Source organism: Cervus elaphus, chromosome 20 (genome assembly GCF_910594005.1).
Source record: "Cervus elaphus chromosome 20, mCerEla1.1, whole genome shotgun sequence".
In the NCBI taxonomy this organism is placed as follows: Eukaryota; Metazoa; Chordata; class Mammalia; order Artiodactyla; family Cervidae; genus Cervus; species Cervus elaphus.
In genome coordinates this window covers 112667447-112738816 of record NC_057834.1, presented here as the reverse complement: position 1 = coordinate 112738816, position 71370 = coordinate 112667447, and the positions used below count along the sequence as shown (strand labels likewise).

At 39.8% G+C, this 71370-nt stretch overlaps 4 protein-coding genes across 18 annotated transcripts in view; 3 read left to right on the top strand and 1 right to left on the bottom strand.

Moving 5' to 3' along the window:
* The window catches only part of DIO1 (iodothyronine deiodinase 1), a 16063-nt gene extending 12383 nt beyond the window's left edge, over window positions 1–3680 (top strand). Inside the window, exons 3-4 of the mRNA XM_043877261.1 lie at window positions 1029–1228; window positions 2642–3680. Of these exons, the coding sequence (XP_043733196.1) occupies window positions 1029–1228; window positions 2642–2710 (269 nt within the window). The 3' untranslated portion in view covers window positions 2711–3680. The remainder of the gene's footprint in view (window positions 1–1028; window positions 1229–2641) is intronic.
* Window positions 3681–18420: 14740 nt separating this feature from the next.
* HSPB11 (heat shock protein family B (small) member 11) lies at window positions 18421–49902 on the bottom strand. Of its 14 annotated transcripts, none has more exons than XM_043876866.1 (7): window positions 49861–49902; window positions 40891–40961; window positions 40071–40183; window positions 26095–26201; window positions 24447–24515; window positions 20692–20735; window positions 18421–19278 (listed from the first exon to the last, which is right to left on the bottom strand). In XM_043876866.1, the coding sequence occupies exons 3-7, from the start codon at window positions 40166–40168 to the stop codon at window positions 19165–19167; spliced, it is 432 nt and encodes a 143-aa protein (XP_043732801.1). In that variant the 5' UTR covers window positions 40169–40183; window positions 40891–40961; window positions 49861–49902; the 3' UTR covers window positions 18421–19164. The 14 variants fall into 14 exon arrangements, with proteins under 14 accessions (XP_043732801.1, XP_043732797.1, XP_043732800.1 ...); XM_043876862.1 differs by lacking the exon at window positions 49861–49902 and adding an exon at window positions 49410–49527; XM_043876865.1 differs by lacking the exon at window positions 49861–49902 and adding an exon at window positions 49443–49514.
* LOC122677082 (stathmin-like) lies at window positions 27366–28345 on the top strand. Its single transcript, XM_043876875.1, has one exon. It carries the CDS (start codon window positions 27453–27455, stop codon window positions 27900–27902), a length of 450 nt encoding a protein of 149 aa, XP_043732810.1. The 5' UTR covers window positions 27366–27452; the 3' UTR covers window positions 27903–28345.
* Window positions 49903–50059: 157 nt separating the features above from the next.
* LRRC42 (leucine rich repeat containing 42) lies at window positions 50060–70215 on the top strand. 2 transcript variants are annotated; one of them, XM_043876859.1, is made up of 9 exons: window positions 50160–50267; window positions 51607–51654; window positions 55962–56454; window positions 62632–62763; window positions 63893–64011; window positions 65569–65657; window positions 65828–65941; window positions 68176–68260; window positions 69725–70215. In XM_043876859.1, the coding sequence occupies exons 3-9, from the start codon at window positions 55976–55978 to the stop codon at window positions 69991–69993; spliced, it is 1287 nt and encodes a 428-aa protein (XP_043732794.1). In that variant the 5' UTR covers window positions 50160–50267; window positions 51607–51654; window positions 55962–55975; the 3' UTR covers window positions 69994–70215. The 2 variants fall into 2 exon arrangements, with proteins under 2 accessions (XP_043732792.1, XP_043732794.1); XM_043876857.1 differs by lacking the exon at window positions 51607–51654 and having other exon boundaries at window positions 50060–50267.
* Window positions 70216–71370: the final 1155 nt, after the last annotated feature.

Below are 71370 nucleotides of genomic sequence, written 5' to 3'. Positions count from 1 at the left end.
TATCTGGGTTCCAATCTCCCCAGATATGGGGAAAGTAGAAGGGCAAGGCCAGTACCAGTTTATGGATATTTTTCCAAACTGTGGGCCCATTCACTAATGAGTACCAACTCCTTTAAGTTGGCAGATGGGCATCTTGGCCAATGAAGCCAATTGAAAATCCACTTCCCTTTAAAGCAGGGGTCCCCAACCTCTAGGACCTAATGCCTGATGATCTGAGGTGTAGCTGATGTAATAATAATAGAAATAAAGTGCACAATTAATGTTATGCACTTGAATCATCCCAAAATCATTCCCCCCACCACCACCCAGTCCATGGAAAAACTGTCTTCCAAAAACCGGTCCCTAATGTCAAAAATGTTGGGGACTGCTGATTTAAAGTGAGTCAATCTTAAATAGATTTGGTTTGGAGTAGGGGTGGGGCATCTCCAGAGGAAAATAGTAGAATACCTGTAGTTGAGAATGAAAACTGGAAAAAAAAAAAAAAGAGAATGAAAACTGGCTTCTTCTCTACTTGTCTGCTATTTTGGAGCAGTCAGGCAAGGTAAGTCAATAGTTTTTAAGCAGCTCCAATGAACCAGGTAGAATACTGAGAATTCTACACAATTATCTCAGATAAGCCTTACAGCCAACTGAAATGTGGGTTCTATTAATCCATTTATCAGATGGGAAAACTGAGAATTTAAAAAGATTTAAAGAGCCCCCCAATATCACACAGCTGAGTGTATCAAGGAAGGCTTCCTGGAGGAGATGGTGTGACAGCAGTGTTTCTCAACCAAGGGTAATTTTTGTCCCGCAGAGGGCATTTTCGATGTCTGAGACATTTTCAGTTGTCGCAAGCTGAAGGCAAAGTGACACTACTGACATCTAGTGTGTAGGGCCGAAGATGCTGCTTCACACCTTACGACACACAGAACAGCAGAGAATTATCTAGCTCAATTGTCAGTAGTGCTGAAGTTGAGAAGTCCGCCATCTGGGACCGTCAGTTAAAAGTGGGGGAGGTATCTGACCTGCAGGTCTGTCTGTTACAGATGGCTGGGCTTTTAAGAACAACGTGGACATCAAGAGTCACCGGAATCTCCAGGACCGCCTGCAGGCAGCCCGCCTGCTGCTGGACAGGAGCCCCCAGTGCCCCGTGGTGGTGGACACAATGAAGGACCAGAGCAGCTCGTGCTACGCGGCTCTGCCAGAGCGGCTCTACGTGCTCCAGGAGGGCAGGATCCTGTACAAGGTGGGGACTTGAGCAGGGGACCCAGGGAGGGCAGGGTAAGGGCGTTTGACTGTGTATCAAATCACCGCCTGGTCACTTACCAGCCACATGACCACAGGCAAGGCCTTTCCCCTCTTGGAGCTTCAGTTTCTCAGTTTCTTCTTCTCTAAAACGGAGACACGGACCCCCACCTCACAGGGGATGAAATAACGCACAAGAAAGGCCCTAGCATTTGGACTGGAGTTGCAGCTTCCCGGGTGCCTTCTGAATCCAGAAGATGGGCCCAGCCCTGGTTTGCTTTGAGAGACAATCTTTCCATTTTGTGAACAGTGCTCAGAGGAGGAATGGACTTGCCTAAGGCCAAGTTGCACTAGGCTCCTAATTCAATTCTAAATCCTCTGGGATGGGATGGGAGTGGGAGGGTCTGAAGCTGCCTGTGTGTTGTGAGGCTCTAGGGCAGGGATCAGCAAAGCTATTCCACAAAAGCCAGATAGGAAATATGACTCCGTGGGCCAAATAATCCCCACTGAAATGCTTCAGTTTTGCTATTATAGCACAAAACCGGCATAGACAATATGTAAAGGAAAGGGTGTGAGACCTCAGGATAGATTTGGCACTCATGATAAATTTCCTGAACCCTGAGGAAGGGCAGGCTTTTCAGAGGCGGTGACACCTGCTTAGGCCATAAAGGATAAGGAGGCTGCCACGTGAACATGGTGAGTAAAAACCATTGCAAATACAGGCAGGAGAGACGGAAGCACTGAGGTAGGTTAGGGCAGGGTGTGGAGGGTTGGGCCATTTCCATTATAAAAGGCTCATTCTGGACCTAGGAGTTCAGCCTACATCTGAGAGCGAAGAGCTGAAGAGCTGTGAGCCAGGGAGAAGCACGAATCAGATCTATACTTTAGAAAGATCACGGACTACTAGGTGAAGAATGGACTGGAGGAAACAAATACAACACTGTAAAGCAAATATACTCCAATTTAAAAAAAAAAAGAATGGACTGAAGGAGCTGGGGTGGTCGTTGCCCAAACAGGAGATGAAGAGGACTGAACTGAGGCTGTGGGATCAGACAGGCAGAGGTGGTCTGATGCAGAGTGAGCAGAACTTGATGTGAGAGGTGGCTGGTCTGAAGGTCCAGTTGTGAAAGAGAAGCTTATTTGTCTAGACCCCTTTCTCCTTTTGAAACTATTCTCTACCTGCTCTGGTTTTCCTCTTGCTTCTTTGTCCTGTCTTCCCATTGCATGTTGGTGCCATTCCACTCGCTTACCCTGGGTGCTCACATCTATCTCATGGTCATCTGCGCTTGACTGCACCATCCTGATGACTTCCACACAGATATCACCAGTTCAAATCTCTCAGCTCAGCTCAGCTCCAGACCTACATATTCCTGCAAGTTGGAAATCTGGAAATACTGACTCATTTCTCTTGCAGGGTAAACCTGGTCCTTGGAACTACAATCCAGAGGAAGTTCGTGCTGTTCTGGAAAAGCTCCACAGTTAATATGGACGGACTGCCCAGTTCTAGGTGCCCAACATGAGGGCCCCTTAAGGCTTGGTTTGACCCCCATCCCAGCTGACATTTACCTCTTGACCTGTGTTCCCAGTTGAATCACTAGCCTGGATTTTTCTGATCCAAGCAAACAATGGTTGCAATGAGAAAATGAAGCCACAAGTAAGCTGAGTATTAAAGAAGGTATAATTCCATACTGCTTCCACCATGGAGACCGTGTTCATTGCACAGCATTCTAAGAATGAGAGCAGGTACACTCTGTGTTTCCTTCTGAGCATCCAGCCACTCTAATACGCCATTCCTTAAATGAAGTAAATTCTTTGTACCAGATTTGCCATTTAAAGAATTGATAATTTAAGACACTAAATTGGCTTTTAGAACTAAGCATGGGGAGAACTCCAGGTTTTCAAAGGAATTCAAAGAGAATGGGAGCAGACAGTACAGATGGTAATCCTTTTCTTGCCAAAACGTTTAAAACAAAGGATGGTGGCAGTGATGGATGAGTTTCCACAATAGTATATTTTCAGTTCTATAGTAGAAGAGGGTGCTCACTTTACCATCTTTGAATATATTTCACAGGCATCTTGCTCTCCATACCTGGGACTCTTCTTTTATTTTCAATTATAACAAGTCACTTGGTAGGAGGACTGGCTTCCTAAAACCACTATAACCTTGACCAAACTAGACAACAGATACTACAGAGCTGTCATTCAGTTGTGCAGAAACTCATATATGAAATCCCATTTCTCTGATTTCTTCACAAGTCTCCTAAAAGGTCATTTGCATTAGATTACCTCAGACTAATGAATAACCATTGGTACTGAGCTGTTTTAACTCTGCCTCTTTTCATATTTGTTCATGACGGCCACAGCCTAAAGTACACACGGCTGTGACTTGATTCGAAAGAAAATGTTTTAAGATGCAGCAAACTAACATAGAATGATTAAAAACTATCAGGCTATTCTGGATGGCTTCAGTGTGATCTTTACATTGTCTTTTCTAATGCATGTCAGCTTGTTCTGTTTTTTATTATAGACCAATGTAATCTGATGAGCAAAAAATACCATAGGCCCTCCTTTGGTGGGAAGAACACTCAGTCTGTGTTACCTGTCTAACCTGGTTCTGTCTCATAAACTCCTTGCCAGAGAATGTCCACATTGATATCAAATTACCTTCACAACATGACATGATAGAAAAGACTTGGGAGGCATTTTTCTAACATGAAAACACAGTTTTGTTGTCTCTGCCTTACCTGCCAAGAACTTTTAAAAATAGTTATTAATCATTTATCAGGCACAGGCACTTTCAGACATGCAGTCTTATTTAATCTCTATACAGCTCAAAGAGGAGATTATTAGACCCATTTTACAGATGAGGAAACCAAGGCTCAGAATTAAGTAACTTATGGAAGGCCTCAGACCCAGTAAGCAACAAGCTGAGATTCAAACCGCATCTCTAACTTCAAACCAGAATCCCAGCTCTGCTCCCTGCTGGCTGTGTGATTTTGGTTAAAGCTGCTTTGGTATCTTGAACTACGAAACAGGGTATCAGCAGTGACTACCCTACAGAGGACTCATGAGTAAAGCACTCAGAACTGTGCCTGGCTTGGAGAAAATGCCATCAAAATGTTGGCTACTATTGTTACCATCATTACTGCTCTACAGCTGCCTCCTTGGGCTCCCTTTCTAGGTGCTGGGAGATGGAAAAAAATACAGGATCGTAGACACTGAATGAAACTCTTCATCCTGCCAAAGCAACTGACCGATACTGTTGTGAGTTTGTAGGAGGATACCGAGGACAAGTAGCTGTGAGACAGTGGGCATAAAGCACAGCTGAGCACTGTCCTTTGTAAGCAGTCTCTCAGTGGTATTTGATTCTGTATGACCCCAAGGGCTGTAGCCTGCCAGCCTCCTCTGTCCATGGGATTTTTTCCAGGCAAGAATATTGGACTGTGTTGCCTTTCCTCCTCCAGGGGATCTTCCTGACCCAGGGATCAAATCCAAGGCTCCTGCATTGCAGGCAGATTCGTTACCGCTAAACCATCAGGGAAGCCCTTCCTAAGCACTAAATTCCACAAAAAGAGGCAGAGTATAAAGCTGTGCTCCTCTGAATCACTTCTCAGTTGGTCTTTTAACTCACACCTATAAACGCCTAGAAATCTCCCAGTTTTAAACAAATAATAGTAGCTGGAATGGAGGAGTTTTCAGAAAGCTTAAAGAGATCCCAAACAATCCAATTAAATTTTCCTTGATGTAATGCTTCAGACATTAATTGAGCCCTGATTTCTTCTCTGGGTGCTGAGAGATGATGCAAAGATGACAAAGTCCAACTTTGGTCCTCCAGAAGCTTAACCTCCTAGGGCAGGGGGGACAGGGGTGGACATACACTGCAATAACCATAATTCAAGGTCAAATATGAAGGGTTAGAGTTGTAGTGTGTTGTGCTTAGTTGCTTAGTCCTGTCTGACTCTTTCAACCCCATGGACTGTAGCCCATCAGGCTCCTCTGTCCATGGGGATTCTCCAGGCAAGAATACTGGAGTGGGTTGCCATGCTCTCCTCCAGGCGATTCCCCAACCCAGGGATCAAACCCAGGCCTCCCGAATTGCAGGCAGATTCTTTACCATCTGAGCTGCCAGGGAAACCCAAGAATATCCCTTCTCTAGCAGATTTTCCCGATCCAGGAATTGAACCAGGATCTCCTGCATTGCAGGCAGATTCTTTACCAGCTACCAGGAAAGCCCAGGTTAGAGCTGAGGGGGAGGCTAAAGCTCAGAGAGCACAGAGGAGAAAGCAGTCTGTCTGAGCTGGGTGCCTCTAGGAAAGCTTTGTGCAAGTGGTGACCTTTGAGCTTGGTCTTCAAAGATGCCCAGGAAGTCTATAATCTGGGTTGCAAGCCCAAAGAACATGAGAAGGGAGAATAGCATTAAAGTGGACAAAACAATGTGGGCAAAGGCGGGGAAAAAACCTGCCCAGGAGACTGCAAAAGTTTTGAGCTCAATTTTAATTTATGATGAAGAAAGTTCTTTTCTCTTAGAAGGTGACCTCTCTGGGTCTGGATACCAAGAATGAACTGACTCTGCTTGACTAGCATTGGAAAATATGAGTGAAGTAAAAGAAGCTTGTTAATATACCTTGTTTCACTCCAAGTACAGGTTGCATTCAGAATATCAACTGATTTGAAGAAGACTTTTCAAAACCACCTATTTGTCTGCTTTCAAGGGAAAGATTTACCCGTAGTTCACCTGTTCTCTAAGCCCCCTAGCGGTTCCCAGCCTTTTTGGTACTAGAGACCAGTTTCGTGGAAGACAATTTTTCCACAGACTGGGATTTGGGGGGATGGTTTTAGGATGATTCAAGAACATTACATTTATTGTGCACTTTGTTTCTATTATTATTATTACATCAACTTCACCTCAGATCATCAGACATTAGATCCCAGAGGCTGGGGACCCCTGCTCTAAGGGTGATGCCTTCTGTGGTACCTGGCTTTATGTAGGACTCTGAGCCTGCTGCACATTCTAGCTGCTGAGCCTACTTGCATTCTAGCTGCTGCAAGACTGGCCTTATGGGCCTGGCAGGAGGCCCAGGAAATCCAGGCTCCGTCTCAGAAATTGGCAGATGCTGTCAGAGAGGCCCAGTGACTTTAATATTTATTCACCTGCCCAGAGTCAGGCTCTCAATTGCTCCTGGCCACAGACAACTTTATTCCTGGTAAACTCAGCCATTAGTTTCCAAAGGTGTATTGAAATACTTTATCCAGCATGTTCGATTGAGGAAGGAGTCCAGGATACCCAATCGGCCATATAGATTGCATCATTCAAAGTCTCAAGTATGCCGTTTTCTGAAGAAAGGCATGTGAATCCTGTATTCCCTGAAGTCCTACATGCCTCTTATGACCCATGGCTGTCCTTTAAACCTGGAGGATACCTTGCTGGGCTTCAGAATCTTATGTTTTAGTTCTTTTACCTCAGAAATTTGTGGACATTGTTTTACAGTTGTCTAGCAAGCCTCTTGATGAAAGTGAAAGAGGAGAGTGAAAAAGTTGGCTTAAAGCTCTACATTCAGAAAACTAAGATCATGGCATCTGGTCCCATCACTTCATGGCAAATAGATTGGGAAACAGTGGACACAGTGGCTGACTTTATTTTGGGGGGCTCCAAAATCACTGCAGATGGTGATTGTAGCCATGGAATTAAAAGACGCTTACTCCTTGGAAGGAAAGTTATGACCAACCTAGATAGCATATTAAGAAGCAGAGACACTACTTTGCCAACAAAGGTCCGTCTAGTTAAAGCTATGGTTTTTCCAGTGGTCATGTATGGATGTGAGAGTTGGACTGTGAAGAAAGCTGAGGGCCGAAGAATTGATGCTTTTGAACTGTGGTGTTGGAGAAGAGTCTTGAGAGTCCCTTGGAGCACAAGAAGATCCAACCAGTCCATCCTAAAGGAGATCAGTCCTGGGTGTTCATTGGAAGGACTGATGCTAAAGCTGAAACTCCAGTACTTTGGCCACCTCATGCGAAGAATTGGCTCACTGGAAAAGACCCTGATGCTGGGAGGGACTGGGGGCAGCAGGAGAAGGGGACGACAGAGGATGAGATGGCTGGATGGCATCACCGCCTCAAAGGACATGAGTTTGAGTAAACTCCGGGAGTTGGGGGATGGACAGTGTGGCCTGGCATGCTGCAATTCATGGGGTTGCAAAGAGTCGGACACGACTGAGCGACTGAACTGAACTAAATTGAGCAGTCATGAAAGGAAAAGTCTCAGACCAGCCTAATTTATTTCCCCTGGCACTTAATTAATTGTCTTCATTCTACCTGGAAACTTGTCAAGATTCTTTCTTCCTGTTTGAAGTTCAGTAACTTTACCAAGACCCAGTCCAGTGTTGATTGTTCAAACTTTCCTTGGAGTGCTGCTGTGGTCTAAATGTTTGTGTCCCCTCAGAATCCATATGCTGAACCTTACAGTCCAGTGTGATAGTGTCAGGAGGTGAGGCCTTTGGGAGGTGATTCAATTGTGAGAGTGGAGTCTTCATGAATGGGATTAGTGCCCTTATAAAAGAGGCTCCTATGGGCTGGTTTGCCCTCTTCCACCATCTGAGGATACAAGAAGTCTGAAACGCTAGAAAAGGGCCCTTGTGCATCCTTGCTGATACCCTAATTTCAGACTTTCAGCCTCCAGAGTTGTAGGAAACAAATTTCTGTCAACTATATGTGCTCAGTTGCTCAGTTGTGTTGGACTCTTTGCAACCCCATGAACTGCAGCCCGCCAGGCTGCTCTGTCCATGGAATTCTCCAGGCAAGAATACTGGAGTGGGTTGCCATTTCCTACTACAGGGGATCTTCCCGACCCAGGGATTGAATCCACATCTCCTGCACTGGCAGGCAGATTCTTCCCTGAGCCAGCAGGCAAGCCTGTCTCTGTTGTCTCTAGGCCACCCCAATCTATGGTATTTTTGTCACAGTAGCTTGAACAGACTAAGGTAAGTACAAAAGCTTCTTTTGATCTTAAGATTTCTTATTTTTTAAATTTCAGGGACATCTTTTATTGCTTTGAACATCTTTCCTGTTACATTTTGTCCTATTATCTTAGTCAGGGACTACAATGATGGGTATGTTGGGTCCTTTCTTTCTTCCATAACTATTATCTTTTCCATAACTTTTAAAATCTTTGTTCTTTTCAATTCCATACTGTGATTTTTCTCAAGCTCTTTCCTCTGATCCCAATTCTCCTTAAGGTGGGTTTATTATTATTCCAGATATGGCTCCACTGTCCTCTGGATTCCAGGAGTTGGAGGCCTGAACATTGCATTCGCATCAGGTTCTGCAGATGGGAAACCCTGATGGAGACTAACGGTGAACAGAAGGGAGAAGTCATTTTCTCCACTTCTTGCTGTAGGAAGTGCAGGACATCGTGCACAGCAGTTGCTTTGGGATCCCCAGCCGTGGTGGTGGAGTGGCTTCTAATCAGAGGCAGTAATGCTGCTCCCACTGGTCAACAGTGAGTATGGCCTGCAGGCTCCTACTCTGGGTGACACTATCTTCTGTTTGTTTTCCCAGCCATTTCAATACCTTTGTGACAGATTCCATGCATTATTTTCCTCCCTGCTTTCACTCTGTATCTAGACTGATTTCAGTTTTCCTAATTGAACACTGATGGCTACAATTACCATCATGACCCTTTTGCTTCTTACATGGCTTTCACCTTTGAATCAATTTTCTTTTTCTCTTCCATGTCTTTTCTTAGCTCTGCCAGATCACTTTCCATCTTCTGCGACTTCTTTTTTTCTTGAAATCTTTGTATCTCTTTTTTTCGTTTTTTTTTTCCTTTTTGAAGGATAATTATGGGTCTCCATTCTTGGTGTATTCTTTGTGCAGCAAATTTGTTCTTCCTGCAACAAATGTTCTGTAACTGCCTTATTTTTCTGGCCACCTTCCCTCTTTTTGTTTCACAGTTTCTAGTCATAGGTCCCTGTAGCACAATGGTTCTCAAACTTAGATATGCATCAAAAACACCTAGAGGGCTTGTCAAAATACAGATTCAAGGGTCACACCATCAGAGTTTCTAATTCCATAGATCTGGAGTTGGGCTAGGGAATTTGCATTTCTAACAAGTTTCATAAAAAGAGGAGGTTGCTGTTCCAGGGACCACACTTTGAGGACTACTGCTATAATAAATGTTATTGGTGTTCTGCCGAGATCTCTTTTCCAACTCTGTATGTCCATATGCCAGCTACTGTGATATTGGCAGCTAATGGCTCAGCTGTTGCTTCTCCTGAGAATTGCCCTAAGTGACAGAAGCTGCTTTATTCAGCAATGCCTGAGAGTTGTTCCCACGCAGGTGGCCCATGGCCATTGACTGAAGGATTTGAGAGCACAAAGGCCTGGTCCCTTGCCCCGAGGGTGGGAAGCATACCTCTCTGGTGTCATTCACGCTCTAGAACTCCCTGCGGGCTCAGGCTGAGGCCAGACTTCAACTGAAACCGTCTTTGGTTAACTTTCTCCCATGATCTATCCCACTTCCTGAGAGTACTCTCTCAGGAAATCACTCTTACAGGAATTCCTCTCTAAAGCTCTGTTTCTAGAGACCCAGACCTAAAGCAATACGCTTCTGGGACTTTTCAGATTACTCTTCCTTAATAGGGCTAGTTGTTGGTTGAAACATAAATACAGAAGGAGGAGTAGTAGGCTATGGCAACCTGCAACTTTGATTTACATTAGTTGTCTGGAATGCTCTCATTAAGTTTATTGTTTCCTTTGCAATGGGACTCCTAGAAATCCCCTTCAGTCACACTCCACTTTGGCTGCCTTCTCACCGGCTGAACTTAATTGTGCAACCTCCTTCAGATGTTGAAGCCGTAAGCCCAATGTGACTGTACTTGGAGATAGAACCTATAAGGAACTTATTGTTGAATCACTAAGTCTTGTCAGACTCTTTGTGACCCCATGGACTGCAGTACACCAGGCTTCCTTGTCCTTCACTATCTCCCTGAGTTTGCTCAAACTTATGTCATAGGCAGTCTGTGATCTCATCCTTTATCGCCCCCTTCTCCTCCTGCCCTCAATCTTCCTAGCATCAGGGTCTTCACCTCAGGTGGCCAAAGTTTGGGGCTTCAGCATCAGTCCTTCATGAATGTTCAGGATTGATTTCCTTTAGGATTGACTAGTTTGATCTCCTTGCTATCCATCGGACTTTCAAGTCTTCTACAACACCACGATTCCAAAGCATCAGTTCTTCAGTGCTCAGCCTTCTTTATGGTCCAGCTCTCACATCCATTTTTGACTACTGGAAAAATCATAGCTTTGACTATTTGTATCTTTGTCAGCAAAGTGATATCTCTGCTCTTTAATAGGCAGTCTAGCTTCATCATAGCTTTCCTTCCAAGGAGCAAGAGTCTTTTAATTTCATGGCTGCAGTCACCGTCTGCAGTGATTTTGGAGCCCAAGAAAATAAAATCTGCCACTTTCCTCACTTTTTCACCATCTACTGACGATGAAGTGATGGGACCTGATGCCATGATCTTAGTTTTTTAAAGTTGAGTTTTAAGCCAGCTTTTTCACTCTCCTCTTTCATCTTCATCAAAAGGCTATTTAGTTCCTCTCTGCTTTCTGCCATTACAGTGGTGGTTGTTGCTGTTCAGTTGTTCAGTCGTGTCCAGCTCTTTGCAGCCCCATGGACTACAGCACATCAGGCTTCCGTGTCCTTCACCATCTCCCAGAGATTGCTCAAACTCATGTCCATTGAGTTGGTGATTCCATCCAACCATCTCATCTTCTGTAGTCCTCTTCTCCTCCTGCCTTCTATCTTTCCCAGCCTCAGGGTCTTTTCCAGTGAGTTGGCTGGTATTATCGGCATATCGGAGGTTGTTGGTATTCCTCTCTTACTACCATTAAGACACTTCTTAAACTGCAAACATTCTTTATTCACAGCAGCAAAGCAGACATGCTTTACCCCCTTATGCTAACACACCACAACACAACTCAACAGCTTTTCAGGTGGTGCTTATATAAGTCATGATGTGCATGCACAGTGTTATAAATGGACTCAGCCATTACATAACTATGTAAAGTCATTATTTACAAAGCTTGGGGCGAGAGGACATGGGGTGAGAGAGCCTGACCAGCACCATCTTGGCCAGTTGCCCCTTCCCTACATTCCACTCCTTCAGGGTCTCTCGCCTCACAATCTACTCGCAGGTTACCTCTGGAGATGTACCCTTGGTGAGTAACACTGACCCGTGGAACTACATCCTGTAACAGCAGTAAAGGCTACAACCGTCACACACCCACATTCTGCAACAGCAGTAGGTGCTACAACAACAGTTACATTCCCCAGTACATAGGAAAACCCAACGCCAGGTACTGGACAGGTGACTTGCACACAAAAGGGCCAGGCATTCATCACCCAGGGTACAACCAGGAACTCATGTTGCAGTCCTTGCCCCCGTGGGGCTAGAAAAGCCATCCACTGCATGTGAAGTGCCTTTATCTTCCATGGACAAGTCAAGTCCACCATCTGTCCTTGTGAAATCCCGATTGGAGCTGGCAGCAGGATATTACCTTTGGTTCTATATCCAGGCTTTAACAAAATGTCTGTTGTTACTTGCAGCTGTTTAGGTGCAGTGGCAAGATGCAGGACAGCCTCCACAGGGGCAACTCCATCTCTGAGGGGTTTCTCATTAAGGACCCGCAAAACCTCCCACAGGTGTCGGGCCTACCCCTTCAAAGAGGTGATTTTTGCAGCGTTCACAGCCCACCCACATGATTCCAAATGCTTTATAAGCTGTGGCGCATACTGTTGTAAATCTGCAAGAGAATCAGAGATTAGTAGCACATCATATGACACAGACTTTACTGTATACCTCCATACAGGGAGCCGTCCAATTTCCAAAAGTAAGGACACTGCCTTTACAGTTCTGAAGGAACATCCTTGGGTGCGATGTAATCTTCTAACTGAACTGCTTATCTCTTGCTGTGGGCGCTTCCCAAACTTGGCAAACTGCTGTTCCGGTCTCAGTTGCCTCCTATAGCTCTAGGAGCAGAGCATTGGGCTGTTTATCAATTTTATTTCTGTCAACTCCTGCTGCCAACAAATCAGCCCACATTTTCAGCCATGTAACCCGGATGGGTTCTTTACTAGCCAGCCCCCCAATCGGGGTCTTCAGACTTCTAATCCCCTTGGCCTGCCACTGTCCCTCTACTTCTCCCAAGCCTGCCACCATTGAGGTAGCAGTTAAGGAACCAAAAGAGGCGGATGAGACAGTGTTCAAAATGGCGTCTCGCACGCCACCTGTAAAACACTTGCCATCTGGAGGCTCCTCCACCTGCCAGGCCAGTGTAGGAGCTGAGAGGGAAGATGTCCAGCAGACTTCAAGCACTGGGATAGTCTCCCCATCATCATCCACCACCTTGAAGTCCAGGTCCTTGTATTGTCTGCACTTCACTTGCTGTCCTGAGTGTCATTTCTGGCTGTCTGCAGACTCAGTGGACTACTCAGGGCTCTGCAGGCGTGAGTTCAGCAGGCCCTGATCCAGCTCTAAACTCTCCACTGTGGTTTCACTTTCTCTCTTTCCTTTCTTCATTTTCTCCATTGGGGTTGGTCCTTGCTCCTAGCTGGTCTTCATGGACTTTGTCCTGGCTGCAGAGTCAGTGCCACTCCTCTTCTCTTTGGCCTCCTTGATGTCCGAGTCCTCCCGGGGCTTCTGTGCCTTGTTGGCCCCACCCTTATGCTGCACGACAGGCCTCGCTAAAAAGTGGGGACCCACAGTCTCGTAACATTCCTTAGTCTCATAACTTCATCATTACTGTCCCTTATCACCTCGCTGTCAGAAACACTGGGTTCTTCAAGGCCATGCACTTCTTGCTTTATGTCAATATACCCTGCTCTAGTTCCTCCAAGTGTCTCTACACATTACGGACCTGCATGGCATCATGTAGGGCACTATTCATATTCACCTTCAGGGCAGTCAGGAATACCCACACTACGGTGCCAGCAGCAGTCCATGCTGCCCTGTCCAGCAATGGGAATTCACTGCTTGTAATGCCTTTTCAGTGCTATCTAGTGACCTATCCACCACTTCCCAGTCTTCCACTGGGGCCCATGCCGAGAGGACCCCGGCCACTGGGTACCACATGCTATGTGGTGGCCACTGGCTTCCTCCTTCCATTGGAGCCTCAGGCTCCCCTACGTGCTGGGAACCCTGCCAACTCTGCCAATTGTCTCACTGATCACTGAACCCAGGCTAGGCAAGGCGCGAGCTAGGAAGCAGAGAAGAACCTGGAAGAAGATGTGAGGAGCTGTAGGAACTGCAGACACGCTTCATTTGCAGCAAGGCAGACGAGCTTTATTCTCTTGTGGCTAACGCACTGCAGTGCAACTCAACAGCTTTTCAGGTGGTGCTTATATGCATATGTGCAGTGCTATAAATGATCTCAGCTGTTACACAACCATGTAAAGTCATTATTTACAAAAGGTGGGGAGAGAGCAAGAGGACATGGGGTGAGAGAGCCTGAACACTGCCATCTTGGCCAATTGCGCCTTTCCTACAATGGGGTTCAACAGTGAAAAACAAAAAAGATAAAGCCACATATTGGTCTATCCACTGCTTGAGACTTAAGAGAGTGGTTTTCTCAAGTGAAAATGAGTTTTTGAAGCCTAGGAAAATAAAGGTTAAAGGATGCGGTTTTCAAATACCATGAAGTGGTATTGCAAGCACTACACTGAGAACTCGTTCTCTGCATTCACAGGAGAGAAACACAGAAAAAAGACTTTAAGATAATTTAGTAGGCCTGTGCCAAAGAGATCATTCAGATAACTTCTAGAAATGCCTTCCAGCGATCTGTAAGCCTTAACGCAGTGTTCCTTAAATGAAGAATTATTGACATTCCAGTTTAGGAAGTTGGGGAAAAAGAAAATCCTCAAGTGTTTCATTTTATTGAACATGGTTCTAGGTCACCTCCCTTTTCCAAAACCTTAAATGGCTCCAGGACTATCGGGAAAATATCTGAAAGCATTAAAGGCTCTCTGTGATCTGGCTGTAATGTACCATTTCAGCCTTCTTTGCCCCACTCATATATCTATATTCATCACTCCCTAAATACACCTTCATGTCTCTGATGGCACCAACGTCACTATTGAAGTACCTTTTCTACCTTCTTCCATTTATCTAAAAGTAACCTTTCCAAGAGTAAATTTGTGCAACAAATCTTGGTGAGCAAATTATCAGAAAATATCAAAAGCCTTAAAACTTTTCTTAAAAAAAAAGATTTATTCATTATTTATTTTTTTTCTGTAGTGGATTTTTTTGCTACGTGTGAGCTTTCTCTAGTTGTAACAAGCAGGGGTTACTCTTCATTGTGGTGGGTGGTCTTGTTGCAGTGGTTTCTCTTGTTATAGAGCACAGGCTCTAGGTGAAAGGGGCTTCAGTAGTTGTGGGGAGTGGGCTTAGTTGCTCTGCAGCATGTGGGATCTTCCTGGACCAGGGATTGAACTGGTATCCCTTGCATTGCAAGGCGGATTCTTCACCACTGAACCACCAGTGCATGCATGCATGCATTCTTAGTTGTTCAGTTCATGTCCGACTCTTTGCAACATTAAGGACTGTGGCCCGCAGGCTCTTCTGTCCATGGGATTCTCCAGGCAAGAATATTGGAGTGGGTTACCACTCCCTTCTCCAGGGGATCTTCCTGACCCAGGGATCGAACCCAGGTCTCCTGCATTGCAGGTGGATACTTTACCACTGAGCCACCAGGGAAGCCCCTTTAGAACTATTCTTAACTTTGACTAGTTCCCTTCTGGGAACTTCTTCTAAAAAAAAATCATCTGAGGGGTAGGCAAAGATTTTTGCACAAAGATATCCTCTGTGGCATTATTTATTTTTGTCTATTATGAAGAATTCCAAGCATACATTAGAGAGACTAGTACAACAAAGCCTTGTATACCCATAACCCAGATCCAGCAATTTACTGCTCCATTTGCTTCAACTAAACTTTTCTCCTATAAAAAAATATACTCAATTATTTTATTTTTTAAAATTAATTATTCATTTTACTTTACAACATTGTATTGGTTTTGCCATACACTGACTTGAATCCGCCATGGGTGTACATGTATTCCCCATCCTGAACCCCCCTCCCACCTCCCTCCCCATCCCATCCCTCTGGGTTATCCCAGTGCACCAGCCCCGAGCATCCTGTATCATGCATCGAACCTGGACTGGCGATTCATTTCACATATGATAATTTAAATGTTTCAATGCCATTCTTCCAAACCATCCCACCCTTGCTCTCTCCCACAGAGTCCAAAAGACTGTTCAATACATCTGTGTCTCTCTTGCTGTCTCACATACAGGGTTATCGTTACCATCTTTCTAAATTCCATATATATGCGTTAGTATACTGTATTGGTGTTTTTCTTTTTGGCTTACTTCACTCTGTATAATAGGCTCCAGTTTCATCCACCTCATTAGAACTGATTCAAATGTATTCTTTTTAATGGCTGAGTAATATTCCATTGTGTATATGTACCATAGCTTTCTTATCCATTCATCTGCTGATGGACATGTTGGTTGCTTCCATGTCTTAGCTATTATAAACAGTGCTGTGATGAACATTGAGGTACACATGTCTCTTTCAATTCTGGTTTCCTCAGAGTGTATGCCCAGCAGTGGGACTGCTGGGTCATATGGCAGTTCTATTTCCAGTTTCTTAAGGAATCTCCACACTGTTCTCCATAGTGGCTGTACTAGTTTGCATTCCCACCAACAATGTAAGAGGGTTCCCTTTTCTTCACACCCTCTCCAGCATTTATTGCTTGTAGACTTTTGGATAGCAGCCATTCTGACTGGCGTGTAACGGTATCTCATTGTGGTTTTGATTTGCATTTCTCTCAATTATTTTAAAGCAAAGCCCAGATACCATGTAATAAACCCACATACTTGTATCTCTGAATCTACTAAATGTCTCTCTGAAAAATATGGGCCTTTTCTTACATAATCTTAAAGCCAGGATCATACCTAATCCATGCAAAAGCAAATGAATACTACCCAATCCGTAAGCAGATTTTCCCAATTATCTTTAAAATGTCTTTTTTTTTCAATTAGTTTGCTCATATTAGCATCCAAATAAGATTTACACAAGGCATGTATTTTGGGGGCCTCTTCTATCTCCTTGAATCTAGAGTGGACCCTCTTCCTTTTTTTTTTTTCTTTTTTGACCCTCTTCCTTAATTAACATTTTTTGCATTACTGACTTGTATAAGAAACCAGGTCACTTGTCCTCTAGGATGAGCTATATTCTACATTTGTTTGTATATCAGTCAGGATAGGCCAGGTTATGCTGGGGTAAAAAGCAACTCCAAAATAACACTGATTTGTGAACTCCCTACAGTCTAGTAGATTAGGACTCTGGCCTTCCACTGAAGGGTGCCCAGGTTTGGTCCCCAGTCAGGGAACTAAAATTCTGCAAGTGGCGTGACACAGCAACCCCACCCCATCCTCAAAATAAATGAAGCTTTATTTCTCCTTCTATCTGTCTACCTCGAATTGATTGAGAGCTCTACTATCTGTTATCATCAGTCTCACTCCCAGACCCAGAATGATGAAGTAGTTACTGTGTAGAAAAACATCACAGCAGGTCATTGTGGGAGAGAGAAAAGAGCTTTTTTTTTTCCCCCTTTATTTTTATTAGTTGGAGGCTAATTACTTTACAATATTATAGTGGTTTTTGCCATACATTGACATGAATCAGCCATGGATTTACATGTGTTCCCCATCCCGATCCCTTCTCCCGCCTCCCTCTCCATCCCATCCCTCTGGGTCTTCCCAATGCACCAGTCCTGAGCACTTGTCTCATCCATCCAACCTAGGCTGGTGATCTGTTTCACCCTTGATAGTATACTTATTTCAATGCTGTTCTCTCAGATCATTCCACCCTCGCCTTCTCCCACAGAGTCCAAAAGTCTGTTCTGTATTTCTGTGTCTCTTTTTCTGTCTTGCATATAGGGTTATCGTTACCATCTTTTTAAATTCCAAATATATGCGTTAGTATACTGTATTGGTGTTTATCTTTCTGGCTTACTTCACTCTGTTTAATGGGCTCCAGTTTCATCCATCTCATTAGAACTGATTCAAATGCATTCTTTTTAATGGCTGAGTAATATTCCATTGTGTATATGTACCACAGCTTTCTTATCCATTTGTCTGCTGATGGGCATCTAGGTTGCTTCCAAGTCCTGGTTTTTATAAACAGTGCTGCAATGGACATTGGGGTACATGTGTCTCTTTCAATTCTGGTTTCCTTGGTGTGTATGCCCAGGAGTGGGATTGCTGGGTCACATGGCAGTTCTATTTCCAGTTTTTTAAGGAATCTCCACACTGTTCTCCATAGTGGCTGTACTAGTTTGCATTCCCACCAACAGTGTAAGAGGGTTCCCTTTTCTCCACACCTTCTCCAGCATTTATTGCTTGTAGACTTTTGGATAGCAGTCATTCTGACTGGCGTGTAATGATACCTCATTGTGGTTTTGATTTGCATTCCTCTGATGATGAGTGATGTTGAACATCTGAGAAAAGAGCTTTGAAAGGTCTATAACCCCCTGGTACTTGTGAATGCAATCTGACTTGGAAACAGTCACGGCAGATGTAATTAGTTAAGATAATACTGGAGTAAGGGTCTTTGGTTCAATATGATGTTGTCCTTATAAGAGAAGACACAGAAGAAAAATATATGCATTGAGGGAAGATGATACAAAGAAACACAGAAAGAATGCCATATGATGACAGAGGCAGAAACTGGAGCTATGGTGCCACAAGTCAAGGAATGCCAAGGATTGCCAGCAACACTGGAAATTAAGAGAAAGGCAAAGAATATATTCTCCCTCAAAAACTCCAATAGAAACAAACCCTGCCAATACCTTTATTTCTGACTTCTAGTCTCCATAACAGTGAGAGAACAATTTTTTTTTTTTTTTTTTTTTAGAGAACAAATTTTTATTGTTTTAAACCACCAAGTTTGTGGTACTTTATTACAGAAGCCATAAGAAACTAACATAGACTGCACAGGTAAAATACTATATTCTATTTAGTAAATACTTATATTTTAGTAAATACTTATATATTTAGTAAATATATTTAGTAAATATAGTAAAATACTATATTCTAATGCCATTTTTTTTCTGTGAGTTGATCAATTGTAATAAATGTAGGTTCATGCCTTTCTATTTATTTTCAACATTTTAGAATTGCTTTGTCATTTTAACTTTTGGCTATATTATCTACATTTTTTATTTCAAGTTGTATAGAAAGATATATTCAGAGATGTCTTATATCTCCACAAAATGTCCTATCTTGTTTCTTACCTCCTCAAAATGTAAAAAAAAAAAAAAAGAATCAAATAATATCAATAATGGTTGCCTCTGGGAAATAAGATTATGTTTCCTAACTCTTCTCTGAAGTCTTCAAATCAAGACAAAATAAAATTAAAAGAAAAAAATAAAATGATTTGTCCTATAGGGCCCAACTCAAATTCCATGACCTCAAGGAAATGTTCCCATAAATATTTTCTCTTCTTTGAACTTGTATGTTGTTTACTGTCCATATTTTTCATTTAGCCATTTGCATCAATCAATAAATTTAAAAAATTAATGCACTGATATCTGAAGGGTACCATGTTAGATGCTGCGGAGTCACAATGTATTACCAGTTGTTTTCATGTATAGTTATGTACTTGGTTAAGTTGTATACTGAAACAAAAACTTTTGTTTTGCAAAAGCTTTCTTATGACCTACATGTTGGCCATCACTGCTGTCTGATGAACCAAATTCCTACAAAATGCTGAAGGGAAAAATAAAACTGAAACAGATTGATACAAATTCCTTTAATAATGACAACTTCATGTTTAAATAAATATACTGTTAAAAAATAGTGCATGGGCATATTATAATTACTAAGAAAGATTTGAGACTGCTACTCCCTCTGCAGAAACGCTATGCACAGATGCAAAATGATCAAAGGCTGATACAATAATGAATCTCAAGTAAGTAACGTGGCCATCACGTGCCTGTAAGGGAAAAAATAAATACAGATGATATAGCAATTCTAGTTAACTGCTAAACAAGCAGTAAGCAGATGAAAGGGTTTGCTACAAATAGTCTAAGTATATAATGATTTATAAGATATAATGTTCAGAAGAGAAGATCAAATCTGCCTTTCCTGCATTGCAGGTGCATTCTTGACCACTGAGCCCCCAGGGAAGGCTCCATTTCCCCTCACTCTCTCCAAAAGTTCTATGACACTGCCACCCTCCCTGGCACACAAAGACTTTTGTGTGTCAAAATCCTCAGCAGAGGCTTACTAACCATAATCAATTAAACAATATGGAGAAAAATAGAAAGATAAAATTCAATCTAATCAATCATTTTTCTGTTCCCTACTGGCCTCCTCAGGCTTCCTAGCTGGTGCTAGTGGTAAAAAACCCAAGTGCCATGCAAGCAGACGTAAGAGACACAGGTTTGATCCCTGGGTCAGGAAGATCCCCTGGAGGAGGGCATAGCAACCCACTCTAGTATTCTTGCCTAGAAAATCCCCATGGACCGCGGAGCCTGGCAGGGTCTACAGTCCACAGGGTTGCACAGAGTTGGACGTGACTGAAGTGACTTAACACGCATGCATGGCCTCCCCAGTCACTGGACACAACTGGGTGGTAGAGAAGATAATTAATAGGATTCAAAAACTACAGACTCTTCTGAAACACTGATTTTGTAGCAGCTGCCAGTAAATTGTGAAGAATGAAGCTTAATGGACAAGGTACCTCTTTAACCCTTATCTGGAGAAATCTTAATAAGCACTACCACCTTAAAAACATTCTCAGTTGTTTCACTGTTTGTGTTTGTCTAAAACCAGGGCCTGACAAGCTAGGGACAGAGGAAATCGTGATGAGGCAGCAGCTTCCCTGTCAGCGGCCATTCATTTCACTTGACAAGCAAAGCCCAGTGGAATGCTGTCAGAAAATGCTGGTTCCCTTTTCACCTCATCTCTCTTTGGCTTATTTGTTGCTGATCCTATGGTCCAGTTCCCTTATCTGAATCTCCCTGTCCCTTCATGCTTAAATTAACATCCAATTTTGGCATCTCGACCTGTTTTGATTCCTATTCCATAAGGACTACAGAATCAAATGAAAGAAAGGAAAGCAAATAAATACTTCAAAATAAATGAACAAACAAAACAAAAACAAGTGAATTCTGTTTTATCTTGGCTGTCATCCTGTCTATGACAGAAAAGACCCTAACTTATGAAAGCTATGTTTAGATCATAATATTACTGAGAATAACTGCCTCTGTTGGTTGGCTAGACACAGAACCTACAATATTATGAGGGTATTTAGTAATTTTATGACTATGGAGATAGGTTTAAAAGTTAAATACATTGTGCTGGCTAAAGATAATGTATATATTTTCAAAGTATATTTACTTACCAAAATTTCTTCATTTTGAAGCTGCCCCTCTGTATGTACTAGATCTAAAACACAAATTTAACAGAATTGAGGTAGGGCTCAAACTGCATCAGGATATACTAAAATTTATTTTCAGCAAAATGTGATATCTGATAAAATTGTAGTTAGATCAGATAAACCAGTGTTTTGGTATTTAAAATCCAATATAAAAATAGAGATATTTGATTTAAAAAAAGATATAAAAGCTAAACTATTTATGAGCTATAAAATATCTCAGTGAGTATAAATAAAAGTAAATATAAACTATAGTAAAGGAATATCAAGTGAAGAATTAATAAAATATGAAAGTCCTTTTTAAGGATCAAGTTACGAACAGTAACTGCAGGCCTGAAAGGCTGTCTCACCATTCTCATGGGAGCTGATGAGGACTCAGTTTCTCACAACGAAGTGTCACTATGATGCTGAGTTATGCCACCCATGAATTGATATTTTCTGGTACCCAGCTTCAGAAAACCTTTACTAGTACTAGTGTAATTTTAGGACAGATTAATCTTTCACTGAAATAATAATATTCACATTATTGCTATGTGGCAGCCTGGATGGGAGGGCAGTGTGGGGGAGAAGGGATGCGTGTGTATGTATAGCTGAGCCCCTTCTCTGTTCACTTGAGACTATCACAACGTTGTTAACCAGCTATACCCCAATAAAAAATAAAAAGTTTTAAAAAAGAAATTAACAACTTAAAAAAAATAACATTGACATTATTTAGAAATTAATTTTACTTATATCAAAATGTGAACAGTGAAAGTTGCTCAGTTGTGTCCGACTCTTTGCGACCCCATGGACTACACAGTCCACGGAATTCTCCAGGCTAGAATACTGGAGTGGGTAGCCTTTCCCTTCTCCAGGGGATCTTCCCAACTCAGGGATTGAACCCAGGTCTCCTGCATTGCCGGTGAATTCTTTACCAGCTGAGCCACCAGGGAAGTCCAAGAATACTAGAGTGGGTAGCCCATCCCTTCTCCAGTGGATCTTCCCAACCCAGGAATTGAACCAGGGACTCCTGCATTGCAGGTGGATTCTTTACCAGCTGAGCATCCAGGGAAGCTCCAATATCAAAACAGTGTACATAAAGAGACACAGATGTACAGAACAGACTTTTGGACTCTATGGGAGAAGGCCAGGGTGGGATGACCTAAGAGAACAGCATTGAAACATATATATTATCAAGTGTGAAACAGATCACCAGTCCAGGCTGGATGAATGAGACAAGTGCTCGGGGCTGATGCAATGAGATGACCCAGAGGGATGGGATGGGGAGGGAGGTGGGAGGGGGGTTCAGGATGGGGAACACATGTAAATCCATGGCTGATTCATGTCAATGTATGGCAAAAACCACTACAATATTGTAAAGTAATTAGCCTCCAACTAACAAAAATAAATGGAAAAAAAATAGTGTACATAATTTTAAAAGGCAGACAGTACAAAAAGGGAAGTCTCTGGGAAGTAAGATTATGGATGACTTTCTTTCTGTTTCCTAACCTTTCTCTGAGGTAATGCAAAATAGTAATCCCCAGCTTGACCCCTTTTCCTCCAATCCTGCTCCCCAGAGGTAAATGTTTTCAACAATTTAAATTATTTTTCCTGGAATATGTTTCATGCTCCTTTTCTTGATTTAACAATTTTTTACTGACTTTATATTATAGTAGGTGAAAATTTATGTCTCTTGGACCAGTATTCTCTTCCTCCTCTTCCTACAAATTTTCCTTCCTGCCATCCTCTCAATTTTGAAATCAATACTTGATGGCTACACTATTGTCTATATGTTATTTACTGCTGAAATAAGTAATAAATTATGACACATTTTCTTTCTTATACAATTCCTCCTCCACTAGAAATTAGTAACTTCTTTCATTTGCTTAGTTTTCTTTTTAATTATGAAAAATTGAAAAACTCAAACATACATAAAAAAGACAGGGTATCACTCTTATATACCCATTGTCTTGAATTTACAATGATTAACATTTCACCATACTTGATTTAGCTAATTATTTTTGCTAAGGTATTTTAAAGAAAATCTGAGACATCATGATATTTCACCTTTAAATATTTGATTATCCATCTCTAAAGAAGAATATTTTCTTGTGTAACTACAATGCCACTATCATACGACAATTTAAAAGTGCTTTAATATCATATACCTAGTATATATTCAAAGGTCCCCATAAGTGCCTGCTCAGTCACTCAGTTGTTTCCGATACTTTGCGACCCCATGGACTGTAGCCTGCCAGGCTTCTCTGTCTATGGAATTTTCCAAGCAAGAATACTGGAGTGGGTTGCTATTTCCTACCCCATCAAAGGTCCCCATTGTCCCCCTAAATGTCTTTTTATGGTTGGTTTATTCAAATCAGAATTAAGCCTCTTTTAATCTTGAACTTCTCTGTCTCCCACACAGACATTCCCCCCCGCCCCAAAAACCATTGACTTATTGAAGAGACCAAGTCAGTTGTATCATAAAATGTCCCACATTTTCTCATATTGCCTCCTTGGGATTTCATTTGTTTTCTACCTTCTTTTCCTACAGATGGAGTTAGAGCTAAAAGCCTGATTATATTTAGGTCTTTACCATATGTCTGGTGATTTGGGGCTATCTTTTGTTATTTATGAATAGATCACTGGAAAATAGTACATGAGCCAGACTCATTGACTACCAGATTTCCCTAGGGTGACCAGGAATGAACTAGTCTTTCTCTGTATCCACAGATCTTTTGGGACCATTCAGTTTCTCCAAAGATGAATCCTCCAATCTCCTGGCTGGGGCTATATTTCTGGTCGCTGGGCAGACCATAGGACGGAGGCTAGAGTTCCCACTATTCATTATATAGGTTTCCACTTCAATCCCCCGTTTTCCACTCCATGTCTCACTCATTCTCTTTACTATGACTGGTCTCCCTGAGTCCTGAGCCTCAGCATTCAAAGTTCCTAGTCACCTCTTGGGGGTAGTTTGTGGGAGGAAGGTACCTAAAGTCTTTTACACTTGGTAAATAGATGTTCCACCAATGACTTTTCTTGTCCATGCCTCATTCAAACTTTCCATGGTACCTTTGCCTTCAAGTTTCTGGGATTCTGCTGGATAAACTTCCTTTTCAGGTACTTCAGTTATAAACTACTCAATTCTGCTACTCCTCCAACTGCTGCCTTTCTTCCAAAATATATATTGATCTCTCACATCTGTCTTGAATTCCTGGTTCTGTTTTTATTTTTTGCCCTTGTAGGTTTATGACTCATTTAACTCCTTTATTACTATTTTCATGGTATCCTGAGAAGGAACAGATAGACACATGAAGGCAACATGCTGTCTTTTATGAGAGGCTACCAATTCTGCCAATATTTATTTATTTATTTTTCAATTCTGCCAATAATATTTAAATAATACATTATCAGGAAGGAAGGAAAGATTAAAAACTAATATTTATTGCTTATCTACCATATGCCAGACACTGTGTTCACAAAAACTTTAAACGGTGATATCATCTCTATTTTTCAGATAAGGATTCTGAAACTCAAAAAAATTAAGTAACATGTTAACAATTACATAACCAGGAAGTGAAGAAGCGACTTAATATTCAAATTTGGGTTTTTCTAGGTTTATCTAAATATGTCATAAGAATCATTCAGGCCATCTTTTCTCACCAAAATGAAGCGCAATTGGAAATGTAAAGCACAATTCTCTACCCCCTCATGATCAAAATAATGCTGGTGAAAGAAGCACATACCTCTTTCAATCCATTGCTCAAAATCAACTGGCTCTTTAGAAGTACTCTTTTCAATCCTTAAGGTCCGCACTGACATTGTAAATAAATGAAAATAAACTGTTAATTATCTACTTAATTCTATGTTGCTGTCCCTTGATTTCTTTTTCCCTCTAAGACTGGCAAGCGTTAGTGGGAATGCACAAAGTACTGGGATCAGGAAAATCACTCACCATTTTCCCATAAATCCCTATGGTAAAGTAGTCTGGGTAACTGTTACCTTACAAATGTTTGCAAGCATATAACACAAAACTAACAGAGCCTTTTTGAGTTTGGTGCCATCTGGTTTGTTTTTGTTTGTTTGTTTTTGGTACACTAGTAAATAATACTATTAGTGGTCTTGATCATAAAACTTTATGCAGAAACTACTAGAAGTCAGACATATTCATTCACTCTTGACTTCAACCTTAGGAGAAAGGTATTATCAACCTGCTTTACCGATGAGAAAAAAGGCTTAAAGAAATCAGACAACTTCGAGAAGTCAAGCAAAATGTTCAATGATACAGAGCTAGTAAGTACCAGCACTAGAATTCAAAGTATAGGTCCAGAGCCTTCACAATTAATGAGAGAAGAGAAAATGCAGTCATCTTCCTTCTGCATTGGTTTTTTTTTTCTCCTTTACCCCTAAACCAGTTCCCTTCACTCCAAATCGATTCTTCTCTGTTCTGCACCCTGAGGGAGGATCCCTGGGAACTGAACCTCCTGGACTTACTTTCCCACTGCCTACTGATTGGATTTGGCCAACTGGAGGGACTGGGAGGAAACTGAAGGGCAGGAGGGAACTGAGATCAGGTTGTGTTTTCTTTATTCCCTTCCTGCTTCAGTGTCCTGTCTTTGGCAGTGGTTATGCTCCTCTGGTTACAGCTCCTATTAGGCAGGCCTTTTTGTACAGGCTCCAGTTCTCCTTGGGCTCCAGCAAATACTATTTCCTTCCTTTGGCCCAGGGAGGTAATGGCTTACTGCTATAGCCAGTTTCTGGGTGTCTCACCATCGCTAGCTTGTTCCCTTAACCCAGGCCATAATTCTGTAAGTGGTCTCATCAATAATGTTTCTTCATTTGAGCCACCTGGGATGTATCCAATTTCCTACCATAATTTTGTCTGATTTTGTTTGTCCTTAAACAAACATAAGACAGGATTAGGATGATGTTCTAGTGGAAGATACTATTCCTAAATCCCTCAGAAAATGGCCACATTAATAAAAGAATCAAAGTTACCAAATGCAAATAATCAGGGTTGTCAGATTTTCAGAAAGAATTTGACAGAGAACCTCTAGCCAAAAGAATCTGGAATAAAGATGTGAGGAAACCTAGCGTTCTGGCAAGCTGGCTTCTTAAATTCATCACAGCGTCTTTTGCCAAAGGCTTTCACGTAGTAAATTGCATGGAAATTATTATGTGCGTTGGAAGGGTTTCAAATTTGCAGTTTCAGAGAAGCTAACTATGTTCAAGACAGTTAGCCCATACTCTCCACCCATCAACCCCAGCAATAAAACTGGATTCAATGCTGTAAAAATAATCAGTGTTTTGCCAAAAGTTTACATATGTGCATTCTGCCTATGGAAAAACTGAAAGATGAAAATTAATGAAATGAAATGAAAATATCATGCTTACCAAAGTAACTCTGGATTACAAGCTTTTCAATCCTCACATGTTTGTGAAAACATATAATGAACTCTTGGGGAAACATTCCTGTGGTGGTCCAAAAAGTTTCTGGATTTCTATTGTTAAAGAAAAAGAATGCATGGCGCAAGGCTATGTAACAAACAATCTTGCATTTTAAGACAAATATTCTTTTATTTCTGTTAAACTGAATATACAATTATTGTTCCCTAGGCAACCAACTTTTGCTTATAACTACAATTTCACGTTAACAAAACACAGACGGTGAAAAGACAACTTTGATTGTGTAGATCTAATTACAATAATAAATAAAATAATTTAAAAAAAAAAAAAGAAAAAGAGAAAAGAACAGCCAAATGTTTAGAAATGCTTAATCACAAATTCTAGTGAATAAATACTAAGAAAATAAACCACCATTGGATTCTTACACTTCCTTCCTGTTTATTCTGCCTCTAATCTCTCCCCAATTTTAACAATTCTTTACAACACCAGATATATTCTTTAAAACATGGAATTGATGTCACTCTTGTCTAAAATCTTACAGTGATCCCTTATTGCCTATAAATCTAAACTCCTTAGTATGGCAGTTAATGACCCTGTACAATCTGGTCCCATCATTAAATATACTGTCCCCCATTATGATATCATCTCTCATTACTGTAGTCATATTGGACCAATTAAAATTCTGCAAACACGTCATGCAGACTCATGCCTCTGTGCCTTAGTTCATGAGGTTCTCTTGACCTAAAAAGCCTTTCTTCCCTTGCAAAAGTTTATTCACTTTTTGGTCACATCTCTCTAAGCCCATCAAATCACAATCACTTTCTCCCTCCTTTGCACTCACCTCATAAACAGCATCCAGTTTATACTAGCATTTTTTTCATGTATTTTTATTACTCCAACTATACCTTCTTTAAGTCCAGTTACTTTCTCTTACCTTTACATCCCCAGCAACTATCACAATGGCTGACCAACAGTAGATACACAATAGATGCTTGTTGAAAAAAATATTAAAACATGCACTCAAGTGTTATATAATATAAAAAATTATACACACATGCACACACACTTATAGTATTGACTATATAAATAATCATTTCTTTAATTATATAAGGTTTTTTATTTTTTTGGAGGTAAAATTTACCTACAGTGAAATTTCTCTTAAATGATCAATTCAATGAGTTTTGATAAATGTATATGCTTATATAACAAATACATCAAGGTAACTAATAGTCTAATCAAGATAAAGAACACTTCCAGAGTGTGGCCAGGCGGCTCGGACTGAGCAGGGTTTTCCTTGCCAGTGAATCGTGTAGAGTACACTGCCAGTCTCTTGTCTTCTCTTCACCATGGCTTCTTCTGATATCCAGGTGAAGGAACTGGAGAAGCGTGCCTCAGGCCAGGCTTTTGAGCTGATTCTCAGCCCTCGATCAAAAGAATCTGTCCCAGAATTTCCCCTTTCCCCTCCTAAGAAGAAGGATCTTTCCCTGGAGGAAATTCAGAAGAAATTAGAAGCTGCAGAAGACAGACGCAAGTCCCATGAAGCTGAGGTCTTGAAGCAGCTTGCTGAGAAAAGGGAGCACGAGAAAGAAGTGCTTCAGAAAGCGATAGAGGAGAACAACAACTTCAGTAAAATGGCGGAAGAGAAGCTGACCCACAAGATGGAAGCCAACAAAGAGAATCGGGAGGCGCAAATGGCTGCCAAACTGGAGCGTTTGCGAGAGCAGGACAAGCACATTGAAGAAGTGCGGAAGAACAAAGAATCCAAAGACCCTGCTGATGAGACTGAAGCCGACTAATTTGATCTGAGAACTGACTTTCTCCCCCTCCCCTTCCTAAATATCCAAAGACTGTACTGGCCAGTGTCATTTTACTGTTGCCCTCCTGACAAATATTCTAGAAGCTGATGTAGGACTGTATAGGTAGATCCAGACGGTATGATGTTGTTCTAGGGGCTAAAGGGGAGAAACGAAAAGTGTTTTACTCTTTTCCTAAAGTGTTGAAGTCTTTCTAATGTAGCTATTTTTCTTGTTGCATCTTTTCTACCTCAGTACACTTGGTGTGCTGGGTTAATGGCTAGTACTGTATTGGCTCCGTGAAAACATGTCTGTGAAGAGAGTATGTAGTGGCTTCTTTCAAATTGTTAGATGCTGAATATCTGTTCACTTTTAAATCCCAATTCTGTCCCGATCTTACAGACGCTACTGTACTTGAATGGTTAATAAAGCTGCACAGTGCTGTTGGTGGCAAAAAAAAAAAAAAAGAACACTTCCATTACTCTAGACGTATCCTTTCTCTTTCTTTCCAGACAATCCCTACCTCCCTTAGGCAACCACTGCTCTGAGTCTTATTTACCATAGACTATGTTATAATTTATTTTTTGATTTCAAAAAATATACTTATTTATCTTTGGCTGCACTGAGTCTTTGTTGCTGTGCAGGGGCTTTCTCTAGCTGCACTGTCTGGGTTTCTCATTTCAGTGGCTTCTCCTGTTGCAGATCATGGGCTCTAGGGTGTGGGCTCAGCAGTTGCGGCTCGCAGGCTCCAGAGTGCAAGTTCAGGTGTGGTGCATGGGCTTAGCTGCCCCATGGCCTATGGGTTCTTCCTGGACCAGGGACTGAACCAGGGTCCCCCGCACTGCAAGGTAGATTCTTAACCACTGGACCACCAGGCAAGTCGCCTGCTTGATATTTTTGTTGAATGTTTGAATTGTTTTCAAACATGTTTTGAAATACATGTTTTCTAACATGTATTATGAATAGAACTTCTACAAACATTCTTATACAGGTGTTTTTGTGGAAATGTTTTCATTTCTCTTGGATAATTACGAGGAGTAGAATTGCTGAGTCATAAGGTAGAAGTATATTTAATTTTATAAGAAAATGTCAGACTTCCCAAGTGGCTGTGCCATTTTACATTCCTAACAGAAATGTAAAGGAATCCTAGTTGTTCCACATTCTTGCCAACATTCTGTTGTCAGGCTTCTTAGCTATTTTAGTGGATGTGAAATGGTGTCTGACTATGGTATTAATTTGCATTTTCCTGATGACAAATGATGCTAAGCCCGTTTTCATCTGCTTTCTGGTCATTTGTACAGTTTCTTTTGTGAAGTGTCCACTAAGTATTTTCTCATTTTTTAAAAAGTTCTTTCCATTTTAGAGGGTGGGACAAATGGACAGAGTACAGAGTTGGCCAATAAAAAAGGCTAAGCACCAAAGAACTGATACCTTTGAACTGTGGTGCTGAAGAAGACTCTTTGAGAGTCCCTTGGACAGCAAGGAGATCAAACCAGTCCATCCTAAAGGAAATCAATCCTGAATATTCATTGGAGGATTGATGCTGAAGCTGAAGCTCCAATACTTTGGTCACCTGATGCAAAGAGCCAACTCACTGGAAAAGACCCTGATGCTGGGAAAGGTTAAAAGCAGGAGGAGAAGGGGACGACAGAGAATGAGATGGTTGGCTGGCATCACCTACTCAATGGACATCAGTAAGAGCAAACTCCAGGTAATGGTGAAAGAGAGGGAAGCCTGGCGTGCTATAGTCCATGCGGGTGCAAAAAGTTGGATGTGACTGAGCGACTGAACAAGCAGCAGCATCATGGAAAGATAAACACTATGAGATGTAAAACAGATAGCCAGTGGAAATTTTCTGTATGACTCAAGGAGCTCAAACTGGTGACAACCTAGAGGGTTGGGATGGGGTGGGAGGTGGGAGAAAGATCCAACAGGGAGTGGAAATATGTACACGTATGGCTGATTCATGTTGATGTATGGCAGAAATCAACACAATATTGTAAAGCAATTATCCTCCAATTAAAAATAAATAAATGTTCTTTCCACTTTCACTACATATTTGTAGGAGTCCTTTGTCAGACATATGTATTGTGAGCATTTCCCCCCAGTCTTCAGTTTGCCTTTTCATTTTCTTATTTGTGTTTTTCAATGAGTAGTAGTCTTACTTTTGGTGAAGTAGTTTCATTACCCTTTTATACTTATAAGTTTTGTGTCTTTATTAAGAAATCTTTGCCTACCTCATTGTCACAGAAGTACTTTCTTATGTTTTCTTTTACAATCTTAAATATTTTAGCTTTGAATTTAGTTCTCTGATCCATATAGAATTAATTTTTGTGTTTAGTATGAGGTAGGGGGTTGAGGTTTATTTTTATCCACATGTTTACTCAGTTGTTCCAGCACCACATGTTAAAAGACTCTTTTTCCTATTAAATTACCTTAGTGTCTTATTCTAAAATTAAAGGACTAGTTATAGGTGTATGTATTTCTGCCCCTCCATTTTATTCCATTGATCTATTTCTGTATCCTTAGCCTTTTGTTGAAAATTAATTGACTTTACATGTATGGATCTATTCTGGGCCCTCTAGTCTGTTGCACTGATCTATATAGATCTATCTTTACTAAAATGCCATGCTGTTTTGATTACTGTGTATTTATCCTGAAATCAGATAATTTAAGGGCTACAGCTTTCTTCTTTTTCAAGATGTGACAAGACTACTTTTTCAAGATTAGTTTGCACTTCCATATACAATACTACAAGAACAAACAACAGTCCTTTTAGGGAGAAACTGCCATTGTAACAATATTGAGTTTTCCAATCATGAATGTAATGTATCTTTTTTTTTTGTAGTATATCTTTTAATTTATTTAGTTCTTTAATTTCTCTCAGCAATGTTTTACAGTTTTGAGTGTAAAGGTCTTGAGTGTCTTATTAAATTTATTCTTAACTATTTCATGTCTATATAACTGCTAACATAAATGTAATTTTAAAAAATTTCACTGTCTAAATGTTTCCTGCTGGCATATGGTAATACAATTGATTTTTTGTGTAATAACTTTGCTAAATCCACTTACTAGCTCTAGCAGATATTTGTAGATTCCTTAGGGTTATGTAGATTCATATAGTATGTGAACAAAGACAATTTTTTTTTTTAAGTAGTCAACAGCTCCTGTTTTATAAACAAACACACACACACACACCCCTGGAGAAACTGAAATTCAAATAAATATTATGAATAGTTAAAAAGGTTACTTCGTTACAAGATATGCATAAAGAGGGCTTATTCCAAAACTTATTTTCCTTGTTGCCATCAAGAACAGGAACACTCTTTGGGGAAATACTATAAGGGTGCATTTTGATCATTATCCTCATTATAATATACCTACTAATTTTCTTTTAAAATTTTTATTTTAAAGATTGCTTTCCATTTACAGTTATTACAAAATATTGGCTATATTACCCATGCTGTACAATATATCCTTGAGCTTATTTTATATCCAATAGTTTGCCCCTCTCTCCTCTCCCTACTGGTAAACACTAGTTTGTATCTGTGAGTCTGCTTCTCTTTTTGTTATATTCACTAGTCCACTAAGTTTTTAGATTCCACATATAAGTAATATCATACTGTACTGAACAAAAACAATTTTGCTTTCTTTTCAGTCTTTATGATTTCTACGTCTTTTCTTGCCTTACTGCATTGGCCAAGACTTCCAGGACAATACTGAATAGAAATGGTGAGAACATCCTTGACTTGTTTCTATTCTTAGGGAGGAAGCATTTTTTGATATTGAATACAGTTGATCTATAGTATTATATTAGTTTCAGGTATACAGCATAGTGATTCAATATTTTTATAGATTATACTCCATGTTAGGTTATTACAAAATAATGGTTATACTTCCCTGTGCTATACAAACTATTCCTGTTGCTAATCTATTTTATATGTAGTAGTTTGTATCTCTTAATCTCATACCCCTATCATGCTCCTCCCTGATTCCCTCTCTCCACTTAAATCCACCAATTTGTTTTCTGTATCTGTGAGTCTATTTCTGTTTTGTTATATACACTCATTTATTAGGAAAGCACTTATTATTTCCCCATTAAGTTGAAAATTTTTAGTAGATGCCTTTATCAGACTGAGAAAGTTCCCTTCTCTTTTTAATTTTTTGAGAATTGTTATCATGTTTGGATGCTGAATTCTAATGACTTCCTGGAATGACCATATGATTTTTTTCTCTCTTGCTCTGGCAATATGGTAAATTACACCCAATCTGTACTCCTGTGATAATATGGTGAATAGGCCAATCTTGCATTCTTATGATAAACTCCATTTATTTACTGAATTCAATTTATAATGGTATTATATCTATGTTTATAAAGGATTTTTTTGGGGGCGGATATTGTTTTTTAATTGTCCTTTCTTGTAATGTCTTTGTAAGGTTTTGGGATGAGGGTTATGTTATTCTCATAAAACAATTTTTTTCCCCCCAACCCCTCATAAAACAATTTTGAAAATGTTTCTCCTCCTCTGGTTTTGAAAGAATTTATGGAAGATTGGTACTATTTTCTCTCTAAATATTTTATATAATTTAATTTCTATAATTGATATAAGCTATTCAGATTTTAAAATTTCATCTTATGTCATTTTTATAGCTGGAGTTTTTCAAAGAATCTGTCCATTTCATCTAAGTTGTCAAGTTTATTAACCTAAATTTGTTCTTGATATCGACTTACTATTCTTTTAGAATCGCTAATGATTATTTCAATTCTGATACTGATAATTTACATTTTTCTATTTTAGTCAGTCTTACTAGAGGTTTATACCTTTTATTAATCTTTTCACATAATGAACTTCTGGCTTTGATAATTTTTTCTAGTTGTCTATTTTCTATTTCATTGATTTCTGCTCTTATCTTTGTTATTTTTTTTTTTCATTTATTAGTTGGAGGCTAATTACTTTACAATATTGTAGTGGGTTTTGTCATACATTGACATGAATCAGCCATGGAGATCTTTTGTTATTTTTGTCTTCTACTTTCTTTTGGTATAATTTGCTCTTTGTTACCTAGGTTCCTAAGGTAGAAGTTATTGGTTTTTAAAACATTCTCTGTTTTAAGTATTTATGCTATTACCTTCCTTTAATAAATTGATTTAGCTACATCCCACAAATGTGGCTATATATATATATTTTTCATTATCATTCAGTTATAAATATTTTCTAATATCCCTTGTGATTTCTTCTTTGACACATTGGTTCTTTTGAAGTGCCATATTTGATTTCTAAGTTTTGGGTGTATCTAGATGCCTTTATGTTATTTATTTCTAATTTAATTACATAACGGTCAGAGAACATATTCTTTTCCTTCCCAGCTTAACTGAGATATAATTGACATGTAACATTATGTAACTTTAAGGTGTACAAACACTGTGTGAAAGCCGCTCAGTCATGTCTGACTCTTTGCAACCCCATGGACTACACAGTCCATGGAATCCTCTAGGCCAGAATACTGAAGTGGGTAGCCTATCCCTTCTTCAGGGGATCTTCCCAGACCTGGGATCGAACCCAGGTCTCCTGCATTGCAGGTGGATTCTTTACCAGTTGAACCACAAGGGAAGCCCAAACAAACACTATGATTTGATATAACACATATACTGCAAAATGATTACCCAATAAAGTTAGTTAACACATACATCACCTCACATAACTACCATTTTGGGGGAGAACATATTCTTTAAGATTTCGGTCTTTTGAAATTTATCAAGATTTATTTAATGGCCCAGTTCATTTCAGTGAAAGTTCAATATACATGTATCATTGATGATTGTAATGTTCTATAAATGCAAAAGTTAAGGTAACCAATAATGTTATGTGGATCATCTAATTTTTACTAATTTTTTTGTCTAGTTGCTCTTTCATTCCTGAAAGGTGTTAAAATCTCCAACACCTTGACTGTGAATCCAAAGACCATATATGAATTATTCCATTGACATGAAATGTCTGTATAAGCAAGTCTATAGGGACAAATGGAGAAGGACATGGCAAGCCACTCCAGTGTTCTTGCCTGGAGAATCCCAGGGACGGGGGAGCCTGGTGGGCTGCCGTCTATGGGGTCGCACAGAGTCAGACATGACTTAAGCGACTCAGCAGCAGGAGCAGCATAGGGACAAAAGTTAGACTAGTGGTTGTCTAGGGCTGGTAGGGAGAGGGGGTGGTTGTGAAGGGGTATGAGGTTTTCTTTTGGGATGCTGAAATGTTCTAAAATGGATTGTGCAGATGGCTGCATAATTCTGAATATGTTGGAAGCTGTTGAATTGTATATCCTAAATGGGTGAATTTTATGGTATGAGAATAATACATCAATAAAGCTATTACAAAAAAGAAAAGAATAGAATCAGTGTCTCCTAACTCACAATTCTTGATTTTTATACTATGTTTAATATTTTATGATTTATTTTTATTTACATTTAAATGGTTAAAATTTTATTCATTTAAATAAATTAAATAATTTTTACTTGCCCTGTGCTTTCTCTTGGGTGCCTTTAATGAACATGATCAATATAATAATACCAAAGATATACAGAGATGCACTTGGTTTTTAAAATAACATATAACTGAATTGCCATTAAGTATAATGACATCTTTAAAATAGTAATTTCCTTTAAAATAAGGCCTTATGGCTGCTGACTGTTCAACATATATTATCTCTACGTGATAATAAGAAAAAAGTCATGAAATTTTTTCCACAATTCTCAGTCAGGGAAAGTGTTATTAGCCCCATTTTTCACACCAGGAAACTGAGGCTTAAAGAATAACATATATTCTTAGTCCAAAGTAACACACACAGTTCACTTACTCAGGAATTTTAACTGCAAATCCACCATTCTTCTACATTATGCCAAAGGAACCAATTCTCTCTCCTACTTTTTCAGAACTCATTCGTTTCTTGTGTAGAATTTTTCTCCTTTTCGTTGACATGTTAAATACCAAGGGTCAAATATAGAGTCACGAGGAAGTAGAAATATAATCACTTTTAAAAACTATTTCTGGGGAAATTAAGAATTGGGGACACTGTCCTTTAGGGGCAAATTTATAGTATTGTTTTCTCCAAATAACTCTATGGTTACTTCCATTTAGATAAATCAACTTATGAGCAGATAATAAATTTTACTATCTACCATATAAAGTCTATCTGGATTTGTTGGAAATGGATATGAATTAAGTCTCTGATATGCTCTGTTCATATATCAGGTTAGTAACTACTTTATTCCATATAGTTTTCTATCAGTTTAGTTCAGCTGCTCAGTCATGTCAGACTGTGACCCCATGAACGGCTGCATGCTAGGCTTCCCTGTCCCTCACCAAGTCCTGCAGCTTGCTCAAACTCATGTCCATCGGGTTGGTGACGCCATCCAACCATCTCATCCTCTGTCGCCCCCTTCTCCTCCTGCCCTCAGTCATTCCCAGCATCAGGGTCTTTTCAAATGAGTCAGCTCTTCGCATCAGGTGGCCAAAGTATTGGAGTTTCAGCTTCAACATCAGTCCTTCCAATGAATATTCAGCCTCAACATCAGTCCTTCCAATGAATATTCAACAGTTCAAAAGCATCAATTCTTCCACGCTCAGCTTTCTTTATGGTCCCACTCTCACATCCATATATAACTACTGGAAAAACCATAGCTTTGACTAGACAGACCTTTGTCAGCAAAGTAATGTCTCTGCTTTTTAATATGCTGTCTAGGTTTGTCATAGCTTTTCTTCCAAGGAGCAAGTGTCTTTTAATTTTACAGCTGCAGTCACCATCTGCAGTGATTCTGGAGCCCAGGAAAAGAAAATCTGTCATTGTTACCACTGTTTCCCCATCTATTTGCCATGAAGTCGTGGGACTGGATGCCATGATCTTAGTTTTTTGAATGTTGAGTTTTAAGCCAGCTTTTTCACTCTCCTCTTTCACTTTCACCAAGAGGCTCTTTAGTTCTTCTCTTTCTGCCATAAGGATGGTGTCATCTGCATATCTAAGATTTTTGATATTTCTCCTGGCAATCTTGTTTCTATTTTGTGCTTCATGCAGCCTGGCATTTCGCATGATGTACTCTGCATATAAGTTAAATAAGCAGGGTGACAATATATAGCCTTGATGTGCTCCTTTCCCAGTTTGGAACCAGTCTGTTGTTCCATGTCCAGTTCTAACTGTTTCTTCTTAATCTGCAAACAGACTTCTCAGGAGGCAGGTAAGGTGGTCTGGTATTCCCATCTCTTGAAGAATTTTCCACAGTTTGTTGTGATCCACTCAGTAAAAGGCCTTGGTGTAGTCAATAAAGCAGATGTTTTTCTGGAACTCTCTTGCTTTTTCGATGATCCAACGGATGTTGGCAATTTGATCTCTGGTTCCTCTGCCTTTTCTAACTGCAGTTTGAACATTTGGAAGTTCTTGGTCCACGTACTGTTGAAGCCTGGCTTGGAGAATTTTGAGCATTACTTTGCTAGCGTGTCAGATGAGTGCAATGGTGCGGTAGTTTGAACATTCTTTGGCATTGCCTTTCTTTGGGATTGGAATGAAAACTGACCTGTTCCATCCCTGTGCCACTGCTGAGTTTTTCAAAGTTCCTGGCATACTGAGTGCAGCACTTTAACAGCATTATCTTTTAGGATTTGAAATAGCTCAATTGGATTTCCATCACCTCTACTAGCTTTGTTAGTAGTGATGCTTCCTAAGACCCACTTGACTTCAGACTCCAGGATGTCTGGCTCTAGGTGAGTGATCACACCATCGTGGTTATCTGGGTTGTGAAGATCTTTTTTGTATAGTTCTTCTGTGTATTCTTGCCACCTCTTCTTAATATCTTGTGCTTCTGTTAGGTCCATACCATTTCTGTCCTTTACTGTACCCATCTTTGCATGAAATGTTCCCTTGGTATCTCAAATTTTCTTGAAGATATCTCTAGTCTTTCCCATTCTGTTGTTTTCCTCTATTTCTTTGCATTGATCACCGAGGAAGGATTTTTTATCTCTTTGCTATTCTTTGGCACTCTGCATTTAGATGGGTTTATCTTTCCTTTTCTCTTTGCCTTTAGCTTCTCTTCTCAGTTATTTGTAAGGTCTCCTCAGACAACCATTTTGCCTTTTTGCATTTCTTTTTCTTGGGGATGGTCTTGATCACTGCCTCGGGTACAATGTCATGAACCTCTGTCTACAGTTCTTCAGGCACTGTATCAGATCTAATCCCTTGAATCTGTCACTTCCACTGTATAATTGTTAAGGGATTTGATTTAGGTCATATCTGAATGGTCTAGTGGTTTTCCCTACTTTTGTCAATTTAAGTCTGAATTTGTCAATGAGGAGTTCATGATCTGAGCCACAGTCAGCTCCCGGTCTTGTTTTTGCTGACTGTATAGAGCTTCTCCATCTTCGGCTGTAAAGAATAGAATCAATCTGACCATCTGGTGATGTCCATACGTAGAATCAACTCTTGTGTTGTTGGAACACCATGCTTGCTATGACCAGTGCGTTCTTTCGGCAAAACTCTGCTATGCTATGGAGTTTTGTCTAATCTAAAAAATATTACATACTTATTCATTAGCATGGACTGATAAAGCTATACTATGTATTATTCATTATGAGTAATAGCCAATCTAAATGATCTACAGACAAACTCCTGAGAAAGAAAGGTCACAAAAAAGTATAAGGTAAATTAATATTACCTTGGAAATGTGATTTATTCCAGTCAAAGACAAGAAGTATTTTCAGAAAGATCACCATTTCTGGCAAACAACTTAAGGTAAATTTCTATAGGTCTATGACCCTCATAGTAGTTTCCACATTTATATCTCTTTTCTAAGGCAGAGTTGTGTTAAATAACTATTACCTGAATTTCAGGAAGTAAAAAATTAAGGATTAAGAGGCATATATATTAAGTTTTTTATTCAAACCTTAAGTCTGAGAAATTGGGAGTTAGAAGACATGAGTGTTAGTTTTGATTCTGCCACTTGCTTATCTGTGTGATTTTGAGAAAATCATTTTACCTCTAGTCATCTTTTTTGTTGTCTTTATAATGAGGTTGAAAAAAAGATTTTTTTTTTTGCCTCTTATTCCCCAAGCTTACTGTAAGGGTCAAATAGTGTAACATCTATGAAACTATAACGCTCTATGCAAACGTACATTAACAGATGCATATACATAAGTATGTGTGACTGTATGTATGACTAATCTTTGATGATCTAATTCACAAGCTTCTGCTGCTGCTAAGTTGCTTCAGTTGTGTCCAACTCTGTGTGACCCCATGGATGGCAGCCCACCAGGCTCCCCCGTCCCTGGGATTCTCCAGGCAAGAACCCTGTAGTGGGTTGCCATTTCCTTCTCCAATGCGTGAAAGTGAAGTCGCTCAGTAGTGTCTGACTCTTACTGACCCCATGAACTCTTATTAGCCCACCATACTCCTGCTTCCATGGGATTTTCCAGGCAAGAGTATTGGAGTGGGGTGCCACTGCTTTCTCCGAATTCACAAGCTACTCGACAAATATCTTAAGACACTGTGGAATCAAAGATGAATAAGTCTTAGTGTCATGATTTCTAGAAACTTAAGGTTGAGAGAGGAGTGGTACATTAAAAATAATTATACAACAAAAGAATAAATAAGGTAATAGAGGTAAATATCAAATGCTACTGGAGCCAAACAAAAAAGTAAAGCAAAAAAAAAAAAGGTAAAGCAGCCTACCTGAAGGAAGGGACAGATGTCAGAGAGGAGATAACAACTGGGCTTAAAGAACAGGTCCACTTTCTAGAATTTTATCCAGATACATGGACTTCACAATAGAACATGAACAGCCACAAGATCTATGTTACAACTGGCTCTGCTTTCAATAGTTAGAACTAGTACCTGACCTCTCTAGACCTCTCTTACCACAAGTCTAAATGAAAGGTTTAGATAAGATGAACGCATAATTTCTTCCAGCTCTAAAATTATATGATTCTATGAGTCAAACTCAGATCACTGTACAAATACCAAGAAAGAGAACTCAAGAGGGTAATAAAGTAGCCAGAACTACTAAAAAAGGAGCTCTTCCTGGATGGACTTGGAGGTTATCTGCTTAGTGAAACAAGTCAGAGAAAGACAAATATTGTGAACCTCTTACATGTGGAATCTAAAAAATAAAACAAACTAGTGAATATAACAAAAAAGAAAGAGACTTACAGATAAAGAGAACAAACTTTCTCTTGTGGGGCGAGGGAAATGGGGAAGGGCAAGATAGGGTAGGGACTAAGACGTACAAACTACTATGAATAAAATAAATAAGCTCCAAGGATATATTGTGTAACACGGTGATTATAGCCAATACTTTATAATAACTATACATGAATATAACCTTTAAAACTGTGAATCACTACACTGTACATCTGAACTTACATGATACTGTAAATCAATTACACTTCAATTAAAATTAAAAAGTTTGTGTTTTTTGCTGCATCGTGTGACATGTGGGGTCTTAGTTCCCCATCTAGGGATCAAATTCTTGGCCCCTATAAGGAAGCGAGGAGTAATAACTATTGGACCTTGAGGGAAGTCCTATACACCTCCGTTTTGTTTTGTTTTTAAAGGAGTTCTTCCATTAACCATTTACCTTTTTCTTAGAACTTAAAAGTCTGAGAATGATATGCGTCTCTATCTAGAATAAGTTCTAGAACAGTGAAGAGTGATAACTGGAATGATATCAAGAAGCTAAGAACTGAAAAATACAGGTGGATAGCAAGAAGTGAAGCATTCAGTTCAGCAAAAATTGCTTAGACTAGAAAGAAAACAGGCAGGAGGTAGGAAGTTGTAATGTTTACATTCCTATTTACCAATAAAAATTTGGAATAAAACCAGATATTAAAATGTATACTTCCAAAAAATGAAGCAGCTGTTGTTTGAAGTTTTGCCTTGACAGACCATATTTTAAATAACTATTTTCAGAAGAAGTTCAGTTTAGAAATTATAAAGAAAATAATAAAAACCTAAATATACACAACTGAACTAGCTCCAGGATGGTACTAAAGTGGGTAATCAAGTAATTTAGTTCACCAAACATTTATTAAACTATGCTTAACAGTGCTAGTTGTAAAATACGTAATCTTAGTACTTATAGGGTTCATTGACCTAATGTTAAGACTTTAAGGAAGAAAAAAGAATAATTCTTACCCATCAATCATATTTTCAGGTGGGTGTTTTTCATCACTTGATGTAGCTAAAATAACTTCAGTCCCTTCAGAGCTTAAACAAAGATCAACTTTTCTCATCTTAAAGTGTTTAATCTGCAAGTAAAACAGTAACAAAATGGTAACAAAAACAACTTTTTTATTCTCTGAACTTCATCTGAGAAAAGGAAGAGACAGAAAGTCTGTTGCCTAGCACACAGCTTACCAACCAAGTTATTCAACCAATGGGAGGGACTCTAGCATGTTTATTTACATAAGTAAACTTCTGACTTCTCCCAGGGATAATCTGTAAGATATGAGTATTTCCAATACTCTACTCCACAAAACAAGTCCCTGACATTGACATAATTTTTCTGCTTCTAAAATTAAAAATCCTCAATAATTATCTGGAAACAGTTAATAAGCTAGAATAACATGACTTGGTAAGTTAAGTTTTTAAAAAGTATTTGTATTGTTATATTTCTGAAATTTAAAAAATACAGAGCATAAAAATAGACTTTGTAACTATTTATCCATACACTTATCAACTGAAGTAGTAAGCAACATTATTTAAATCTTAAAAAATACCCTTTTAAAAAAAATACACATTTTTTAGCAGAAATGTGAAATAAGAGAGAAGGCAACTTTTCACTTATTATTAAATTCTAAATCAGTCACTTGGTTCATGAACTTGAAGGCATTTCTGTTGGAGAGTAATATTTGAAGTTTGATAAAAAAGCATATTGAAAAAGATATTGTTGAGCTCTTCCATGAGCCCTGAGGGTAAGACAGAAGGAAGAAGAGGAGATTACATCAAAACTCACCCTCCTACTTGATCTGCTGGTGATAGGGCACAAAGCAATATATAGATGCAAAGTGACAGTGAAAGCTCTATCTGTAAAGAATTAAAAAGATGAATAGTGTTTGGAAAAGAGAGAAAGGCTTCCAATACACTTCATATGCTGGCCCAAGTATCTAACTTAAAAAAAAAAAAAAAAAAACTATTTCAAATAAACAAGAGGGTACAGTGAATACTACATATATTAAATAACTATATACCAACTTCCCAGATTTAATAAATGTTAATGTTTTGCCATATGTACTTTTTTTGTCCTTATTCCTTTCCTTGCCCAGTGGTAATAGCTATTCTGAAATTGGGAAATATTCTTCCTGACTATATTTTTATTTATTGGCCATGCTGTGTGGCACGTAGGATCTTAATTCCCCATGAAGTGTGGAGTCTTAACCACTGGATTGCCAAGGAAGTCCCTGACTATTATTTTTATACTTTTATCATATATGGTCAAGAAGATCCCCTGGAGGAGGAGATGGCAACCCACTGCAGTATTCTTGCCTGGAAAATTCCATGGACAGAGGAGCCTGGTGGACTACAGTACTGGGGTGAAAAGAGTGAGCATACATCAGTATGGACTGTTCTTTTAAAATTTAGATGTTTTCATGGTGTATATATCCCTTGTTACTTGCTTTGTTCATTCAATATTATGTCTTCAAGATTTTATTATGTTGATGTAAATCTACTTTGTTCATTTTAACTGCTGTAAAATATTTCTCCATTTCTCTAATGATGGTTATCTAGGTCTGTTCCCAATTCTTTGCTATTATGAACAAATTTATAATGCACATCTTTATGCATGTATCCATAGGCACGTGTGGGAGAAAATCTTTATAATAAAGTGTATTTTTCTTTGTAGAAGTAAAATTGTAGAACTTTAGAATTGGTATATCTCCAAGTCAATAATTGATGATTTGATCCCTAAATCTAATACAGTATCATTTGCAGTGTTTGAAAGTTTCTGCTCCCTCATATTCTCACCAACTTGGTATTGTTAGACAGTTTTGGTTAATCTCATTGGTGTGAAATGGTATCTCAGTTCGGTTTTAACTTGTATTTCCATGATTACTGAGGTTCAATACTTTTTCATGTTCACGGGCCACTCAGGCCTCTTCTTATTTGCTTTTTCCTATCTTTTGCTCATTTTCTATTAGATTTCTATTTTTCCTTCTGCCCTTTTCTTTTTGATTTGTAGAAAATTTTAAAATAAAATGTCCTGGATACAAATATTTTGTTACAGCATTGCAAATATCTTCTATACTATAGCTTGATTTTTAACTTTGTTTTTTGTTGTTGTTGTTTTTGTGTGTGTGCAAGAGCTTCTCCTCCATCATACACACCTTTGTTTTTTAACTACAACCTACATACAGAAAAGAACACAAATCATAAGTATACGGTCCAATAGATTTTCACAAGGTAAACACACCCAGTTCACCACCACCCAGACAAAGGAACGGAGTGTCACCAGCACGTGAGACAGGCCCTTCTGATGCCCTCTCCTGGTCACTAGCCCTTTCTCCTTCCCAAAGGTAGCACGGTCCTTATTTCTAACACAATAAATTTTGCCTTAACTTCATGTAAATGGAATCATACAGTTGGTACTCACTTATATTTGGCTTCTTTCACTCATTATAATGTGTCTAGAGATTTACCCGTTGTTATGTGTAGCAGAGTTGAAGTGCAACTGAGTATCCCAGTCCCTACCCAACTCAACTCCAAATAAGATCAAGGAAATCAACCCCTAAGTGGAGTTTCACAGGAAACTGGGTGTGAGCTAAAGAGCAAAAAAAGGTTTCTACGGTCTTGGGTACTTAGATTAAGCTCTGATGAAGGAAGGAACTGATCTCACTCTCAAATGTGTGAAATCAGAGGTAAGCTGAAACTATTAAAATAAAACTACAACTCGATCCAATCCTAGTATAACCCTTAGTTGGACTGACGTGATCTCTTATCCTAGCTATTAGACAAAGAAAATGTTGTATTCTCTCTGGGAAAAAAATCACCTACTTCAGTATCTGTTGTTCTTAAGCACAGTGTCAAACACACAAAATCACTTGAATAGCACAAGGAATTATAGCCATTATCTTTTAATAACTTTTAATGGAGTTACGTTATAACTTATAATCTATAAGAATACTGAACCACTATGCTATCCACCTGAGATTAAAATAATTTTGTAAAAAAAAAAAATAAAAAAAAAAAAAAAAAAAAAAAAAATAATTTTGTAAATCAACTATACTTCAATAAAAATTAAAAAATAAAACCTTTTCTAAAAAACAAAAACTTAGCAAAAAAAAAGTCATTTGAAGCAGATCTACAGAGGACCCAGGTGCTGGAATTATAAATTGACTAGCGAATTCAGTGATAAGATGCACAAAATGGGTGAACAGTAAGGGAATTAGCAGAGAAATGTAAACTATTAAAAGAAACACAATGGAAATTCCAGAACTGAAAAAATACCATATCTGAAATAAAGAATTCACTTGATGGGTTTAACATCATATTAGACACAACACAAGAAAAGGTCAGTGAACTTTAAAATAGGTCAATGGAAATAATCCAATATGAAACAGAGTAGGGGGAAACTGAAAACAAAACAGAGTACCATGTACCTGTGAAACAATATCAAACTAGTTTGAAATATCAATACATGTAATTAAAATCCCAGAAGAGGAAAACAAAGATGACATAGACGAATAATTTAATGTGATATGGCTCAAAAATATCCAAAATCTATGAAAGACATAAACCCACAGATCCAGGAAGTTCAGTGAACCTTAAGTTGGATAAAATACAAAGAAGATCCCACCAAGGCACACCTTAGTTGACTGCTGAAAATTAAAGAAAGAGAAAAAATTAAAAGCAGTCAAGCAAGAAACATCTTATATGCAGGAAAACAACAAGAATCAAAATTGACTTCTCATCATTACCAGTGGAAGCCAAAAGATAATGGAATGACATCTTTGACGTACCGAAAGAAAAAACATAGAATCTTATATTCAGTTAAAATATCCTCTAAAAGTGACAGCAAGATAAAGACAAAAACTGAAAATATTTGTTATCAGTGCAAAGAGTTGGACACAACTGAAGTGACACAGCACAGCACGCAGACCCACAGTACAAAAAATACTAAATGAAGTACCTGATGATTCCTAGTTGAATTCTGGATCTGTGGGAAGGAATGAAGAGCACTAAAGATGGTAAATATATTTACTTCTAACACAAAGATTATTAAAATTCCTAAAAGACTACTGACTAGGGGGCTTCCATGGTGGTCCAGTAGTTAAGACTCCATGCTTCCACTGCAGGGGGTGCAGTGCTTTTTTCAAACATTCTTTCTCCGTTTTTAAAAAAATCTCTTGGCTGTACTACCCAGAATGTGGGGTCTCAGCTCCTTGACGAGGAGTCAAAGCCATGCCCTGCACTGAAAGCAGAGTCTTACCCACTGGACTGCCAGGGAAGTCCCAAGAGGGCCCAGGCTTGATCCCTGTGTGTCAGGTAATTAAGATCCTGCACTGCTGTGTGGTGGGGCCAAAAAAATAAGACTACTGACTGAAGAAAAAATAATATCAAGGACCGGTGGAAATTTAACAGATGAAAGTAAGAGATACACTAATAACACAAAAGAGAAAGACAAATGAGGTTGTACTTTTTGTAAAGTTCTAATGTTGAACAAGAAGTGATATGCTAATAATTCAAAGGAGAGTAGTATGGTGAGGATACATGCTATAATCCTAGAATTAGGATAATGCAACCACTAAAAAACATAAAGAGTTACAGGAAGGAGGTCAACAGAGAAGAAAAACTGGAATACCATAAAATACATGATACATTTGAAAGGCAGAAAAGAAAAAAAGAATTAAGATGGGACAAATTGAAAATAAATTACTAGAAGACAGATTTAAATACAAATACACAGATTATTCCATTAAATGTTAGTAAATCAAATACTGTATTATCAGACTGAAGAAAAAAAAAACTAAGTACTCTTTTCAAGAGACACACTCTAAATAAGAAAGTAAAAGGACAGTATAAGATAGAATAAAATCTTAGTATCTCATCAGGTAAATTCCCCTATTGAAATTTTCTCCTATTTAAAACCAAATGGTCTTTGGTTCTATCCTTTATACATTATTACAAACAGTTTCATTAGATTATATTAAAATATTTTTTGAGATGTGGATTACATCCATTATAGACTGAATTCAATCTGTTCTGGATTCAATTCCATTATAAGTCTATAAATTGGAAAGAAGAAATATGTTTATGATAATGAGTTTTCAAATACATGGATCTGGAATATCTTTTCATTAAGACTTCTTTTAAGTCCTTAAACTATATAGTTTCCTACAAACATATCTTCACGTTTATTATAAGATTCACTCTTAGACATCTTATAGTTTCCATTATTACATAAATGGGATCTTAAAAAAAAAACAACTATTTTTTTTAAAGTCTTACTCTTTACCATACAATGAATATTTCTAACATTTCACTATTAAATGTGATGCTCACTGAAGATTTCTGTTCATTGGGTTATAGAAATTCCTTTAGTTTGTTCTTTTTATTTTTTCTTTTAAACACAAATGAACATTGAATTTTATCAAATGCTCTTTTAACATTTACTAAAGTCATCATATAGATGTTTGTACATGTTGCTAATGTGATAAATCAAGATTTTCTAATGTTATAGCATCTCCAGTTTGTAGCATAAAGTCTATCTACATGGCCAAGGTATAATATTAGTATTTTTATCCATAGTTGGATTTAGTTTGCTAGTATTTTCAGAAATTTTGCAAATATATTTCTAAGTGAAATTTGCCTATAATTTTTGTTGTTGTTGTTATTTAGTTCATGTCTGGGTTTGGAATTTAGACTGTACCCTTAACATAAAGAAGTCAGAAAGTTTCCCTTATTTTTCTGTTTGCTAGGTTATTGGATCCTATAAGTTTAGTAATGTTTGTGTGTAGATTTTTTATTATTTCAACAGTTCTTTTCAGGCTTTCGATACCTTCTTGAGTCAATTTTGAAATTTATATTCTGACAAAATTATCTATTTCTTCCTATTATTTGTTTATTGGCATGAAGTTCACTTTCTATTGTAATTCTATTGATAAAATCTAGTATTGATACTGTTAAAAAACTGTGGTAAGATTGGTCAAGAAAAAAGGCATATATGCTAGTATATTTTTTATTTTTCCTTTTTTCTTGCCAATTTTATAACAGCTTTTAATACTACTGATACCAGGGAACTGGCTTGCATGAACATTTAACCCTTAGTTTGAGGACAAGAAACCTGGTAAATTCCTGGAAATAAAGATTGAGGTACTTGGATGATAATTTTCAACAAAATTCTAAAATTATTAAAGTTTATTGTTATTAAAAGCATGGCTTTGAAAATCTAAACAAGAAAGTAGCAAAACTGGAAAGCAACTCAAAAGTTATACCAAACTTAAATATTTCTTTTTGTTTGTTTGATAGAGTTACTACCTATCAGAGATATTTCTGAACATTTCAACAAACTTCAGACCAGGTATCTCAAGATACCCTGTGGATTAGCTGAATAAACATGAATGGGTGATAGGCAGTACTTTAGGTAGATATTTATCTCTCAGAATGGTTATACTCAAAGAATAATGATTAATGGAACAGAATGAATTGTGAAGACCTCTATCCTTATCGCATTCAACATTTTTATTAATTAAGGATGGAAAAAATGTTTATCAATGTTGCAGATGACACAAAGCTGGGATGTCAGCTAATATGCTAGATGACACAATTAGCACACAAAAAGATCTCAGCAAGGTAGAAAGACAGACTGCAATGAATAAGATATTTAAAAAGAATAGTAAAGGCCTATACTCAGACTTTAAAAAGTCAGTCACACCAGGAATGATCTTGATCAGGGATTGGCCAACTACTGCCTGAGAGCCAAGTCTACCCTGACATCTGGTTTTGTATGGTCCATGAGCTAAGAATGCTTTTTAACATTTTAAAGTATTTTTCAAAATCAAAGTATTTTGTGCCACATGAAAATTATATGAAATATGAAATGCACACAGTTCAGTGTCTATGGACAGTTTTACTGGAAATGGCCACATACTTTTGTGCTATAGTGACAGAGCAGAATAGCTGTGACAAACCATAAGGCTCATAAAACCTAAAATATTTATTATCTGGTCCATTAAGAGAAAAAGTTTGCCAACCTTTCATCTATACGTATAAAAGGTAAAGGATCAGTTGATTGCAAACTCACTATAAGGCAAGAGTGTACTGTATCTGCCCCCAAAGGCAAAGGAATGTTACTTCAAATTGTATTAATAGAGTTGCGAAGGAACTATTACATTCTACCAAAATCTTTGAAAACCAACTAAGGGCCAGGCACTGTGCTAGTAATGCAAAGATACTATGTAGTAATCTTCGACTATGTACACCTAAGACAAAGACCGTGACTAAGACTTGGTTTTTGCCTTTAAGCTCAGAGTCCAGGAAGATGGCCAAGCATGAAACTAATAATCTGTTATGTGCAAATAGTGTGATCCACATCTAGAATACTGTGTTCAGTTCCAGATAGTACAATTTAAGTAGGACATTGTCAGGCTTGATATTGTTCAGAGGAGAACAAAAAGCTCATGATGATCTATAAACTATGTTAATATGGAAAAAGCTGAAAGAATATTGTTTTCAAGAAGAGGTAATTTAGTGAGAAATGTGACTGCAAGTTTTAATACCACAAATATTCATAAATAGAAAAAGGATTAGAATGCAATTCTAGTATGAATTTTAAGAAGGAAGACATATAGATATAAGAACTTTCCTACAAAGTAGATTTTTAATCTTTTCCACCCTTTAAAGTGTCCAAGAAAACTAAGTGATTATCTTTGAAAGAAACTTGCACTGGAGTTCTTTCAGACTGAATCAAATTCTAGGAAACATAGATAAGGAAACTTGAAAGCCAGGTAAAGATGGGGGCTTTAGCCTGCGGTCCAGTGGTTCACAATCGGACTGGGGGTGATTTAGCGCCCCCCACCCCCAGGGTACATTTGTCCATTTCTGGAGACAGTCTGGCCGTCATACTGGGGGCTGTGTTAGTTGCTCAGTTGTGTCCAACTATTTGCAACTCCACGGACTGTATTCTGCCAGGCTCCTCTGTCCATAGACTTCTCCAGGCAAGAATAATAGAGTCGGTAGCTATTCCCTTTTCCCAGAGATCTTCCCTAGCCAGGAATCGAACCCTGGTCTCCTGCATTGCAGACAGATTCTTTACATCTAAGCCACCAGGGAAGCCCATAGTGGGGGGAGAGGGTGATGCTACTGTCATCTAATAGCATTTGGGCATTTCATGATGCTACTAAAAACCCCTCAATGCACAGGACACTCCCCCAAAACAAGTAATTATCTGACTGAAAATGTGAATAGTGTAGAGGTGGGGAAACCCTGCGGTAATCTACTTTGGGGTGGAAACGTGGAGGTTGGAGACTTGTAAAGCAAGGAGAGAAGAGAGAACCTGCTTTACAAAAGCCTTATTTTAGGGAAATGTATCCAGCATTGATGTGTACGTAGTAGATGAATAAGGAAGAGTGTAATCTCCAAATGTTCAGTTTTCTTCTAACCTCACATTCTTACAATCTAAGTTGTCTGAAGGAAGCAAACTTTAATACAAAACTCATTTCATACCTCCTATAGCCACCAATATCCTTGCTTTTTCTCCTCTGCTGGTGGAATTATTCAAATAACAAGTAAGAAGTGGCAGATTTGGGTTCACTATAAAGCTTTTTGTTGTGGTTAACGAGAAAGAGGCAAACCAAGCCCAAAGAATCCCCCAAAACAACTCGGCAGACATGCTGCTTTGTAACTCCAAAATGCAGGTTCGGGGTGTAGTCTAACTCCTCATCCTGGGACGCCTTACTTAATTCATTTGTGTTCACTTAGGGCCTCAGTTCATTAACGGCGGTGAACTCTGGGATGCCATCCTTTGCATTTTTAAAGTTCCTTTACCCTGGACTTCCCTGATGCCTATCCTCCTCTAAACCCAGTGCCACTTAGCCACCCTTTCACCTCCAGTTCAAAGCCATTTCAAGACCTCCAAGAGCCCCAAACACATACTTTTGGACGCCCGGCCCCAATTACATAAAATATACGAGCCCATATCCTATTAATACATCAAATATAACCCTTAAGTATACGGGTTACGTTCCAGTTGATAGGTTACATCTTGATAGATTTACTAATTTCGATTCTGAATTGATTTCCCCTTTTGGGGGGTCAAAACATTATTTCTGCCTTCCAAAATGTTCGTGGGCTGCCACTACTGTCTCCAGGACTCAGAGAACAGACCTGCGTCAGGCTTCCACCATCCGGGTCCCTCAGCACCCGCCCGCCGTCCTCCGCCTCCTCTCCGCGCGTCTCCTCACAATAACCCGCCACGCTCGGTCGCTCCCTCCCCCACAAGCATCCCCCTCCTACGACCTCGTCCAGCCAGGGTCCCACCTCCCCCAGGGCTGGCCGCACCGCCCTGCTCGCCTCAGCTTCCGGTTAGCTCCAAGCTCGCGGAACGCGGGGAGTCGGGATCTCACTACAGCCCCGCCCTCAGCCCCGCCCCTCCCCCCTCTCCGCAGGCCTCCAAGGAGTTCGCTGGCGAGCAAGTCCTATTCCCGGCTCTTCGCTCCACCACGCCCCACAGGCTCCGCCCGCCCCGCCCCACCCTGCGCTGCGTGCCCGCCCCCAGCCCCGCCCCAGCCCCGCCCCCTCACGCCTAGCCGTCGAGATCCGGTCGCGCACAGCTGTACTCCCGGCTCCTACGCACCACCTCGCCTGCAGGCCCCGCCCTCAGACCACGCCCCCGTGCTCTTTACCGCGCGGGTTGAGCTCCGTAGCCCCGCCCAAGGCCCTTTCACTAGGCAAGGACCTTTCCCTAGGCAAGGGCAGGAGCACACGTAACCTTCCTTCACCGAGCAAAGCTAGATCCCTGGGGCCTGTGAGACCCAGGCGACCCGCCCTCGCGCGAGCACGCACGCGCAGTCCTCATATCTCCCAGCTCGGAGCCCTCGGTCCTCAGGTCGCCGGCCTTGGGCCCGGCCCCGCCTCCAAGCCCGCCCCCGCCCCTCATGCCGGGTCTCGCGCAAGCGCGCCTCCCCTGCCCAGTCTTCCCCACCCCACCCCCGCTGGCCCCGCGGTCTCTCGGCGCCAGGTCGCCCCCAGCCCCCTCCTTCCTCCCGCCCACTCTGTGTCCCACCCTCCCTAGCTTAGTGCCGGGGGCGCGGAACCGCTTCCCCGCCTCAGCCGCGCAGCAGGAGGAGGGAGCCGCCACAGAGGAGCTGCCGCTGGCTGCCCTAGACAGGGGCACAGGTAGGTGGCGGCCGCGGGCTGGGCCGCTCAAGGAGCCCGGGGCTGCGAGTGGGGGCGGGTGTAGTTTGAGGGAGGGGTGGGAGGGGGGAGGGGAAGACCGAGAGGGTCGGAGCTGGGGTGTGGTTGGGTGAAAGGTGTGAGGGTGAGGATCTAGGGGTGTCAGAAATGGGTTTAAGGGTGGAGTTGATGCTGGGCTAGGGTATGGGGCGTGTGAGAACTGAGGTTCGTTCGGGGCCTGGGTGGGAAGAGGGAGCAGGATTAGCTTGGGTGCACTTGGGGAGGGTCACGCCTGGGAATTTATAGAGAAATGGAGAATTGCAGTCCTGGGAAGGGGGAGAAGGAATGGGATTTGAGGAGTGCTAGGAGTAAAGGATCTAGGATTGGAATAAGAGAGGGGTGGGGTTGAGGGGGCAAGGGAGAAAAGTTGGGGCTGTGGACTGTGAAGTTGGACATTGTGAGTCGTGAAGGAAGGAGGTTTTGAAGGTTGAGGGCAGAAGACGAAGAAAAAGATGGAGAGTTTGGAGTCCCAGGAGAGGGAATCTCAGAAAATAGGAGGAAGGGAAGACTACGTGATAAAGGACAGAGAAAGAGTTGCAGGGGGGTTAGGGAGGGTGGGGGTGGAATGGTGCGGTGGAAGGAGGGAGAGCCAGGTGAAGGTGTGATTGGATCTGGGCCACCGGGAGCCACATTCAGAAGGATCGTGGAAAGATTGGAAGGGCGTGAGGTTTGAGAGTTGAGGGCCGGGGAGTTGGGAGTGGGTGAAAGGAGAGGATTAGGATTTTTGGTGCGGAGATTGGATTTTGTGTGAGAAGCTCTACAGTTGGCAGGTAGAAAAACTGTCAGATGTCAGGATGTAGGAGAGATTGGCCTCTCCTAAGAGGCAAATAAGGAGTTAGGTATGGGAGAGAAGGCAGGTGAGCAAGTGCAAGTTATAAAACAAAAGAAACGAATTGAAAATTGAATAATGGTGGTGATCCAGAGCAATAAACCTAAGATTCTTACTTGGTTATTGGTGGTTTGAAAAATGGTGGTGATCCAGAACAATAAACCTAAGATTGTTACTTGGTTATTGGTGGTTTGGAACTAGTTTCCATTCATGTTTTTATGTTAGACATTTGCTTAAGAATACTGCATTTTCAAATAAACTGAGGGTGTCTGCAGCCTTGGGATGAAGGCCATGGAGTGACAGATGTTTTCCTGGTGTGTGGATATGGGTGATTTCTGCCCTGGCAGAGGAAAGAGGGAAAGCCTCAGTGTAGCTATTGTCCTGGCTCAGTTCCCACCAACTCTTTTCTCAGATGTCCACTGTTTTTTTTTTTTTATCTCTGCCCTCTCTCAGCTCCCCCCTCCCCGTCTTGAGTCAGTGAATACCAGAGGGTTCAAACAGGTGGGTGAGATTAATTTTTAACATTTTTTTTTATCCTTAAAGCTGATGTCATATTTTTATTCTTGAGAGACAGCATCATGCAGTGGAAAGAGCTTGAGCTTTGGAGTGATACAGCTTTGAGATTGAATTCTGGCCCTGCCACTTAGTAGTTCTGTTTCTTAAGTAAGTTACTTTTAGTCTCTGAGCCCTTTTATCTAATAAATGGCAAACCTTACCTCATTGGATTGTTGAGAATTGCCTTTAATATAGTACCTAACAGTGCTTGGCAACTCAGTGGGAGCTATCACACCCACTATTATTATCATCATAGTCTTACTATGGTTTATTATTTCTGAGAGATTGCTACCTTACTTTACCTACTAAAGTTAGGTGTTTTCTTCTTTTTCTTTTCAAATTGCATAACTGTAGGCTCAGGTAACAATTTTAATTGCCTCCTGTAGTCTGCTTCCCTGACTCCCATCTTTCCAGTTCCCTCTACTGGATTGTCAAGGTTCTTGCTTGGTGAACTGACTTCAAGTTTTAAAAAGTCATGTTTAGTTATCACTTATTTTATCTTGCCTCTTATTCAAAGAGGCAGTAGAGAAATGAATTTTTAATGTACTAAGGCTACATTTTATTCATTTGATGAAATGACATGTTCATGGTAACTTTGGCTCATTTGTGGTGACCAAATACTAGAACATGTACTATTGTAATAGTTTTATATGAGATTTTATAGGTTACAGAACCACCTTTCCAGAGACAGGCTGGAAAACTATCAGAGGCTACCTTGTTATTGTGTTGCTCTAATATGAAATATAGCTAATGCAGACCTTCACTGAACATTGTTATTCTTTCACATACTAATTACTTTAATTTTCCAGTTCGTGTAGGATTTTTGCCATGATATGGAACAGGCTCTGTCTCCTGAGGGACTGCCTTCTAATAGACCACTTTGTGTAATAGCCAGGAACAAGTAGAGCCAAATTACAGAAACTTTGGAATTTTCTTGCCTTTACAGTTCTTAACTTTGAAAGGCTTAAACATTAATATAATTCTTAGGTCATTTTATGGTACCTCACAAACTCTTAGGAAGCTTGCTCCTTGTTGGGAGCAAGATGCACAAATTTAGTAGTAGAAATCAAAGGTCACTGGAATTTCCTGATCATGGTCTGTTTCTCAGGTACCATAGTTGAAGAACAGAGAGCCCTTGGCATTTGATGAGTAATTTAAGTAAAAAAGTAAAGGTAAAATATAGCCAGAACTATGTCTGCTTTGAAAATGATTCATGTGAGACTTCCCTGGCAGTCCAGTGGTTAAGACTCTGGATTCTCAATGCAGGGGTGCAGGTTGAATTCCTGATCAGGAAACCAAGTTCTTAAAAAAAAAAAAAAAAAAAATCCATGAAAGCAGAAGCTGCTGGGATTTTGGGCAGCCTGGGTTAGCATCTTCACTTTGGTCCCCAACCTCATGTGCCCTTTGCTGGATGGAATCAGTTTTCTGGTTTTCACCGGAAGTGGTCCTCCATTCATCCATTTGTCCGTTTTACCCTAGAATCTATGGGCGGCACTATTAGGAGTGATGGCTAGGGGTGCTACATATGAGCAGACCCTGTTTCATTGCCAGGGGGTTTATAGTGTGCTGATTCCTTATGTTAACTTCCATAGAATTTTGTCTTTCCACTTTTAAAATCAGGTCAGTCTTACGTGAGGCTGTGCTTGGTATGTCCTTCCAGGTCTACAGGTAGAGAAGGACTATGAATGTTCAAGTCCAAAGGACAAGACCAAAGGGGATCTGCTTTGTCTCCTCATCAGGATTAAACTCTTGAGACTGAAGGAACCACGTGCTTACTCCTGGAAGAAAAGCTTAGAATAAGTAAAATTATCACCTTAGGAGAGGCACTGAATGCTGGCTGGGAAGAGTATGGGTTATGAGAGTTGGCACTGTGACAGGATTTTTTTTTCTTCTGTTTTTTAGATTCTTTTTTCCCCCCCCTCTCTGGTAGTACCAGTAACAATATACTCCCATAATCCTCTTTGCTTCCACCACCTGCAGAAGGGTCTGGCGAGTTGGGGGAGGAGCCTGCAGCTGTTGCCTGGAAGAGGAGCTGGCTCCTAGCAACAGTATCAGCAGGCCCTGCAGCTCAGAGCCCTAAGTCTGTTCTTTTGAGGTCCCACTCTTCCTCTCATTTGGTTCAGCAAATATCTACTGAGGGCTTACTCAAGCTAGGCATTGTGTTGGCCTGAAAAAAGAGAGATGAATCAAACAAGTGCCTTGCCCTCAAAGAGCTCACAACTTTGAAAATACTAACAAGTGAACAGACAGTACACAGTGCTAAGTGCTATATAGAAAGAGACATTGGTGCTCTGGAAAAACCAGACAGACATGTGCACTAGTACAGGGATTAGGAAGTTTTCCCAGGAGAGGGATGTGGTTGAGCTAGCTGTTAATGAGAACTAGGAATCACCTAGGTCAGGGAAGCTGAGAAGGATGTTCCAGCCAAAGGGAGCAGGATGTGCAAAGGCCAGTGGGACGAGAGAACACAGCCAACTTAATCTGGGTAGTATGGCTTGGCCGGAGAGTAAGGCATAAGATGAGCAGGAAAGAATGAGGCTCTTGGGTGTGGCGTGGCAGGGCCCTCTTTTCTGGTGTACTTTTACACACATAATTATCCTCTGGAGAAACATGGATCATACTGATGCCTACAACAGGATCACTGTTTGATCTTCCCAGCCTCAGCATTTTTGATCACTGACTTGATTGATTGACACTTTTAAGTGGCTGAATTCAGAGCTACATTCTAGCCCTGCATTAATGCAGACAAAGCTGGGTTGGTTCACTCTAAAAGTCAATCAGTCTTTTAGAGATAATAGCAGCTATTTGACCTGTATTACATTAAATTTTACCTACAAATTGTAGCAGTGATAATCATACTCCATTTTATTTAGCATGGCAGTTTCTCAAATATTTTTGAAATCTCATGGTTCCTCAGGAAAGCAAATATTTATTCCAGTTAGTACTTGGGCATAAAATGTCATCCACATGATTGCATAAATACCCTGCTGTTTTTGATATTTTGCCTTACCTCAGAAGTGCCAGTTAACTGAAGAAATTAAGGAACGAGAGCTAACTATTCTAGCCCTTGAATCTAGCATCTCAGCTTAATAGCTTTTAGTTAGGTCTTGTGATAGAGGCATTTGTGGATCAAAAAAAAAAAAAAAAAACACCAAAAAAATGTGTTGCTTGTGTTCTCTGTAAAGTTTTGCAAAAGAGTAAACTTTAGTTCCATGACTGTCTACTCAGGGACCATCACATGCCAGAGCACTATGTTAGGGTGAATGAATTAAACATGCTGTCTGCTCTGAAGGAGCTCAAATCAGCAGAACATGCCTAGAAATAAATCAGTAGCAAAAATGCGAGCCAAGTATAATAAAGAAATGTGTGGAAGGTGCCAGGGTAGCAAGGAAGGGAGTTACTAGTTTCTAGCATTTGTTCTGTGTGAAAACATATTTTAAAATACAAATAGTAAATTCTACATATTACTATTAATATTTGTAACTTGCAAGTCAATAAAAATTTTAGAATTTTGATGGATGCATAACATTCCATGGTGTGGATATAGGATGTACATAAATGTGTATTTATGTAATAACACCCTTGTTGGACCCTGGGATTATTTTCAGTTGTTTTGCTAATGTCAGCTGTGCTACCATGACTTGCCTTGCCAGGGACTGTCTTCCACTTCTATGATAACTCTCTTAGAGTGAATTTTATTTATTTATTTACTTATTTATTTTTGGCTGTGCTGGGTCTTCGTTGCTAAGTGGACTTTTCTCTAGTTGTGGTGAGCTGGGGCTACTCTCTTGTTGTGGTGCTCAGGCTTCTCACCATGGTGGCTTCTTCTGTTGAGAAGCATGGACTGTAGGATATGCGGGCTCAGTAGTTGGAGTACATGGGTTAGTTGCCCTGAGGCATGTGGAATCTTCCTAGACCAGGGATTGAAACCATGCCCCCTGCATAGGCAGGCAGTTTCTTAACCACTGAACCACCAGGGAAACCCTAGAGTGAATTTTAGAAATGAGATTTGAGCTGGTTTTTGAAAGATGAATAGGCGTTCACCAGACAGACAAGAAAAGGGGAAGAGTAGGAATGGGCATTCCAGGTCAAGGTATGCCAGGGTTCACAGGCAACTGGTGAGCTTTGATTCCCCAAAGCAGCCAGAGGGCCTGCCTGGTAGGCTCATAAAGCTCTGGGCACAGCATGGTGAAGTTACATTTTACAAATGGCATTTTAATTGGGTTTTCTTCCCTTGTACCTTGCTTTTACAGTCACAACCAAGGCAATGTCTTACTACCTCAACTCAGAAAACCATCTGGACTCAGGGCCCATCTACATGCGAGAAAATGGGCAACTGCACATGGTCAATCTGGCATTGGATGATGTTAAGAGCAACATCATCCAGAAGAAACCAAGGCCTTTCAGACTGTTTCCCAAAGGCTTTTCTGTGGAGCTTTGCATGAACAGGGAAGATGACACTGCACGGAAAGAGAAAACTGATCATTTCATCTTCACATACACCCGGGAGGGAAATCTTCGGTACTCTGCAAAATCCCTCTTCAGCCTTGTCCTGGGCTTCATCTCTGACAATGTTGACCACATTGATTCCCTTATCGGCTTTCCTGAGCAGATTGCTGAAAAGCTGTTCTCTGCTGCTGAAGCCAGACAGAAATTTACAGAGCCCGGTGCGGGGCTGAGGGCTTTACAGAAATTCACTGAGGCCTATGGAAGTCTGGTGCTTTGCTCCTTGTGTTTGCGAAACAGGTGGGTGTTCTGATTATGATGGTGAGTATTTTATTGGGTGTGTCAATTCTGTCAGGTTCTGGGACTTAGTGGGCTTGGGGGGTTCCCCCATCAAACAGCACTTGAATTTAGAATTTTCAAACACGAAGTGGTAGGCCATTTTGAGAAAAGTCATTGTCTTTCTCCCTTCCCTCACCCTCCCAGACAACACTTAGCTTTATTTTGTTTTTTGTTTTTGTTAGTGTTTTTGTTTTTTAATTTATTTATTTTGAAAACACTTGATAAGGATTAGTTCATTGCCACAGCTCTTTCATTAGATAGAAAATACTCATCTACAAGCTTTTCTAGTAGGAGAAAATAGGAAAGACAAGATGTGATCTGTCAAATATCTCTTGGTATACTCTTCGGGGATGTGAAGATTAGTACCCAGAGTTCTCATCTCCATTCCAGTTTTCAGACCACTGGATATTGAACATTAGCTAAAAAGCAGCTTTCAAAGAAGAGGTGATTAAAATTTCAAGTGTCTTAAAGTTTGAAAGTTTTCAGTAAGGTCCCAACACAAGAACCACTGTCTATTTTCTAACAGAGCATATGTTTTCTCTTAATGATTGCCTTTGCTCATATACTTCTATTGACTTATTTAAATTTTTTACACCACTATCATGAAAAATAGCTTTCAAGGCATCTACTAATTAAAAAGAAAAACTTGAAAAAAATCACACAGAAAAGGACTTAAACACAAACACAAAAGGGTATAAAGTGAAACATAAGCCTTCCTCCAATCTCTCTCCTTTGCTCTTTCCCAGAGACACCTACTGTTATCAGTTTTCTTTACATAATTCCAGAAATACTCTGTACATACCCATGCATGTATAGCTCGCCTCTTCATTTTACAAACGCAACACAGTGCTCACACTCTTAATCACTTTGCTCTTTCACATATTTTCAAAATTATTTGCCATCAATATGTGTAGATTTTTAAAATAGCTGTATAGTATACCGTTATATGAATTTTTGTCATTCAAAATGTGAAAGGCAGCTTACTATTAAGATGCACAATCAATATGACCATTAAAACAAGGCTAACCAAAAGCGATCAATGCACAGACATAGAGGAAACAATAAAATGGGAAAGACTAGAGATCTCTTCAAGAAAATTAGAGATATCAAGGGAATATTTCATGCAAAGATGGGCTCAATAAAGGACAGAAATGGTATGGACCTAACAGAAGCAGAAGATATTAAGAAGAGGTGGCAAGAATACACAGACTGTACAAAAAAGATCGTCACAACCCAGATAATCATAATGGTGTGATCACTCACCTAGAGCCAGACATCCTGGAATGCGAAGTGAAATGGGCCTTAGGAAGCATCACTATAAACAAAGCTAGTGGAGGTCATGGAATCCAGTTGAGCTATTTCAAATCCTAAAAGATGATGCCATGAAAGTGCTGTTCTCAATATGTCAGCAAATTTGGAAAACTCCAGCAGTGGCCACAGGACTGGAAAAGATCAGTTTTCATTCCAGTCCCAAAGAAAGGCAATGCCAAAGTATGCTCAAACTACCGCACAGTTGCACTCATCTCACACGCTAGTAAAGTAATCCTCAAAATTCTCCAAGCCAGGCTTCAGCAATACATGAACCATGAACTTCCAGATGTTCAAGCTGGTTTTAGAAAAGGCAGAGGAACCAGAAATCAGATTGCCAACATTGCTGGATCATCATCAGAAAAGCAAGAGAGTTCCAGAAAAACATCTATTTCTGTTTTATTAACTATGCCAAAGCCTTTGACTGTGTGGATCACAATAAACTGTGGGAAATTCTGAAAGAGGTGGGAATACCAGACCACCTGACCTGCCTCTTGAGAAACCTGTATGCAGGTCAGGAAGCAACAGTTAGAACTGGACATGGAACCATAGACTGGTTCCAAATAGGAAAAGGAGTACATCGAGGCTGTATATTGTCACCCTGCTTATTTAACTTATATGCAGAGTACATCATGAGAAACGCTAGGCTGGAAGAAGCACAAGCTGGAATCAAGTTTGCTAGGGGAAATAGCAATAGCCTCAGATATGCGGATAACACCATCCTTATGGCAGAAAGTGAAGAAGAACTAAAGAGCCTCTTGATGAAAGTGAAAGGAGAGTGAAAAAGTTGGATTAAAGCTCAACATTTAGAAAACTAAGATTTTGGCATCCAGTCCCATCACTTCATGGCAAATAGATGGGGAAACAGTGGCTGGCTTTATTTTTGGGGGGCTCCAAAATCACTGCAGATGGTGACTGCAGCCATGAAATTAAAAGACACTTGCTCCTTGGAAGGAAAGTTATGATCAACCTAGACAGCATATTAAAAAGCAGAGATACTACTTTGTCCACAGAGGTCCTTCTAGTCAAGGCTATGGTTTTTCCAGTGCTCATGTATGGATGTGAGAGTTGGACTATAAAGAAAGCTGAGTACTGAAGAATCGATGCTTTTGAACTGTGGTGTTGGAGAAGACTCTTGAGAGTCCCTTGGACTGCAAGGAGATCCAACCAGTCCATCCTAAAGCAGATCAGTCCTGGGTGTTCATTGGAAGGACTGATGTTGAAGCTGAGACTCCAGTACTTTGGCCACCTGATGCTGGGAAAGATTGAGGGCAGGAGGAGAAGGGGACGACAGAGGATGAGATGGTTGGATGGCATCACCAACTCAATGGACATGAGTTTGGGTGAACTCCAGGAGTTGGTGATGGACAGGGAGGCCTGGCGTACTGTGGTTTGTGGGGTAGCAAAGAGTTGGACACAACTGAGCGGCTGAACTGAACCAAAAGGCATATGATAAAAAGAAGGGAGAAAGTACGTTTTACTCCTTCATTTTTTATTCCAAGTTATTTATGTTCATTGTGGAAAAATTAGAACAATGAAAAATAGGATACAAACATTGCTTTAAAACTGTTTTATAAAGGCAAATACATACTGTTTGAGAAACATAAAACTTTTAAAGTTTATAATTCCATCATTCATGGTGGTGGTGGTTTAGTTGCTAAGTCATGTCAGACTCTTTGCATTCCCATGGGGCTGTAGCTTGCCAGGCATCTCCCTCCGTGGAATTTCCCAGGCAAGAATACTGGAGATCATTCATGGTAATTATTTTCAAATAATGTATCTTTGTCCATTTGTGAATATACTCTATAACTTGTATTTTGCTTTTTCCTCCATTTACCATTATAGCTTAGGTATTCCTCACAATGGGGAAAATGCTTTTTATGCCATGTGATGTTTGCATACTGTTCCACTGGTCAAATTGGATGAGAATAGCACTTTCATTCACATTTAATGAGCACATAATGTAGCATTTCTGGAAAGCAACTTGGCAGTATGTAGCAGAAGCCTTAAAAGTACCTGTATCCTTTGTTTGACTCAGCAATTCCATTTATTAAGAGTTTGTTCTAATTTCTAATGTGATAATCAAATATCAGAACAAATACTTTACATAAGGATGTTCAGTGTAGTACTAGTTGTAATAGTGACAACCTGGAAGCCAAATATCCAACTAGAGGAAATTAAGTAATCGTGTAACTGTTAAGATAATATCCAAAGATCATTTAAAATGATGTGGTAAAATGTTAATTATATAACAAATTAAAAAGAATAGTTAAAATTACATATATGATCCCAATTTTGTTTGTGAAAAAAATAGAAAATTTTATATGCATTGCATATATAGGGGGAAAAAGAGGGAAGCTCACTGAAATGTAATTTAGATAATGAAATTGAAATTGGAATTAATTTTCCTTATAATTTTCTAGATTTTAGTTTTCAGGGAATGTTTTCCTTATAATCAGAAAAATATAAGAAGCGTTTTTAATACTCTCTTGACTCATTTTATTTCAACAATTCTGAATAAGAAATAAGACAGTGCTGTCTTATCCAAATATAAGGGTAGGATTTTCAGTTGTGATTGAAAACGTCCCTTCTCCTTTTGAATCCCTGAAGGGAAATAGGAAGAGGGCAGGAGATTTGGGTTTGCATTTGCAATTCCCAGCTGAAGCTGCAGCAACAAAGATTTTACCAGCATTGAAAAATAAGGTAATTGGTTAAGTGCAGGCACTTGCTGTTTGGGGGTTGGGTCACAAAGCTGCCTGCCAAAAGGAGAAAACTGTCTATATGTTTCAACCTATAAAACCGTCTCTTCCCTCTGATTTTTAACCCCACTGATGGTCACAGGAGGCAAGTATGTTTTCCTTATAATATCACCCTTTGTAACTGAAGTAATTTTAATAGCTACCATTTAATGGGGCCTACCAGGTGCCTCAGTGATAAAGAATATGCCTGCCAGTGCAGGAGACACAGGCGACTCGGGCTCAACCCAGGTAGGGAAGACCCCCTGGAGGTAGAAATGGCATCACACTCCAGTATCACTGCCTGGGAAATCCCCTGGACAGAGAAGCCTGGCAGGCTACAGTGCATAGCCTCACAAAGAGTCGGACGTGACTGAGTACAAGCACACACACCATTTAATGAGGGCCTATAAGATGCCGTTTACTTTTGAAACTTTTTTTTTCTAATTTTCTTAATAATCCTTAAAGAAAATAATCATCAGCTCCATTTACTAGCTGGAGAAATTGAGACTTGCAGAGGTTAAGTAACACAAGCAATTAGCCTTGCTAAAATCCAGACTCAGGTAGGTCTGACACTAAACTGTGCTCTTTCTGTTGCTTCTCCACTACATTCTTCTGAATTTTTTAAAGGGAAAGTTGGACGATTAATTTTCAGCAAAACCCTAGAGCTTCATTTATGTCCTCGATAAGCATCTAGTAGTGTCTGTGGCTTTGTACAATTTGTTTCATTTCTTAGTCTTGATTTTTGTAATGTTTGTGAATCATGTTCTGCATCGTTTTGTCCTTCCCAGATAACCCGTGTCTCACAATTACTAAAAATCTTTTAGTTAATTGATCAAAGGATGTGTGTTTTCCTTTCTCTAATTGCCATTAATCCCCCAAATCCCCATTAACCCACTTCAACTCTGTGATTGGAAGATGGAAAACAGAAGCTTTATTTACAGTGTAATTAAAATATGTCTGAGTAAATAGGCTCATTTGTGTACCCAGCTGAGCTTGGTCACCAGGCAGCTTAGAGGGGGTATCAATGCCCTTGGCCATCTGTACCCAGCAGTCAGGCCAGTGATCAGCTTCAATGTATCTTATTCTGATTGGAAGTAGGCAGAAAAGAGATCTGACGCCCTTCTTGTCCTTGGATTATTCAGTGCTCTTTTTGGTAATTATGATCCTGGTGACAGAAGAGAAATGTGAACACTTTTAAATATAAGCCCACTGATCCTAGTGAACCATCTCACTATGAAAACTTCTAGACATCTATGAGGAAAATGGATGAGAAAGGCATGCTCTTGCCACAGGCATTTCCCTTTCCCTGTTTTTTTTTTAGGCTCCTCTCCTGTTTCCTGTCACTTCTAATCCCTTTTCATTTTTTCTTGCTGACCTCATATGAAATAGATGGACAACTAGAAAGCAGGGTGGAGACCACAGCAGTGTCTTTTTAATCTTCTCTTCCTCTGCAGAGGCCTTCTGATACTCCACGATAGCAGTCTGGCCTGGTGCCCAGTGTAATTAAAGTGTTCATGCTTACAGGTTTGTCTTAATAACCATCTAGTTTGGAATGAGTTCTTGTCATAGTCATGCTGCACATAACTTTGGAGTAAAGTTAGCAGGCTAACCGTGGCACTGGGAAGTGGGCAGCTACTCAAACAAGTAGAGAAGATAAAACCTGATGTGACAAATAAATCTTTGATGTGGTATGTTGTTGGGCATGTACAGGTTAGAACCCAGAATTCTTGGCCTGTTCCAGTTTTCAAAGCACTAGATATTTAGCATTAAGTAAAAAGCAACTTTAAAAGAATGAGTGGTTAAAATTATGAGTATCCTAAAGTTTGGAAATTCTCTGAAAAAGTCCCAACACTGACCCCAAGGTCTGACTTCTAACAAAGCAGATATTTTCTCTTGTGTCTTGCCTTTGCTTGTTTGTGTTTATGCATTTATTTAAAGTTTTTATAACCTGTGCCTACATAGTAATCAGTAAAGTCTGCTTATTACGTAGTATCTTGTCCTGATGGAATGTTGATGTATTACAAAACCACACATGGTGATGTTTTAAAAGAAGGAAAAGAAAAGCTGTATGATTGCTGTCCATGCCCGACAGATACCTGGTGATTTCAGAAAAGCTTGAGGAGATTAAGTCTTTCCGGGAGCTGACCTGTCTGGATCTTTCCTGTTGCAAGCTTGGAGATGAGCATGAACTTCTAGAACATCTCACCAATGAGGCCCTGTCTAGGTATTGACCCTCCACCATTTGTAAATGAATTGTTTTTTAAAGGTTGATCCAGTGGGAAGGATGTTAATTACTTCTCAGTCCTGTGTTTATTTACTAACTTTTTTTTCTAAAACAGTTTCAGTCTCCATTTACTTGGTACAAGCAGTGTTGATTGGACAACTCAGGAAAGTCAGTCAGTAGGTTCATTTATCTAAATAAAATTTATTTCGACATACAGTACTTGACACTACCTGGGTTGAAAAATGATTTTGCCCTGATTTATTTTAGCAAGAGATGAGAGGTTACATAATTTTTGCAGTCATTATCATTTTCTATTTTAACCGTCATTGAACTGTAAATCATTTAAAAAGTGAACTATTAAAAGACAGCCATAGAAATTCTTTTCAAGAACCATAATTTAAAGAAATCACCCAGTTCACACCCTTCATAAATAGTCCGACTGATCTTGGTCTGGCTTGCAGAGAGAAGGTCAGATGGATTCCTTTATGGTTTCATAAATACCCAGAAGGACAAAAGCACTAAAAACCTGAGTCTAATCTTTTCCCTCAGGTCTGCCTAGGAAGTGAGACCGGCATACTGCCTTGTAGAAAGGTATTTTTACATGAGGTTGATAAAAGTTCGGATCTCTTGCATGTGGGACAGTGGAGCACATTAACACACCAGGTACAGTTTAGCTGAATGGATTGCCTTATGGCTATACCTTATAAATCCATTCTGAAAATTGGATTTATAAAATATTAGAATGAAAGAATTGTGCTTTATATGGAGAATTCTCATAGGAGTTCTTTAGCAGACTGCCCCAACATTTAGAATGTTTTTGACACAACGTGTCAAGAATGCAGTTTTTGTGTGAAGCAAGTGTATTTATCTTCTTAATAAAAGTCCCTGCTTACCTCATTCCTCCATATACCTTTAGTGCCCTCTACCATCTGAGGCTAGTACTACATGCTTCTTTGGTCTCAAGTTAACCCTCACATAGTAACTGAAGTAGCATCAAAGGAGCTTTAATTCTGTTAAATGCATTAAGTGTGAAATAGCAAGGGTTAGAAGATACATTTTTAAATGAAGTTTATATTTTGACTTTCTCAAATGCTTTTTAAGTAATTTGCTCATGGACTTTGTCTCCTAGTGTAACTCAACTCCGCCTGAAGGATAATTGTTTATCTGATGCTGGGGTGCGGAAAATGACAGCCCCAGTCCGAGTGATGAAGAGGGGCCTTGAAAACCTGTCGTTGCTAGATTTATCTTGTAAGTTCTGTTAGCAGTTACAGATGATTAATATTGGAAGAATGGACTTGGAAATCATGTAGTTCTTCCTCTTTGTCTGAGAGGTGATAAAATTGAGGGATGATTCTTAGGTGCCCCAGCAAGATAGTGGCAGAGCACGACTAAAGCCGGAGACTGTTATCTCCTGGCCAGATACCTTTCCTGCCGTGGTACCACTCTGTAGGGTAGTAAAAGCCCTAATGGATTCACTGATGCAGCTTATTCTCTGCAGAGAGGTCATATTCACTGTATATTCACAGCATAGAGGACATTTGGCTCATCTTTACTTATCTTTGAGTTGCTGATTGATAGTGTCTGTCAGCTAGGTCATTTTTTATCAATAATTGCTTGGTGAAAATCTGGATAAATTGACAATTTTGATACTTACTCAAGATTAACCAGATACTGATCCTGGTAGTAGAAAGATTATAAGATCAGTTATGATTTAACTGAGCATGTATTGAATATGTGGCAGGATGGTTGGTGTCGAGTAGAGAGAGCAGGCCTTTAAAGTCAGAGGACACTCCTTGCTCTGCTACTGTGTGCCCTTGGGCAAGTTATTTAAACTCTGAGCCTTGGTTTTGGCTTCTGTAAGATGAAAATAATAACGCCCTCCCTTCCTCCCCGGGAAGTGTATTCATTTAGCAGATTTTTTTTTTGAGTGTCTGCAGTGTGCCAGCATTGTGCTCATGCTCTTCAGGACCCAGCGCTAAATGCAGTACTCTATAATATGAGAAGATGCCATGTAAGAAAGGATTTTTTTTTTTAAAAATGCAGGGCTTCCCTGGTGGCTCAGTAGTAAAGAATCCACCTGCCAATGCAGGAGATACAGGTTTGTGAGATTTCACATAACACTGAGCATCTAAGCCCATGTGCCACAATTCTTGAGCCTGTGCTCTGGAGCCCGATGGCCACAACTACTGAGCCCGTGTACCACAGCTGCTGAAGCCTGCATGCCCTAGAACCTGGGCTCCACAGCAAGAGAAGCCACCGCATTGAGCAGCCCGCACACTGCGACTATAGAGTAGCCCACCTTGCCACAACTGGAGGAAAACCCGTGCCGCAGCAAAGGCCCAGCACAGCCAAAAATAAATAAATAATAATTTTTTTTTTAATGCAGGTTAGTAAGACAGTGATAGTCTTTGTGTCTAAATATCCTTGAAAATCTTATTAAAATATTTTACTTTGGAGGTGAAATGTCTATGAACGAAGTCTAATATACCTGTTTAATATTCATGTTTAGAATATGCTGTTTTCATGTGGTTCCAAATTAAACCCTTTGTAGTAGCTATCTGGTTCATTAATTTCTCTGCTAACCCCTAATTCCTAGGAAGTTTAGAGCTATAAAAGATCTTAAGGATCATCTCATGTGGCTCTTCATAGGAAAGATAGATTCCCATATTTAATTTACTCTGAAAAGTTTGTTCTCTCAATATTTTATATTTTATCATTGTTTGGCCTTTTTTCTTGAGCTTATTGTTGGCATTTTAACAATACTTATAACTGTAACAGAATGTTACTTTTGTTTTTGGCATCTAGGTAACCCTGAGATAACAGATGCAGGAATTGGATACCTCTTTTCTTTTAGAAAACTCAACTGCTTAGATATCTCTGGGACGGGACTCAAGGTAGGATTTCTGTTCCCTTCTCTTACTTTCACAAACATACAGTTTGATATTTTGCTTCTGCCAATCGACATTTAGAAAGGGCTGGTATCTATGATAGTGTTTATTTCCTACTGAGAGCAAGTTAAGTGTTGACCATGTGTGTGCATTCGTGTTCTATTTTTCCTTACTAGGACATCAAAGCTGTCAAACACAAGCTTCAGACCCACATCGGCCTCGTTCACTCCAAAGTGCCTTTGAAGGAATTTGATCACAGTAACTGCAAGACAGAGGGCTGGGCTGATCAGGTAAGGCAGATTTTTCTCCCCTACAGTTAATATGGCTTAATAAATTCCAAGTGTCGTATTCAACACTCGAATAGATGCTAATCCTTTTGGTATTCTTTGGCTGAACTGTCATCTTCAGTCAGACTCGAGACACTGATGATTTGTAACTAACCCAGTTACTTGAGAAAAGTTGTTAGATGCTAGTCCGTACATCTCATGCTCTGGTCACTAGACTGTACTTCATCCTTATTGGACCTAGAAGAAAATGCCTTCTTATAAAGTGACTCAGAAAATAAATGAATTCTTGATTGCTATGCAGAAGAAACAGTATGATCCCACTTCAGATGGAGAGATTCTTTTAGCTGTGTGTGTACCAGAAAAAGAGAACAAGTTACACTGATAAAAATTCAAGTCTAACTCTTTCCCATTTAGGGGGCAAATTTCTTAACTCTCCTTAGTAAGGAAATGTCTTTTTTTTTTTTTAATCCTTAGCACTCCCATTCTCTTTCTTTCTTGTTTAAGTTTAAAAATTGTATTTTATGTACAGAGAGCTAGCATTGTTTCTGGGAAGGTAGAGGTCTTAGATGACCCATTCAGGGAAGTTCACTTAGTGCAACTTATTGAAGCCGATACCCTTCATGTACTGGTGGAAACACTGGTGGCACGTATTGAGGCCATATTTTCAGATCAGACCATGCTAGTTTGAGCAGACGGAGCCCTCCCATTTCCAGCTTCTTCACTAAACTTTCCTTTGATGCTATCTTGTCGTCTTGATGGTCTTCCTCAAGTTGGTAAAGTACAGACTCAAGTAGGCACTCAGAAGGTAACCAAGTAGAGCACCAGTGGATGCCAGCTTGCCTGTGGTTGGTGCCTGTTTCCTTCAGATACTTTAAACCAGTGTTGATTGGAGGAGGCCTGGAGGACCCACTGAGCTTTTTGTTCTGGATCCTTCCTTGGCTTCACTCTGTAATGCATAGTGGTGGACCTTTCCAGCCACCTCATGATAGCATCACTTCCTTATAGGTAAGCAAGAAGGAGTTCTGATGAGTCAGTGTTTCAGGATTACCTTGAGGTTTGTCCAGAAAATGCATGCTGAAATCATTACACATGTCCATTGTCAGACTAAGTTTGTAGCGCTGAAAGAGTTCTGGATACATCCAGTGGACTTGGGGCAGTTATGGAATGGTCATATAAAGGCTTGGAGTGGTTTGGTTATGGTAGCAGGTGACGTTGTGGAAAGAGCATAGGCTGTAGATTCAGAGACCTGAGTTTGGGGTCCTGGCTTGGCAACCCAATAGGTATACAACTTAAGGCAGCTTTGGGTCTCTGTTTATTCATCTCTAAAATGGAGAAACCAGGCCCTCTCTTGGAGAGCTAAGGATGAAATAAAATAGCTAGCAGCTTGGACTGAAAGTAAGTTGAGGCTCCACACAGCTTCGCACCATGCAGCCTCAGCTAGGCCCCTAGGACGTGGCAGCGGTGCTTTATCTATCTTCTGTTGATCTCTTATTGAAACTGTTTCAGGCTGACTCCATTCTCCTGCCTCATCCTCAGCAGGTGACACAGAAAAATGAGGCCATCTAACAGGAGTCCCTTTACTTCCCCATGTCTGTCTCAAAATTTCTCCATTAAATCACTTGCCGAGGGTCCCCTGGCTAGTAAATGGTAGAGCTAATTCTGGAACTGATTTCCTAAACTATGTGTTGTGCTGTTTCGGTGTCTTGCAAATGTTTGTCTGTCTTTATGATCATTTCATTGCATACCATAGTGAGAAGTGTGAAATTTAAAGTTCTTGTTACTTATGGTATATGTGAAATATTAATAATTGTTGACTTTTCTTTATTTATGTGTAGTTTCTACTAAGCCAGATTTTCAAAAGAATTTGTAGTAACTTATAATAAAAATATTAATACATTTGTAGCAGTTTTAAAAAATGGAAACTGATCATGAAGTATCCTGTGAGTATGGAAATGCGGTTATTTTACACATGTACAAGAGTTTGAATTACAGTTGATATAGTCTAAGGTGTGAAAATGGGCCTAGGAATGTGTGAAAAGTATTATAACTAAGGTTTCAAATTTTAGTAAAGTACATGCAGTTTATTTGTAGATTGGAATAGAGACTCATCGTAGTCTGAAGCAAGATTACCACAGGGGGGTTGGTTTATGGAAAGAGGGGTTGAGAACAAGGAAGGCTTGAGATTAAAAACTCGAGATATTGTTTGGATTCACATCTTTCCAAATATATTTTATTAGATTGTTCTGCAGTGGGAGCGTGTGACTTTGGAAGCTATGAAGCCGCAAGAAACCTTGGAGTCTCGAACAGCAGCTCACCACTTCTGTGAGAAATTCCCTTTCCTTTGGAGTGTTTTGTCCTTAGATTATTTGGGCACTTAGCTCGTCTTCACTCAGTGGGAAAATTAATTATGATAGCATTGACTTAATTAGATCGCAAAGATTTATACTCTGTCAATATAGCTTATAGTGTAAGTTCACACTTAGCTTTGAGCACCAGCATCAGGAAAATAACTTATTAAGCGTATGTATGTATGTACATATGTGTTTATATATATCCTATCTTGTTCCAGAAGAGATTTGCAGTGATACAAAAATAGAATACAGAATATTAAAAAGGAATTAAAGTGTAGCCAAAAGGAGAAGCAACTCAACTGGCCATTGACAGATGACTGGATAAATAAAATGTAGTATTTACATACAATGGAATATCATTCAGCCTTAAGGAGGAAGGAAATTGTAACACTTGCTATAACATGGGTGAAATTTATAGGGACATCCTGCTAAGTAAAATACACCCCTCACAGAAGACAAATGTTGGGACTTCCCTGGTGGTCCAGTGGTTAAAAATCTGCACTTCCAGTGCAGCCAGCACAGTTTGATCCCTGGTCAGGGAACTGAGATCCCACATGCTGCATGCTGTGGCCAAAAAATAAAAAGGACAGATGTTGTGTGAGTCTTACGAGGTTCCTAGAGTAGTCAAGTTCATAGTGACAGAAAATGGAATAATGGTTGCTGGGACTGAGGTGAGGGGTGGTAGGGAGTTACTGTTTAGTAGGTACCAAGTTTCAGTTTTGCCAAGCTGAAAAAGTTCTGTAGATGGATGGTGGTGATGTTTATACAGCAATGTGAATGTACTTTGTGCCACAGAACTGTACACTTAAAGATGATTAAAATGCTAAATTTATATTATGTGTATTTTACCATAATTTTTTCTGAAAGGAGTTAAAGGATAAAATTGAAGTGAAGAGAGAATAAAAGTAGAAAAATAAGAAAAAATTATTCTGTGCCAAAAGATATAGAATAAAGGTGTATCATTTGCTAGAATTGTGCTACAAACTTGGCTGTCTTAGAAGACAGAGTCAAGTCCAGATTCTGAGTAGTAATAGCTGACACTTTTTGAGCTTTCACTGTTGTACCAAGCATTGTCCTGAGCACCATATATTACTTCTTATAGCTTCACATCACCCTTATGAAGTAGTTTTTATATCCCTATCTGAGAAAACTGAATCTTAGACAAGTTGCTTGCCCATGATCGTTTATCCAAGAAGTGGCAGATCTCAGATTTGACTGTAAATCTTTGATACTCTCTGTGAGTACATACCTTCAACCTGTGCTGGTGCGTATGCTGTAAATTACTTTATAAGGCACACAAAAGGGGGGGGAAATGAATCCAAACTCACCCTGTTTGGGCCTCTTGTCACTTCCATTGGATCATTTTTCTGGGCTTGGCCAGGCATTAGCAGCCAGCATAGTAAGCTCATCACCCTTCCCTCTGTCATCCTTACAGATGGGAAGAGGGCTCGAACAGAAGCCTTAGGGAAGTATCCCCTGACAGAGGCCCACATGAACTCTTCCGAGAAGCTCCAGTTCTATAAAGAGAAGGACTGCCATGGGCCACTGTTGAAACACGAAGCCCTCTCAAGCCAGGAGTCAAAGAAGAGCAAGAAGAGAGCTTTCGAGGAGCCAGAGAAGGAACAGAGCAGCTCTTCACAGTCTTCAAAGCAGAAATATGTGTGTCTTGCTGTTGAAGACTGGGACTTGTTAAATTCGTATTGATTGGCAAATACAAGTTGACCTTCTCCCCCTCCAGTGCTAATGTATGAGGAAGGGGGGCTGATAATGTTTTCCTTTTTGTTTGAATTTACCTATGGCATTAGCATAGCAAGCGGATATTTCTACTTTTGTGGTGGGGGAGGGGAATGCTATGGAAGTCTGTAATAATTTCTAATGTATATTTTCAATACATAGTAATTTTTTCAAATAAACGTTTTTGCTGTCCTTAGGGTCTCCTTGTGAAATATACACTGGAGCCACAAGAAGTAACACTTTGGTTTGGGATGGAAGGCCATGTGAACTAAGGCAGCTTAGTGTCATTTGTTACTACTCTAGTTTGGCCCAGCCAGTAGGATATACATATAAATATGTATATGAATGGCTGCCACTATTGAATGCCTCCTATGTGCCGTGCCCCAGCCTGACGACAACAGTTTAAGTTGTTGAAGGTAGATATTAACCCTAAATTAGATAGTTATGAAAACTCAACCTCAAGTTAAATAAATGAGTTGTTGAAGGTCCAGAGCTTTAAAGAACTTGAATTTATATTCTATCTTGTCCAGCTCTACGGTCCATTTATTACATTGCCTTCTTAAATAAGAGTTACCATTCATTAAAATCTCAACTGTTAAAAGTCTATTAAGTAAACCAAGAATCTTTACAGTAGTCCTGGCAAGTAAGGGTTATCACCTCCATTTGACAGGTGAAGAACCTGAGACCCATGACTCCTTAAACCAGTATTTCTCAAGCTTTATTGTACATGCAGATTACCTGGGGATCTTTTTAAACTATAGGTTCTGATTCAGTAGATCTGGAGTTAGACTTGACAGTCAACATTTCTAACAGATTTCCAGATGATGCTAAGGCTTCTAATTTGTGGGCTACACATGGAGTAACAAGGCTCTAGACCTTCACTGTCTAATACAGTGGCCTCTGCTCACATGTGACCCTTGACCACTTGAATTGCAGATAGTCCAAATTGAAGTGTGCTGTAAAATGCATTCTGGATATCAGAATCAGAGCCTAAAAGTATGAATGAAAAACATCTCCACTTTTCAGTATTGATTATATGTTAAAATGGTAAGTTTTCTAATGTGGCTACTAGAAAATTTACATGACTTGCTTTCATGATTTGCATTGTATTTCTGTTGGCCAGTATGGTATCCTCCATACCATATTCCATCCATAAAAGGTGAGCTTAAAGCAAGACCTGCTGGCTCGTAAAAGGAAGGGAGAGAATACCTTAAGGAATTAGGAACTTGGTGTAACAGATTGGACATCTCGAAATACTCTGGAGTTGAACCAGGATTTTAATAAAATTAGATCTTGGATCTGACATGTGTTCTATTTGCTATTCAGAGCAAGGCAAGGTGCTCCCTT

Bases quoted from the DNA above. Each gene is read 5' to 3' on its own strand.
- LOC122677082 (XM_043876875.1), top strand. From the start codon at position 27,453: ATGGCTTCTTCTGATATCCAGGTGAAGGAACTGGAGAAGCGTGCCTCA.
- HSPB11 (XM_043876860.1), bottom strand. From the start codon at position 48,762: ATGTCTGCCGAGTTGTTTTGGGGGATTCTTTGGGCTTGGTTTGCCTCT. The intron at 40,962-48,596 runs GTATGAAATGAG...AATTCTTTACAG, and splicing joins GATATTGGTGGCTATAGGAG to ATAGAGCTTTCACTGTCACT. The intron at 26,202-40,070 runs GTAAGAATTATT...CTTTAACAATAG, and splicing joins CCTGAAAATATGATTGATGG to AAATCCAGAAACTTTTTGGA.
- LRRC42 (XM_043876857.1), top strand. From the start codon at position 55,976: ATGTCTTACTACCTCAACTCAGAAAACCATCTGGACTCAGGGCCCATC. The intron at 56,455-62,631 runs GTGGGTGTTCTG...CATGCCCGACAG, and splicing joins TCCTTGTGTTTGCGAAACAG to ATACCTGGTGATTTCAGAAA. The intron at 65,658-65,827 runs GTAGGATTTCTG...TTTCCTTACTAG, and splicing joins TCTCTGGGACGGGACTCAAG to GACATCAAAGCTGTCAAACA.